This window comes from Lucilia sericata, unplaced genomic scaffold (assembly GCF_015586225.1).
Source record: "Lucilia sericata isolate MDLA Ls3-8-SP2 unplaced genomic scaffold, ASM1558622v1 Contig000046F_arrow, whole genome shotgun sequence".
In the NCBI taxonomy this organism is placed as follows: domain Eukaryota; kingdom Metazoa; phylum Arthropoda; class Insecta; order Diptera; family Calliphoridae; genus Lucilia; species Lucilia sericata.
In genome coordinates, this window is record NW_023994084.1 from 1,016,245 (window position 1) to 1,088,333 (window position 72,089).

General features: G+C 31.0%; 1 protein-coding gene across 3 annotated transcripts; it reads right to left on the reverse strand.

Moving 5' to 3' along the window:
* Positions 1-12,216: 12,216 nt before the first annotated feature.
* LOC119615242 (nephrin) lies at positions 12,217-58,879 on the reverse strand. Of its 3 annotated transcripts, none has more exons than XM_037971327.1 (14): positions 57,366-58,879; positions 17,198-17,689; positions 16,957-17,130; positions 16,744-16,897; positions 16,541-16,677; positions 16,164-16,463; positions 15,749-16,039; positions 15,380-15,682; positions 15,028-15,309; positions 14,682-14,963; positions 14,026-14,613; positions 13,744-13,955; positions 13,210-13,593; positions 12,217-13,140 (listed from the first exon to the last, which is right to left on the reverse strand). In XM_037971327.1, exons 1-14 carry the CDS (start codon positions 57,418-57,420, stop codon positions 13,132-13,134), a joined length of 3,663 nt encoding a protein of 1,220 aa, XP_037827255.1. In that variant the 5' UTR covers positions 57,421-58,879; the 3' UTR covers positions 12,217-13,131. The 3 variants fall into 3 exon arrangements, with proteins under 3 accessions (XP_037827255.1, XP_037827263.1, XP_037827248.1); XM_037971335.1 differs by having other exon boundaries at positions 12,292-13,140; positions 13,210-13,572; XM_037971320.1 differs by lacking the exon at positions 12,217-13,140 and having other exon boundaries at positions 13,157-13,593; positions 57,366-57,420.
* Positions 58,880-72,089: the final 13,210 nt, after the last annotated feature.

Here is a 72,089-nt window from a genome sequence, read left to right on the forward strand (position 1 = left end):
CTCCGAGTGAACTCGCTAACTAGCGAGCAACCAACACCCATTCTTTTAACCCTAATAAGAAATGTATTTATTATATTATTTTGAAGCACAGTGTTATTTACATTTTCCTAATTAATCCCTCTAATTTTATTTAAATGTACTATTAACCTACTTGAAATAACCAATTTAACTAATTTCATCAAACAAACTTTCATTGCTCAAAATCTTTCTCATCATGAAATTTTTAAAATCAATTAAAAAAATGTCAATTAAGATTTAACTCCCCCTCCCAAAAGATTGAGTTCATATTTGTCAAGTGGTTGTTGGTCCCAAAAGATAATTTCTGTCGGCATGTAAATGACTTTAACTCATTATTACACAGTCATTATTCAATAGATGGATGCCAACTTACTAGACAGACAGATAGACAGACACTTGCGCTGCACTGACTGGAGTCGTTAGCTTTTGAAAAGTAAAAAATTGAACAACAAAATTAACTCAAAATGTAAGTAAAAATCTAATTTATGTCATGATTGTTCTCATCATTAGAAACTGAACAAAATTATTACAAATTAAAAGAAAAAATGAAGAAAAATGTTCAATAATTTAACAAATGAAATTATTTTTGATTGTCAGAGAAATTTGTGAATTTAAAATGTGTCTTTTGACATAAATGTGAATGTGTTCCATTTATGTACATTCTTTAATGTGGTTGGCAGTAGTTGCAGTTGCTGCTGCTGCTGTTGTTGTTGTTGTTGTCGGTTATTGTTGCTACTGTTAAAGAGTTGAACAGAGTTGTAATGGTTTTTGTAATTACAACATTTTAAAACATTTATCATCATAATTTAAATGTTTGTGGTTGTATTCATTATTATTGTTATTGTTTTTGTAGCTGTTGCTTCTGCTGCAGCAGCAGCTGCTGATGATGTCGCTGTTGGTCGGTTGTTGGTCGTCTTTGTGCATCATCAACATGATGTTGTTGCAATGTTAACACATGTTGTTGTGGTTGGAAAAAGGGGGTCGTTATGGTTGACGCAAGCATAAAAGCACAAAAAATATTACTAAAAAAACAATGGATACAGAAAAAAAAAACACACATCTACAAGAATTGGGGAAAATTGTTAAAACTATTTATGCAACACTTGAGTTATGTACATGCAACATGCATAATGCGTACAACAATCATGTATCCTATGAAGTGGAGATAACTACTTGTAAATGTATACTTACATACATATGTATATGATATCATTTAATTCCATTATAAAAATCATCATAAGTGTTGTCCAAATAAAGTTATGACAATATCTACATACATATGTATGTACATGCCATCACACAAACACACTTTTAACAATAAAAGAATATTATTAAAATGTACTCTCAGAACTTAAATAGTAAAAAAAACATAAAAATATAAAATTTATATAAAGATAGACAAGTGTGTATTTAAGTAAAAGCATAAATGTCAAATTGTTGTAATTTGTTGTAAAGTGTCAAAAAGACGAATTTTATTACAACTACTGCAACTACTGTTCGTTGTACTAGCAGCAATTGAGCCGCACATCCATCAGATACAAATGCTAACTGACTCCCAAACGAATAACCCATCATTCATGTGTTCAACACACATACACTCACGCACTCTTTCCGTTGTAGGAATGAATGAACGAGCGAACGAAATGAAGCCCCAAATGTGGTGGCTCACTGGCTGGCTGGCTGACTGACTGCCTGCCTCACTGGCTACACTGTGAATTTTTATTGCAAACAAACAAACAAGCAGCAAAACAAGTGCAACTGTCACACAATCAACTGTTCTACAAACATTTCTGTCATCTCTACAGATGTGCGCCTAAGTGAGTGTGTATGTGTATACATTTAAATGGTTGGTTGTATGTATGTATGTATGTATATATGCATACGAGTTTGTATTTGGCATGGGAATCATCAGGCATCGCATAATTAATTCCCACGAATATACGTATTAAACACATGTAGTATAAACTTGTACCAAAATAGGAGATGCTGCGGCTTAAGGAGAGGGTATATAAAACTCGATCAAATCAACACAAGAAGAGCCAAAACACAACTCATCACACATTTGAAGCTGACAAAAGTAACACTGGTACTTAATTAATCCCGTTTATAAACGTTCAATATACATATTAGACTTAGAACACTAATAGTTAATTTATTCCAGAATAATTGATGATAATAATGTTTCGATCTTAAAAGAAGACTGAATTTAGTTCTAATGATCTACATCTTAGTGAACTTTGATTAGGGTCTTAGTATTAACTCTGGAAAAAGGGGAACTTGTTCCATTGGATAGTGCGAAATGAGGAACCACAAAGGGTTTTGACATTATATATAACCTAAAATACCTATGAGAATAACGACTTGCTTGGTTAACGTGGTAGTTCACAGGACCACTGCCTTCGACAGTTGTAGTAGCATTAGATCCAGCCTATAGCCGTGAGAAATCTCAGGAAGTCATTAGCTCCAACTAAAGTTTGATATGAAGTAATTGCAAAAGAATCTGTTCCTCTTGACGGTGGAAGGCCTTTCCTTTTCCCTGTATTTGCAAGTGCAATAGTATTCATTGAAGAGGAGCCCAAAATGACCTCCATGTCGGCTTAGCACCCAGTGTCAAGTTATTACTGCCAATAAGCTCGATATATCCCGCCTTTTTCGGGATATATCCACCTGCCTGCATTGCTGACGAGCCCCCGAAAATAGTTTCTCAAATGTGCCAAACTTGTCAGCTCTTCCTTACATTGTCTGACTAATAAGAAAGTGTAAGTACAAGAGTTTAATGAAAGTCGGTCTCTATACAGATCGTCCAATAACTGCTTATAGAGTTAGAGGAGTCATCTTAATTGAGCTATTTTGAATTCAAATTTAATTTAAAATCAACGAGTATGTACGGAGATATATCAGCGATTAAAAGGTCAATAGAATGGTACCATCAAATATGTAATATGGGTATTATTATCTATACTGAAAACAAGTTACTTTGGAATCCGATCGGTGAGTATTTCGGATCAAAGCTTGTAAAAGAACGCTGGAAGTCCATATTGAGATGACGAGACTCTCAATTATAACTCTATATACCAAAAGCATTGCTGATTATTTTGTGTGAAAAGATCTATTTTGTGGAGTTCCCCTCTCGTCCTGTTAAAGTCCCATCTATGTATATTAGCAGCCACTGGCGCTACTAAGACAGGATATAAGTAAAGTAGTAGAAAAAAGTAATATATTACTGCCGCTCTTAATATTGAGGGCTTGTTCATAGTTCACATCCTTAGAATGTTTGAGCTTCTGCACTGAGATAATGTGACCACCCTCGCAGGAAGAATCTCACTTAACAATTGTAATAAACGCTAGGAAATTAATTTTCTATGATGACTGTATGGAATTCAACATAAAAAGCCAGACTGTTTTAACCCTTTTTCTTATATAGTAGTATCATTTGCAATTTATATTTATTCATCTCTGTCATGCTGCAATGCAGGCATAAGACATACTATGAATGATATATTTTCAATAATTCCAGAATGAGGTCTCATAAATATATGTATTATCAACTAGAACCTATTGATTGTTTGGATCGTAAACCAGGAATTTTATCAAATGTACCATGTGGTATGTACCAACTTCATCTTCAACTTAATTTGCATATCTGCCACGTTTACAAAAACAAATATGTACATATATTCCTACGAGCAGAAAATTCATGTTTTTACTCATACATAAAAATTAAGAAGAAAACATGCTGCTTGAGACAACCTAAAGTAATCACAGCAGTTAAAAAAACATATACTATATGATTTTTGAAGGAAGAGGAATAATAACGCACTGACAGATATGCACATACAAATGTATATATGTTATGTTGCAAATTGTAATCTAGAGTGTACGGTAGGTGACTCTAATTTTTAAAATATCATATTTTCAAATGATACGATTCGATTTTTGGTTCTTCGCCAGTAATCGAACATTCAGATTTTATCACATTTTATTGAAAAATTTCGAAAAGTTCCGCCTTTTAATTAAAAAACCATGAATACATTTAATAAATAATAATTTGTGCCAAAGTTTCATACTTTTAATAATCCATTTTGAAACATATATAACTTATCCAAAGTTGTTGTAATTTGCCAAAAAGATTCGTTGAAGTCTCTATATCGGGACACTCTACTGTACACACAGATTTTATTGTATTTTAAATACACACATCATTTTGTTGTTTTTTTTTATTTTTCTTTTTATTTAAATACAATGTCGATGCCGCTGAACAGCTCCCAACAGGAGCATTTAATCTTTGTGTTTGCAACTGACAGTAAAGTGTGAAAGTACGTTTTTTTTAAATACACAAAACAGTGGCGGCATAGCCATGACTTGTAGGAATTAATTTTTGGGGTAACCTGTAATCAAACTGACATTAGCCTAAACTGACATTATGCGCACAAAAGCAAGGTCTTCATGTGCCAAAGTACTTAGGTTCCTTTGGTCTTTCGTAATAAGTTTAATACAAACATTCACTGAGCCTATTGTACGAAGTCAAGTACGAAGTTGTGTTAGACGAGTACCGAAAGTTTATGGATACCGTACCCAACAATTCCAAAGCAGCTGCAGACGAAAGGTCTAAGCGGAACCGATCTCAGACAGAGACAGGTGAACCTTCCAAGAGGAGGAAGGTTGCAGATAGCAAAACCACTCCAAGGCCTGCTGCACCCGCAGTCATATCAGCCAGGAGACCATTCAACGAAGAGGTGAAGGATCACCTCCTGATGGCACTGGTGAATGACAAAGATGGGGTCATGAACCCTGTAGTAACAGAATGGAGTGCCGTGGAATCTAAACTGACTGAGTTGGTTATGGAACACCTCCTAGCCAGTGAAGACAACACAGCACCTCGTTTTGACTCCGATGAGATACATCGGGGATACAGGATGAGCAAATGTATGGACGAGTTCTCAAAGGACTTCCTCAGCGAATGCATCACTAAGATAAGCGGCGCATGGGAAGGCTTAAGCCTTAAGCTTATAATCGCCCAATAGCAAATTGTTCTGCACAAAGTTATGGAAAGTATGGTAAACTTCCATCTTGTCAAATATTTTGAGACCAAAAATTTACTTAATGGCCGCCAGTTTGGATTTCGTAGAAGTCGCTCTTCGGGAGCCTTCCTTCGGAGAAATGGTGTCATTCTATTCATAATTTTGACGAAAGTGAAGTGGTAGCTCTAGAGATTTCCAAGGCGGTTTATAGTGTGTAGCATGGTGTACTAATAGCAAAACTAATTGCATTTGGTGTCGGTAATAATCTCTCTCGGATTATTTCGAGCTTTCTCAGAAGTCGCACTATACCAGACATTGTGGTAATTCTGGTATAAATTATGTTCATACCAGAATTACCACAGTATGTCTCTATGAGTAAGAACAAAGTCTCGGCTTATTTGATGGATTCGTACTTCGGTCTACCGGTTACTTCTCGGTTACTCTCTTCATCTGCGCGGTTGTAATCGGAAGTGATGTTTTTGCATCGCGAAAGTTAAGCAACCGGCAATGGTCAGAGATTAGATAGCTCAAGTACTTGACCAAAGTGCATGTATACTGGACATTGCCATCTGTGTATAAGAAGTACAATGGGGTGGTGGTAAGTCGTTACAAAAGCTCACCCAGAGGTTGGAAAAGACCACCGTGAAATAGGCCAACACGGCAGGTGTTCACATAAAGCACTTCGACATTAATTATACTAGACTGTATACAGACTTTTGTTGTTTAATACATAAGCGCATGACAGATAATGTTGTTTTATTGAGGTATCGGAAACTTTTGTAAGACATAGTGCACTCTATCAAATCTCTTTACTATTTACATCACTTACAATCCCAGCGAAAATTAAATACAACTCTCATATATGAGAAGGGCTTCAAAGTTTATTTTTGAGCTACTTGACCGATTACAGGATACGGCGAAAGTATGTACTTATCGGTGACAACTCTATAGATTTACTGGAGCACCGTCACAAAAAGCGGTGTATTACACTCTTCCACCAACATTTCAATAGAATGATTTCCTCTGAAGAGCTTGTTCCCGATACCAATATATTTTTACGTAACACACGTTTTTCATCAAGAACACATCTATTTCCGATCCATCGATTGGCCAATGAACCCCATAATACATTACAGCGAGTATTCATTCTTCAGCCGCACTGTTCATAAGTGGAACAAAATTGCTGTAGAAGTATTCTCTGCCAATTTCGATGTGAGAAGATTTAAAACAAATGTTCACAATTACATCTCCCTCTATGCTGCATCCAAATTGCAACACAATCACAGGATTCACATAATCCCTCTAATTAGATGTGCAATTTTTGAAGAAAACTAAAATAGACAATTAGTTATACTTGCTACATTGGAATAAACTAGTATGATGCATGAGAAAATAGATGAAAATTCTACATTGAAACTTAAAGGGTAATTACAACCAAGACTATAACTACTTCATATGACTTTCCATGGACGCCTCTGTTGAATCTGTTAAATCAAATTTGCCACATAAAAAATTCACAGCTTTTGTCATTGCGCCACCTTAATGAATTCCTTGGAGTTGCACTTATTTTATGTGTATGTATGTATGTATGTGTATGTAAATATGATTTGGTTTTTCTTCTTAATCTTTTTGTTTTTGTTTTTATTTTTTAATAAAACATACACTCCTCACTTATGCATACGCAATCATTATACGGTCGCTGTCGTTTTGTCCAATTTGCAACATTCAGCTTTAATCACAATCTACATACAGAAATACATACATACATATGTTTGTATGTATCTACACATGTATTTATGTGTGTATTTATTTATTTTCTTATTATAATTTTTTTTCTTTCTCATTTTGTATTCGTTCATCCTTTATAAACAACAACTCACATGATGTTTTATACAAAATATTTTGTTTTTATTCCTTCTTTATCTTTGACAAGGACACCATGTGTTGGGATTTGTGATTTTCTATGCTGTTGAATTTGAGTTTGAGTACAAGTATTATTTACTTTATTTAGAGGCAAAAATTGCAATTATCTTACATCTCCTACAACCCCTACTGCCACAACTAATCATACTACATGCTACACCTACTTCTATCTTGTCCTCGTATTTCTTTTTTGTCGTCGCTGTTGTTGTTGTTGCTGCCGTAGTAGTTGTAGGTAAAAATCTGTTTAATAAAATCAAGGATTTACTGAGGTGTGTTTGATGTTGAAGTCCTAAATTGAAGCTTGTTCACTTGCGTTTATAAGTTTGTGCACCACGAGTAATAAAACATGCATAAAAAGCCCACATTTTATGAAATGAAATATTCTGATTAGACAGTTTTTTTCATATAAAATTTATATACAAAGTCTGATTAAAAAAAGAAGTCATTTATTTATGCATGCCTTGAAAAGAATCAATACATTATATGTGTTGCAGAAAAATTCATTGTGAACATCCATTTATTCTTAAAGCATGTACATACATACATCTGTATTTACATATATATATATATGGAAAATGTATTAAAATGCAGATATGTATTAAATTTACGTACTTGTGTTACTGATATTCGATGAACTGAATAGAATATAAAATATATACAAAATCTTTAAATAAAATCGATAACTACATATTTTGATAAATATCATTAAAAATGGTTAAAATCGGCCTATGGTGTCACCTAGTCCCTATGTATATACATATATGTATGTTTGTATGTCCTCCGAGAATATCGTTTAAACACTTTTTAATATAATTCGGCGATAAGAGAAGAGACATTGGTAGAAAAGAAAGTGAGATACGGTACGAGAAAATCGCATGAAAATCTGTGTAAGATAGAAATGTTTAAAGCAAGATCTTAGAAAACATCGATAGGATGTAGTAAAGAATCTACAATCTCATCAGTGGATTATGCCTCCAGGAAAATGCAACGAATTTGCGACATATTGTAGAATGCTATTGGTACAATAACCAAATCGCTCACGTCTTCGAAACGAGCTGTGAAGGTCAAAATCGTCCCACCATAATAGTCTTCGTAAAGTATTTAGTCTTAATGAGATCAGTCTTCTACATTAGTAGTACCAAAGACCCCGAATTTGGTTAAGAGGCACCGTACTTCTACGACTTGAGCTTCTAAGGGTACCCGTAGGGAGTCTATTTAATGAACATATTTCGAGGATGATCTGCTCTCTACATTAAATTATGAAAACAGTAATATCTTCTTACGATTTTTAATTAGAAGACTAGAATGGACTCTAAGCTCACGTGGAAACGTAAAGCTGAGAGTCGATAGGCCCATAGTGCCCTCTATATATGTAAGAAAACCTTTGGGAAAAGATGGGGTCTTAAACCATACATTGTATACTAGATGTACACCGCGGTCATAAAACCTATTTTGAACTACGGAGCTCTTGTTTGGTGGATACCAAGACTCACCTCTCTATTATAAACAAGGTACAAAGATTAGCATGTCTTGCAATCACTGGCTGTATGAGCTAAATATAACTCCCCTTGATATACATCAACTTCATTTCTGCTAAATCTGCTCTAAGACTTAAGCAGTCGAACGGACTGATGCATGACCACATTGACCATGACACCATCCTACAAAAGATAGGCAGGCTAATCATGGGGAATTTTAATAGATCATTCAAGACCAGAATATCAATAAGGGATGATTGGGTCACGTACACTGTCTTAGGGAATGACCTGATCTCAATCTACACAGATGGTTCAAAGACAGAATTGCACTGGCTCAGGAATCTTCGCCGTAAAACTGAATATTCTGTTGTCTCTTCGATTACCTAACACCTGCACTGTCTTTCAGGCAGAGATGCCTGAACAGCCGCGAGAAAAAATCCGGAAACTAAATCATTGGTTCCAGGACATGAGGTTATCCGGGGAAATGAAGTATCTGAAGAATGCGCAACCAAAGGATCGTCCCTAGGCTTAATCCATGAGCAAAGGGATATTCACACTCCCCTGGTGACCCTATCAAAATTTATACATGACTGGGCTTTGAGTGAGACGGAACTCAGGTGATCAAATATCACCACTTGTAGAATTTCGAGACTGCTCTGGCACACTCTGACAACGAATAGGACTAGGACTCTCTTGTCCCTTAGTAAGAATTCAATTGGGCTTCTCACAGGTAATATTACTGGGCACTGTGTGATTAGACATATATCGGAACGTATGCGCTACCCAGGTTATATCTACCGCCCAGGCTTACAAGAGCACAGACTACACTATCTTCATAGAGCTCTTTTCCATGATCTGGACTATCTCAGAGAGCTCTTTTCCATGATCTGGATTGTCTCAGAAATGCGTTACTAGTAAACATGATGAGTGTTATTAGAAATACCGGCTGGTTTTCACGGGGACCGCAAGGAGAGGGAAACCATTCTCCTTTATGTACAAACTCTCAACATAAGGGAATGGCAATTCAAAGGGTATCACAATGTTCCACAATGGCTCCGAGCGAAATCGCTAACTAGCGTGCAACCTACGTAATTTATCTACGGACCAAGGGAGACTAGTTGTTGTTGTTGTTGTAGCAGCAGGGAGATTAGTAGGGATAACCGGTAAAGAGGTTAAACATCTAGATATTTAGTTTATGGCCCTTGATTTGATATTAGACAAATGTAGATCATATAGAGAGGACAGTGAAACTCTGGAGCACTTTCTTTGCCCTTGTCAGGCTGTCGCCGAATATTGATTAGAAAATTCGTAGGTATTACGTCCAGGAAGCTGAGTTTCTATGCATCGGAAGATAATATATTCAGTGATAGTGGCCTAATAGGCCACTATCACAGTTTTATGTAATGCATGTATGGACCCTGTTTATGGACCATTTTGTGGATCATGTTTTCCCATATAATGCACGTGTGGATTACGTGATCCTCGCCTAGGATATCGCAACGTTGTATGCATATGTTTTCATATATTTAGATTAATTTTGAACAAACATCATGTTTTGATCAAAAAATCATATACAAAAAATAGTGATTACGAATTTTTCGTCAAATATTTGATAGATGTGAATGTAACTTTACCATGCTTATTTTTTAAGATCTGCAGGAGTTGACGACTTCTTCCAGATACAAGTTGCAATTCTTCTTTTAAACAAATAAAACAAATTTGCGAATGCTAGAAGAAAGATGCAGCGATTAAACTTCCTTTCGAAAACAGGATTTTACATGTTTATGTTTTAATTATAGATTTTTTGGTCACTGCCTTTAAGTGTTTAAAACAATAGAAAAAAAATTTCTACAGGGACACACAATTTTCAATTTTCTTAGACAAGTAGCAGCCATATAATCAACCACTTGCCATTAATGACCATTTAATTAAGTTTCTTTTAAAACCGTTAAAGCTCAGGGCCACAACGATTGAAATTGAATTTGCCGCCACTAATTTGGAAAATGACCCCCAAGAAAACTGATTAACATTAATTACTAATTAAGTAATGTAATTTTATATTTTCTTTATTCTTTATAAACTGTTGCAGTTGCAGCTGAAAATAATTAATGATGTTTTAACACAAGCATACTTACTTACTCACATAATGCCGAAAAGATGTCAGAAAATGAAACAAAAACTTTCTTTTTTTATTTTTATAATTTCTTTAATGTGTTTTTAAAATTTTTTTTATTAAAAAAAAAATTGGAAATATTTTTCTTTTATACTTAAACTCGTATGAATGCATTTATGTATATAAACTGTACAATTATAATTAAATTTAATTTACACTGACGGCCATAATTAATGAAACACTTGACAAGACAATATTTATATTGGATTTTTTTTCTTCTTTAATTTAAGGAAAGCGGTGAGGAGGAGAGAGGTTGGAATATGAAGTTTGGGGGGAGGTGGGTTGTTATGTTATGTTATGCTGCTAGGAGCTTGTACGACTGATCAAATTTATTGTCATTTCAATAATTGTGGGCAAAACGAAAAGTTTATTGTAATCAACTTAATGTTAATAAAAGTTATTTTACTTACAATCAAAAGCAAAAATAATAATAATTATTATTATAAATTAATGAACTTATAGTTGTTACTGTTTACAAACTAAAAATAATTAAACTAAAATAAAAATCTGCTTATTTTAAGCACTTATTTACTTAATGACGTATGAGATGAGTTTTTTTAATTGTTTTATAAAAAATAACAAACAAAATATTTTTTTTATTTCTAAATGTATTTATTTAGAATAATATTTTTCATTTTATGTATTTTACGACTTGTTGGTTGTTTTTGTTTTTTGCTTTTTTCATTAACTAAAAACTAAAAAAAAGAAATAATTTATTTTAAATTACAAAAAGCAGAAGTAGACAAATAAAAAAAAATTGTTGAATTGAAGTTATTAGGGGTTGGAGGGATATTTGGAATAAATATGCTTTCATTTCAGTTCGTTTCATTTAAAAATAATTAAAATTTTGTTACATTATTTTTCTTTTTGTTTTGTTTTCTTTTATTTTCTGTAAAATTCTTTGTAAATATAATTATACTAAACTTTTGTTGTTTTTTTTGCGTTGCTTATTTCTCTGAATATTCATTTTTATATATTTTTCTGTTTTACTGAAATACTTTTTTTTGTAACAATATTTGTTTGTGTTTTTCTTCTTCACTCGTCTTTTTTGTTTAATTTTTTTACTAATTTAATATATAATGTTTTTTTCTTGTGTAAAAAGTGTCGAAAAGTTTTAAACCGGAAGAAGAAAAATCTAAATTTGAATTCTGTTGAAAGGAAATGAAATATATGTATGTATGTTTGTTGTCATCTGTATGTACGAAAGAGAGAGAGAGAGGGAATGAGTGAGGGATTGTGAGAATCCCAGCAGTTTTACAAGGAGTCAATTATCTAGTCCATAAATAGGTAACATGTTAAGTTAAGAAAAATACGATCCACCTGAAAAAGATTCAATTGTCCTTTTGAAATCATAATAACATATTAAGCATAGTTTCTCCGAACTGCAGGGATTGTAACAGTGTTTCAGTACTTGAATGTAAGCATGTATGTGTATGGACCGGTTTATATGTATGTGTATATGTTTATGATTTTTCATATTTATAGATTTTATAAGAGTAAGAATAATTTTTCAAGAGTTAATTATAATAAAATGCTAAAAATGAAGATACTTGTTTTAACTTTTTTTCGTTTAGTACTAAAATGTGTTTAAAACTACTTTAATTTTGTTCTTAGACGCTTAGATGCTTATAATTTTATCTTATGGTTTAGGTTTTTTTTTTGTTTATTTTAATAATTTTTTTTTTTTTTAATTTTTTTGTAAAATATAAAACTACTTTTTGAAAAAGAAACCTGCTTAAATGTAAGAGGACAAGCAAGACACCAAACGAGCATGATTGATGAGTGATTGTTGGGTAGAACAGCAAAAGACTGATGATCACTTTTGTTGTATGTTTGTAACTTTCAACCATTCATCTATTGGAAGTACCATCTGTATCATCAAATCGTATGATTGCTTGAAAAACATTCGCTTGATATAGAATAGAGTTTGTGTGAATGTGTTTTGTAAGTTTTAAGGTAAAGTGCTGCTGATGACGCCTTTTTAGTTTGCGTGCCAACGGCACTTGTTCCTCAAGTTTCAACCATGCAGCAGGTATGTTAGTTCGTTCGTTCTAGTCTCCAGAAAACATTTAAGCAAGAATTTTTCTTCTTCTTTATTATCACAGCCTTAAGCACAAACTTTTTGAATTTGTTTCTTTTTGTTTTTAGTTGTTTGTGTTGTTGTTTTGTATATATATGTAGAACGGGTTTCAAACACGGGTCCGTCTGTTCCCGCTCTGTTGAATTTAATTCGTATCGTTTGTACATTTATAATTGATTCGATTCTTTTGTTGTTTTTGTGTTTTGATTTTTTGATTTGCTTTGTCGTTATTTATATATTTTTAAATTTATTTAAGATTTGAATTGTTTTTCGTTTCGTTTTTTTGTTGCTTTTGGAGTTAAAGTTGTGTGTGTTTTTTTTAACATTCATCAGTCAGTCTAGTAATCGAGAGAAGCTCTAAGAGATTCCTTAATGGTATTGAGAGTTGCGGGCCATTAGCAATGAATGACTCTACTGCGGCTGCAGGTTTAATCAGCTTCAGTAGGCCTAAATTAGCCACGCTTTAGTATTTATACAAAATATTTACAATTTGGCATGCTAAACGCGTATACTCACCACAGGTGGATACGAGATGTACTTGTCACTCATATTAAAATACGATCCATCTGGTGGCGGAGCCGGTGATGGTGAAGAAATATAACTGCCCTTGATGACCAGCGAAGAGGCAGGCGACGGCGAGGGTATGTACATGCCATTGGACATAAGCATGTGATCATCTTTGGAACGTGAGGGCTCTGGCATGCCACTGCGGTTGCTGTGACGTTTGGGATTGGGCAGAGTACGTGTAAAATCTGGATTACACATATAAGGCGGACTGCACATGGAACTCTCTTGATACTTTGGCGGATAGGCAGTTGATTGTATGATATCGACATTTTCCACCAAATAAGTGGAGGTAGCTTGTTTTTGGACATCAGCCTGCAAAGCAGAAATTGGCAACTGTGAAAAGAATTTAATCAGAAACACAGTTAAAGGTTAGAAAAAGTTAGCCAGTGTTAGACAACATACATTTAAACTTATTTACTAAGGAATTAATCAATTAGTTATTATTAGCAACAGTTATTAATAAAGAGTTTTAGTTTAACTTACCTTATAAACAGATTGGTTATCTTCTTTGGAATAGGCATCATCGTTGGGTGCTTCTGTTTCTGTTGAATTCTTATTCTGTCGTCGTATTACAAACCAGGCCACCAGGGCAGCATTTAAGATCAACAAGCCCATGGCAGCCGATGTTATGCCAATTATCATCATATTGGGCATTTCATCCTTTTCATTTAGTTCCGCTGAATAAGGTTGGGATCCTGTAGCAAATAAAAGAAATTGAGATAAATTTGAAAATTTCAAGTTTCTTCTTTTCTCCTTTTTACATACCTTTCGTTAATGTTAGTTTAATATCGGGTAAAAATTTACTGCCACCCGCTTCATTGGCAGCCATTACAGAAAACACATACGTACTGCCAGCCTTTAAGCCATCAATTGTTATATTTACACTTCCCGGCTTGGCATCCACATATTTGTATTTATCTTCATTGAATATTTTAAATCTCAAACGATAGTAGACCGGTAAACCGCCATCAAAACCAGGAGTCCAGGATAAATCTACGCCATTATCGGTAACATTGTTCACTTGTATATCTAAAGGTGTATCCGGTCTCATGGGTTTCGAAAATTCCAATGTAGAGCTGGCCTGGCCATGGGTATTACGAGCCACACATTCATATTGCCCATAATCATCGGCTGAGGTATTTTCAATCATTAGCGATGACTCATATGTTAAAGCATTGAGTTTGCGATCCAAAGTCTTAAATTTATTACGACGCATTTTCAAATCTTTGCCATTACGACGCCAGACGAAACTAGGTTGGGGTGCTGCTACAGCGCGACAAACAATACGACCTCTATCACCCATACGCGAAGCAAAACGTGTAAAAGCAGGTGAATGATCCAACTCTGGGGCAGCTATATAAAGAAATTGTAAATTGTAATGCCAAAAACTCACTTAATTCTCCAGTTATAAAAGAACTTACATTGCACCACCAATAAAACATCTCTTTGAGCTGGAGCTCCTCTTTGATTATCCACTACACAGGTAAAATTACCAATATCCGAGCGTTGAACATTGCTGATATGTAGGTATGAAGTGCCATTGTCATAAGTGATGCTGGTTCTTTGCGACATGTCATAGCCAGCTCTAATCCAGGTGACATGTTCAGCTGCCAAAGGTCGCGCTAAAATATTACAAGCTAAAACTGCTTCCTCACCTTCGGCAAAGCTGGAATTTTCAGTTACCGATTCAATTGAAGGTGGATCTAGAAATTAGAATTATATTAATTCCCTACAAGTCCCCTGCTATATTGCAATATCACAACTTACATTCAACCACTATTTGTATTTCCATAATGGCGGTGCCCTGGGAATTCATAGCTTCGCAAATATAACTACCGGCATCATTTCGTGAGAGTTTATTGATATTAAGCGTAGAACCATCGGATATAATACGCTGACCAAGGGCATTATTCATTATGGGCAAACCATCTTTAGTCCAGGTGTACGACATTGACATGGGATTACCGCTAGCATGGAGTTCAATACGCAAAGGCTCTCCCTCCACACCCATGTAGGAGGACATTTGAGGATTATCAAATTTAGGAGGATCTAGGATTTGCGAGAAAATATGGTTTAAGTCTTTGTAGTTCCACCTAAAACCTGGACTATTAACACTTACATAATATATCCAAACTGACTGTCTCATGAACACTACGTTGCAAAACCTCATTTATAGATTGACATGTATAAATGATGCCATCCAAATCTTGAGTAATATTTACATACACCTCCAGGGTAGACACTGAACCTCCCCATAAGCCGGGTTTAGTTGAGAGATTAACACCTTCCACGGGTATGCCATCCTTCCACCAAGACACCTTAGCTGGTGGATTACTTGAGCTGGAATCACATATCAACTTGGCTCTTATGCCAGGCACTAAATTTTTGGGTTCAACGGAAATTTTCACAGTCTCGGGGGGAACTAGAACACAATACGAACAACATGTCAGAGAGGCTAACAAATTTTCCACTGGAAATTTGTACTTACAATGAACACTTAAAGTTTTGGTCGCAAACAGAGGTATTTCAATAGCTGGACTCTGAATTTCACACTTATATATGGCATTATTATCGGACGAATTCACCAAAATGGTCAATTCGGAGGAGATTTTTGAATCCTGGATTTTGCTTTGGGTATTCAATTTCTTATCATTTTTATACCAAATCAATGAGGGTGGAGGATTGCCACCAGACGAAGCACATTGTAATTTCTTAACCGAACCTGAGGTGATGACATCACCATCATTATAGCCCGTCAACAAGGGTGGTGAGGGTGGATCTAAATATTGCACAATACATAATGGAATAACACAATAAAAGGGGAGACACAAACAAACAAACAAACAAGACATTAATTAAATATTCGTTTTACTTTTCAATTATTTAATGTAAGAAACACTCACACAAAACATTAACACTGTGAGAACCCACAACATTTTGCGTCAATTCAACGTTGAGAGCATGACAGACAGCCACAAATGTACGCGAGTTGGCATCGATATTTATAGAGACATTGGAAGTACTAAACCAACCACCTTCAACACTTTTTTGCGTCTTGTAAGTGGAATTGCTAAGCGGACGTCCATTTAAGGACCAGCTAATGCGGGCTGGTGGATTTGAGGGTGCTGTTACACAACTCAATTGCACAATGTCTCCCACTTTGGCCTCGGTGGCGCCACTAATGGTAACTTCTTTGGGAGCAACTGTATTTATTAGTAATAAAAAAAAGTTATTAATTAATTAATTTATTCCCTTTGTCTATTCCCGGCATTATGCTTACACAATACAGTCAAATTTAGTTCAGCTTTAAAGGCAGTATTCGATAAAATATTTTTAGCTTCACACACTAAATTGGCACCATTATCCGAGTCTTCGGCTATAAAACTATAAACATTCTCCGACAAACGACCCGATGTTCTAAGAGTAAAGAAAAATTTTATAAAATCTCAAGTCTTTTGCAGTAAATTTCCTCTCTTAATTTACCTTTGGGGAGAACTAATGGGTTCACCATTTTTATACCAAACTAATTGAGCAGGAGGATTTCCTCCACGACTACGACAAGCGATTTTAACATTTTGTCCTCTTCTTAAGGTTTCACCCTGGGTATAACCCTCAAAGAATGGGGGACCAGGAGGATCTATTAAAAATATTGCATTCAATTTAAAATATTCATAAACGTCTTTTAAACTAACTTACATAACACAGATAATTGTATGGAAGAGCGCATGGGAACATCTGGTGGCAAAGCTTTGTGTTTTGCCTCACAGGCAAAATCTTTAAAATCATCATCAGCTCGAGGCTGTAGGGTTATTGTGGATATGGTAGTGTAACGCTTAGCGGCACTTTCAGTTATCTCAACATGAGGTTTAACTATAAAACATCATTAATTTAAAATCTTCTTCAAACACTTAAAGCGTTCTTAAAACTAGAAACTTACCACCCATTAAAGGTACATTATTACTATTCCATATTAGATTCGCTGCTGGATTGGCATTCTCGGCTATACACTTGAGTGTAAGATTCTGTCTTTCCACCACTTCAACTTTGGCATTTGGGGCATAACCATCAATGGCTATCGAACTGGGTGCGGCTACTATACTCAATTTGGCATTGGCTCTAATGGCAGGATTGCCAGCAGCTGGACCAACTTGACACTGATATTCGGCATCATCTTCTAGGGAAGCATTTTTGATTTGCAAATTATATACACCATTTACAGCGTCCACCAAAACCGAATAACGTGGAAAACCATGTATAACCGCTGAGAAACCCAAGGCAAAACCATCTTTAGTCCATTGAACTTGGCCGGCACGATTGGCCACTTCACAGCGCAGTAATGTGTCGGTACCCTCTAGAATTTGTAAATCATGTGGCGTCACACGAAACTTTTGTACTGCAGACAATGACTGAGCCGTAGTCAATAGAATGACTGTAAATAGAGAAAAGAAATAAAAAGCAATCATTAAAGTTTGTTTTATTAAAATATAGATCTGTTTACATTTTTTTAAATTTTACCTACTGCTATTTAATAACTAAATTTAATGTTTATACACATATTGTTAATTCATTAGTGGGGTACAAGAAAAAAAACAACTTTGGTGACAACCCACTTTATTTTGAAATTTACATGTTGCCTTGTCTTCCACATTGCATTAATCATCCCACGGTTATTATTCGATTTCTTATTTATTTTATTTTCTGTTTTTTTTTTCTCTCTTGTGTGAGTGTGAGTGTTTGTGTCTTTTTTTTTCGAACGAAACATTTTAAGAAAATTTATAAAAAAAATAGACACCCACATTTAAAAGGTCTGTTGGGTAAATTAAGATTGTTTTGTGAACTAATTTTCAACATTTAACACTAAACAACAATTCAAATAGATACAACACAAACACACACACAAAACAAATCTTAATAGACAAATTAAATAGACAACAACAACAGCAATACAATACAAATAATATTGTAATGTTGCACAAGTTTTGTATTGTATTGTGTTCTTTCTATCTGCCCAGACATTCCCAGCCTACTCAATCGTTTAGTCATCCATTCATTTATTCATTCAGGTGACCCAAACAACAGCAACAACAACAACAACAATAGCATTGATTAGCATACTACGAAACTTGAAAATCGGTCGAGACGAAAGGGATTCCTAAGAGACACACTAAATAATCAATTTCTCAATGCATTTGTATGTGTGTGTGTGCTTTCGACAACACTACTACTACATACATAGAGACAAGAAAAAAATATTCATTGATAAGAAAATATATTTATTCCCATGACTTCAGTCCTATACATACATATAAATAAAATATGCATGTGTTCTTCTACACCTAGGCCTCTCCTAACTAAAGCTAACTTGTTCAAAATATGATTCAAAGATAAAACAGATTTATTATTAAAGCCCTTTCCATGGTCTGCCTTGATGACTTTAAAGTAGTTTTTTGTATTCCACGTTTTTCGAGGACCCAGTGTATTCAAGTATAAAACATGTTGAACAACATTAATGGATTAATTGATTATTAGCCTCAGTTTAATGGTCAATCTCTTACATTTGGTCGGCACGATTCATTTCCGTTGAGTATTAATATTTATGGCTAAACAGTAATGAAAATGTCATCTTTAGAGAACTTCAAATACCAACAACAACAACTAATACAATAATCAACACACTCCGAGTAAAACCATTTCCTAAATGTATCTAAAAGAATGTTAAACGTGCAACATACCTACTTTGGAAAATTTTATGCGTTTTTGGCTGAGGGGTTAACCGTGTATGTGTATGTGTGTAATAAAAGATGAGCTTTTAGTAATTTTTGGTACTACCACAACTCATAAACACATATTATAACCATAGATAAACGAAAATAGTAACCACTTCTAATGAATGAATGAATGAATATGAAGACAATGAGTATAAATGTTAAGGAATTTGATTAAAATTACCCAAACAATGTTGGTTTTCCACAGAATGTAGGAAATACATAATATTTTTGTTTTCAGGCCTCTTATGGAACGGTCAAAGTTTTTATTAAAACAATTAATGGCATCTTTAGTTCAAATACTCTTTTTGTCCCCTATTTCTTTTAAAAATGATAAGGGTGGTGGTGGTGGTTTACTTTCATGATGATTTGTTGTCATTATACTGTTGTTTTGAGGAAAAAAAACTTCTTCAAGTGTGACAAGTTAAAGGCAAAAAGTTAAATGAAATTTTGTGTAGTTTTAACCAGCAAAGAAATGTTTTGTAGTCCCAAACACTTGAACGGCTTCGTTCTTCCTGACTTTACAAATTCATTCATAAATAACATTCACACAAACAAACATATGTATGACAACTACTTTTAAAAGTTGTTGTTGTTGTTGTGTTATGCTTCCTTGGTCATTTATTTTACTTAAAATTTTGTTTAAAGTCTTGTTTCTTTCTACCTTTTTTCCCCCCTTCTCTAAGTTTTTCATTCATGTTCTTGTTAAAGTCACCACCATTTAAACTGAAAATTTTTGTAGAAAATTGTTTGTAGTTGATCCTTAACCACAGACAAAAAACACTCAACTTTCATCAATAGTGTTTTTTTTTTTTCTTCTTCTTATTTTTGTTATTTATTAAATTAAGGTTAAAAGTTTTGTAGAAAAAATACAGGAAGTGGACTACCAGAAAATTATCTGGCAAATAAATGCCAACAACAAGATTTAAAGTTTTACATCTTTTGCTAGGCAAAAACTTTATAATCAATTTGTCATTAGTTTAGAGGTTAGTTTTAAAACCACTATACCAATTTTTTTTATTAAGGATTTAAAAGGTTTATGTTGACATTTTGGCTTGGTCACACCATGGTAATATGGCAAAAAATATTTCAAAAGTTTGTTAAAATACATCCCTTTAGTTTACCTTTTTATTAAATATAAGGATTCTTCAGACATTTCCTGTTCTATTTTAGGAATTTTTAGAAATTTGAAAAGGCTTGATTATGTAATCTATAATTGAAATTTAAATTATATTTTATTATTTTTATACAAAATTAAGTGGTTTTATAAAATGTCTTTTAATATTTTTGTCAAAATGTTATATATTTCATGAATTATTAATAACTTTAACAATTATGAGTAGATTTTATAAAAATATAGTTTATTTCTTTAGTAATTTGTTTATCTTTGTGTTCTAAGAAAAGAATCGCGATTAAGCTAATTTTAGATTTTTATGAATTTTTTAAAATAAAAAATTTTAATTTAAAATTCTTAAAAATGTTGAATTAAAATAAGACTTTTTTACATAATTTTAAATAAAACAAGTAAGAAATTATAGTCGGGCGAGGCCGACCATATAATACCCTACACCTGTTACAAAAATAAAATGTTGAATTGTACCCAGATATACTTAAGCCATTTATTGTTGAACAAAATTGTGGACATTTAAGTCAAATTTTGAAGGGGGCTTTGTATAGGGGCTATGGTCAAATGAGACTATATAATTATAAAATTAATGAGAGTCATCAAGGCTAGTATAGAACTTGGTTTTGCAGCTTTTTGTCGAGATACGACGGTGTAGGGTATAACAATAACTATTCACCGATTTTGATATAAGTTAGATCATTTGTTTATAACAGATAAAGCTTTATAACAAGCAAATAAATCATTAATTTTGGCTCTATATAGATTTTTTATAAATTTTTAAAAAATCGAAAAAATTTCCCAATTTTACATTTAAATCTAAATGTTAAATTATTATTTAATTAAGAATAAATTCACTATATATTTACGATATTAATAATATATAGCTGATTTTATTTATGACATATTCAGCTTTATTTTCTCTTTCTTTTTAAAACAAATCCAGAATTTATGTATTTAAGAACAACAACAACTAAGTAGTTGGTATATGCCAAATATTCAACCAATACAAACTAATACTATCGAAAATACTTTTAATCCCCCCCATAAAGGAACACAAGAAGTTGATAAAGAACAACATAAGAAACTAAAGTACTTTTTGCAAAGAACAAAAAAAGGAAGAAATCTGAGTAAAAAAAAGAAATCATTTTACATATGACTACGATTATTGAGACTTTAAGGTAGTCAAGTGATCAAGTTGGGACTATAAAAAAAAAATCCTATGCAAAAAGCACTTTAAATGAAATAAAATCAAGAAAGAAGAAAAAAAACAGGCAGTTGAGCATATAAAAAGTGGCAAATGGATGCACTATGTAGTACGAGTATATGGAAGTGTATGTATGTATGCATGTAGAGAGTTGGTATGGTAATAACACACCGGATGTCACACTAATGGTCACTTTCAGTTTATTTTCATAAGACTTGGTATTATAGTCGTATAATGTTTATCTTTGTTTAAGTGTAAACTCACACAAACCTCCCTAAACGAAAAAAAACCTAACTTCAGTCAATTCATTCATAAAATGAGTGGACGTAAGATATATAAACCGAACTTGACTAAAACTCTTGGTTAGTTTTCTTTTTTGTTGTTGTTATTATTGCTGTGGTTTAACTTGATATTGGTAGGTTTTTTGTTTTTAACATACTACACATATGGATGTATGTATCTGTAATGAAACTTTTAATTTTGTTAATGAATATTTAGAAATCTTCCGGCCATGGCTATTTTTATTTCATTTTAGCCTGTTTTTGCTTAGTTTTTTTCTTCTTCTTCTTAAAATGAGTTAATGGCTTGTATGAGGCTACAACTCTAAGAAATGTAAACAAAAAACCTTAAGCCCAGTGGTTTTTCTACTCCACTGAAACTATTAGTTTACTTGAGTTGTTGTTAGTTTTTTTTCATATTTGGGTTCATTAATGGTCTCTTGTATGAAACTACAATTTCTCTGCCATTACTTCTCTAGATCAACGGTTCCCAAAAGGGGGTCCGCGGACCCCTAGTGGTCCGTAGCAAAATCCTAGGGGGTCCGCGAAGACGAACGAAAAAAATCATGAATAAAAACTATTCTCTATATGTTAGAAAATATTAAAAATATCTCCAAATTTTTCATAAATACTAAAATACACAATTTTTATTCAATAATCCCAGATTTGTTGATGACTTTTTGAATTTTATTGTTTCGGTCGTTTATCAGGATGAAGCTAGGCCCTACAAATTTATTGTTTCACTTTTATAAAGTAAAGTATTACGTGATTTGTAATTTTTATAAATGTATATGTATCGAAATAAATGTTTTTATATCAGACGGATAATGATTTGCCTTAGAATTAAATACTGATACTGGTATCCCGGAATATGAAGTTAGGTCACATTTCATAATATTTTTTAAATTGTAAGCAAAAGTGTTAATCTAGTTAATTTTAAATATAAATATTCCATTCCGACGTGATACACAGATTTTAACTTCATTTTGTTGTCCAATATTATTAAATCAACATCAGAAAATTCATAGCGTTTTGCGTAAATAGTCAAAACCAGGCAGTAAAATAATTCGTAGGTATTTTAAAATTCAAATTTAAGATCCAAATTCACAGTACATTCGCAAAGAGTTCAGGTCATATTTTATGTGGGTAACGCATTCCGCAACAGCATCGAAGAAGTCTAATTTTCACATATTTTCCCGAAAACTTAGCTTACATACTCAGCTCACTCCTATGCAATCGCAAAAAAATTTAGAAACATGACTCTTTAAGCACATGTCGACAATACTTGATAAAGAAAACTTTTCGCTACCTTGACGAGAAATGAACATGAAAGCTCTCACGATCATAAAATTAAACATCATGTTAGAAGTCATTCTATATTTAAAACCATGCAATTGAAAACATCTCCGAAATACTAAATATTCTCAATGTACGGGAATATTGTATAGGGTTTATGGACTAGGACTAAGACAATTTTCGGATGAACAATTATTTATAACAATAAGATATCAAAATATGTATGGGGGTCCGTGAAATTAAATAAATTCCTCAAGGGGTCCGCGAAGTAAAAAACGGTGGGAACCGCTGCTCTAGATGATAACTTCTTTTTTATTATTATTTTTTTGCCTCTTGTTGTTGTTAATTATTTTTTCTCCTTTTTCTTATGAAAGCTCAGAACTTGAATGCGTATTAAAATATGTATGAATGAATGAATGGTCTTTGGGCCAGGACATAATGGTTATTAATGTTTTAAGTATATAAAGTACTGTAGTATGTGAGTATGTAGATGCAACAAAAAGGGAAGTAAGCAATTCAATGTGTCCATTAACAGCCATTACAACAACAACAACAAAGGTGTAAAAATAAAATAAACTACCTACAACTGCATTCACCATACATACGTATTTCCCTTTTGCTTAAGTATAAAAATAGGAAAATGTTTAAGGACAGACAGCTATACAGATGGACTCAACTATATTAAGATTTTTCTTTTAGTTTTTCAGTTAAGTTTCTGCCATGTGGTTGTAGCTTAATAAAATAAGACTATTAACTTTTGTTTAACACAGCTTGAAATTATTTGATTAAGAAAAGAAAAAAAACTAAGTTTTTAGAAGAGAAGATGTCAGTAGGAAATCGACTCAGAACAAATCTAACAAAATTTTTATGACAATAAGGGCTGTAAATGTAAAACAACAGAATTTGATTATATATTTTGATTCTTAACTTATTAACATATCAAAATTGTGGAATTTGAGGAGTATACATTACAACTTAGATTACCTGGGAGGTATTATGTAAGCAATAAAAAAAAGTCTACTATGTATTTCTTGTAATTTCTAAAATTTCACCAAAATTACTATTTAAAAAGAGAACCACTTAAACAATAGTTATTTGTTAAGCGATTTAAAATCAGATTAACAAATGTCATCAGATATAAGTGTATGTATGTATATGTGGGAGAATTATATGAAAATTCATTATGTTCTTATGAAAATCTTACACCCAAAGGGTTTACTGGGTTATTTTCCGCTTTAAGTTTGTTTAAATTTTAAACTTAAACAAATACACACATATCTTTTATAAGGATGCAGGAATAGTAAAAAACAAACCAAAATAAATTACCAAGATACCTACATACATATGTATGTACGTATGTATATAAGCGCGTTCGTTGTTCACTTTAATCGTACAAGTTTAGCAGTTTATAACTATGTAGTATGTGCGTTTTTGAATTATCATCGAATAAACTACTGCCAACACTTATATCACCGGAAATCCGCTTAATTTCACTAGTAATCAAGAAACTTATACAAGTTTACACATAGAAACACAACAACTTACCTAGACCGCTAGCCAGGCAACCAAACCAAACCCAACTAGCAGACAAAACAGGCTGTATGAGGATAGATGCCTGGCTGGTTTTTGTTTGGTTGTTTGGCATAAACGCAGTTGGACACAGACATGTAAATGTACATACACTTACTCAGAGGATCATAAACAAAAGAAATTTAATTCACTTGTGTGTTTGTGTGCTTTGAGCTTTTGTAAGTGTTTGTGAAAACAAAGTTTAATGTAAATCCTGTTGAGCTAGTTCGTTGGTTTGTTAGTTTTTTTTTCGTTGGCCACGATTCATATGAAGATGATTTGAGATAGTAAAACTTGTACTTAAGTGGGAATACAATATGGAAATACATACTCTAACTTTGACATCTGTGTATATGTAGCAGTTGGGGGTATTTGTTGAAAATGTTATGCAAGTGTTTGTAATTGCTGCTTCCTTTTTTAAAAGTTTTTAACTATATCGAAATATTTACTAATAGGTTCTCGCTTTTCAACTTTGTGTTGCCTATTGCTTCACACTTTAGCGTATTTGTATGTTTATTACCCATCACTGTAAGTCTTTTTCCTAGTAATTTTACAAAAAGTTGACTTTTTCCTTTAGAATAATAATGTACTTTTTAACTTTTTTATATTTATTTCCTTTCCTAATTGCCCCCAAGTAATGCAGAGGGTAATCAAACGTTACTTTAATGTTCTTAAGTAATGTAAAAAAGAAGTCTCTTTAAAACTATCTGTTGCTACTTTTTGCCAGAAGTTTCCCATTGTTTCACACTTAAACATATATGTATGTGTATTGGCAATCACTGCAATCTTTTTCCCAGTAATTGTACAAAGAGCTTCATGAGCTGCAGAGTTCTGCTGTGTGTGTGAACAAGTTTCCCTGCTAATTAATTAAATTAGTTAATATATCAAAATGTTGGAGATTTTTTCCTCTTTATGGTATTTAGTTTTGAGCTGTTTTTTTTTTTTTTTGCTCCCTTTGTAAAAGCAAACCATTAAAAATTGATTGCCTGCATAATAATGTTTTAAATACTTTTACTCAATAACTTAGTACAGCAACAGTTACACGCATAATTGAACATACAAATTAAAAAAAGTTTTTAAAATAACAAAACTTTAAATAAATGGAAATGAAATGTTATTAAATAAAATATATTTTTAAATAAATTTTTTAACAGTTTCTTTAGCAACATTCGTAATAGTAAATGTGGTAGTTGTAATTGTTTATTTATTTTGCCACTCACTGTTAATAACTTAGTCATATGTTACTTTAAATATACATATATTTATTTTTAAACAATTTTTCTTTTACTTTTTTTGATTTTTATCATAATTTAAGACCTTCATTTACAACTTTTTTCTGCTTGTTGTTGAGTCTGGCATGAGCATGAGTGCGTGGGGGTGTCTTTTAGGCATGCTGGTGTTCAAGCATCATTCGCCTCGAACAAAAGATAATGAAGTAAGAAAAAAGTCAGTTTGTCTGGTTGACTTTATTTTCATCTAACACACACTCAACATACATACATACATGCAACACTAGCAAACACAGCATCTTTATTTTGGTATTTTTTGAATACAAGTGAAATATCATTCAAAAATCGTGTCTGTCTATCCATCCATCCGTCCGTCTGACTGTCTGTCTTGGCTTCAGTAGAGTTGAGATGACTTGTCTTGAGTTAACTGTAGGCTGACAATCAATGGCATGAGTCAATAATAATTGTGTTGTTTTGCTGTTGTACAAACTTTGATCTTTAAATTAGTTTTAATTTATTATTAATATGCCAAAGTATGTTCTTGTTTCGTGTTTTTCACAAAATATTTTTAGTCTGCTTTTTTTAACCCAATTTTATTTTCTTTAATTTTAGGAATTTAATTTTATTAAACATAAATTTTAACACAAGTTTGATTGACAGTTCGTTTCAGTTTTGAAAAAATGAAAATTGAATTAAATACCAGCCATTTAAAAATTTCCAATGAAAATTTTTTCTCATACTGTTATAAAATTTATTGCAGTTAGATCGCTGAAATTTAATTATGAAAATCTTTAACCATAAATAGTTAAATCATCACAAATTATGTATTTTTAAAGTGTTTTATATTTTAATATGAAAATTAACAATAACAAATTGTTTTACAACATAAATCCCTTTTAAATCACTGTACCTATAAAACCAGGCTTAAATATTTTTAATCAAAAAAGTTTTTTTGATTTCATTAGAAATTCATAAATTTCCTTTGTTTGGCTTAAACTAATACATTTAAATTAAATCTATATATTTGACAACTAAATTCTTTTGATTTTAACAATTTTCCAATAAATCAAATAAATGTTTTCCTTCTATAGGATTTAAACAATGGCCAGAGTTACTAACATAGCAAATAGACACAACAAAAAAAATATACAAAATAATCCATCATATTTTTGGGTTTCTATTTGTAGGTTTTACACAAACAAAACCCAAATAAAATGAACATATCTGGACCATTGAAAAGGAAAAAAACACATCAAAACAACTTTTTGTTTTAACAAATTCTATACATTTGCCCGGCCCGGCCGGGCTACTTGTTATTTGGTATTCAAACTGTATAAAATAATATTAATAGTAAGTACCTTTTGGGAAAAAAATAACTAAGTCTTGTTGAATGAAAATAAAAGATATCAAAAAACAGAAATAATAACACACAGAGTTATTAATTCCCCCTTCCCGGTTTTCTAATTATGAAAACATTCATCAGAGGATAGAAAAAATTAAAAATAATACGGAAAAAAAACTGTTGAACTTTATAGAAGATAATTAAGGCTTTGAGAAGCAGTGAACCTCAAAGACGTTATTTTTGGAATTAACGACAAAAATATAAAATGTGGAAAGAGAAAAAGTGACCTTTTCATGTGAACTCATAAAATTATTTAGAATATTTAAACACGAATACAACGCCACCACTAGAAGAAGTATTTAATAATAATATAAAACAGAAAACAACCACTAAATTAAATACCACCATCATCATCGCCATCAATGTTGCCTTCATCACAGGCAGCAAAAGCAACAGTCAAGAGGCAACAAACATCAGCGGCATGATTATTACTAATGCACCAATACACTAAACATTCTCATACACAGTCATAGCGATTGCAATTGCCCGTTAGTTCAGATGGGTAGTATGGATCTTTATTCAGAAACTAAAAACACACTTCATTTAGTTCAGAATTGGTTTATGGAATACGTCTAATGGCTTATATAACAACTCCCTATGACGCTAAGTAGAAAAGAAAGTTTCTGTAACTAATAACTTCTTGCTTAATTACTTCAGACTACCCGCTAGATTACCTTGGAACACCAAAGTAGCTATTCTGAGCCTTTCTGCTTCACAAAGATGACATTAGTTGCTTATATTCAAGTCAAATCAGTTATTTAGGAATATTTACGAAATAGAGATACCTTGACCTCCTATTAAACTACTGGGTTATTCCGTTTTTTTTTTTCAAATACAAGGTCCTCTAGTCATAATTGTTGCTGCATATTCGTGCAACCAAAAATTATACTTAATGCAGCAACAATTACAACATAACTTTGTAATGTGTATTTATAGTTTATTTCTAACGAAGAAACACACATGTGTATGTATGTTGTGCATACGATGCACAAAGAAAATCTAACCAAAATTATCCACAAAAAAAAGCAGTAGGAAAAACAAACTCATGCCGTGAAAAAATAATAAAATGTTGACCTTTTAATTGAAGTCTACTAGATTGACTACAAAAAGAAAAAAAACACAAAAACATTCTGTAGTTTGTCCATGCCACAGTTAATGCAACCAACACACAGACCACCACAAACCGACACTTTTAATAATGAAACAGCATGAAATTTGATTATTTATTTATTTATTTTTTTTTTGTTTTTATTTATTAAACAATGAAAATTTCAAAGACAACAATAATAAAATTGGAAAAAATACCAACAAACTTGGCTTAAAAACAACGGCAAAATGAGTATTAGACAACATTTCAATTGTTCAATTGTTGCTTGCAAATCAATGAGAAATATGAAAGAATTCAATCATCATAATCAAGTTCAATTATTTCAATTATAAACCATAAAAATATATAACAAGAGCAAGAGTTTGCGATATTCTAAAATTGTTAAAAATTGCCTAGAAATTCATTGGAATCTTTCCACTAAAAGTTTGCGCATATTTGCACAATTCTATATAAAAAGATTTTAAGAATGTTATAAAAAAGATTAAAAACATTAAGGGTTTTAAACAAATGCTTAAGAATACCGCAAACTCTTGCAAATAAATTTTTTAGTAATTCATTGGAAACTTTTCACTAAAAGTTTGTGCAAATTTGCACTATACTATAAAAAGGGATTTAAGAATATAATAAACATTATTAAAAACATTAAGGGGTTTAAGCAAATACTTTAGAATCTCGCCAAATTTCGCAAATAAATTGTGAAGAATTATTTACATTCATTGGAAACTTTCCACAAAAAGTTTGCGCAAATTTGCACAATATTATAAAATCGATTTAAAGAATGTTATAAAAAGGATTAAAAACATAATGTGTGTTAAGTAAATGCTTTAGAATCTCGCTAAATTTCACAAATAAATTGTGAAAAAATATTTAGAAATTCATTGGAAACTTTCCACTAAAAGTTTGCGCAAACTCGTACAATATTGTAAAAATCCTCTAAAAATATTAAAAAAATTATTAGGTTTAAGCAAAACTCTTGAAAATAAATTCTGAAAAACTGTTCAGAAATTCTTTGCAAACTTTCCACTAAAAGTTTGCGCAAATTTGCACAATATTATAAAAAATTATTGAAACAATGCTCTAGAAAATATTAGAAATATTAAGAGGTTTAAGCAAATGCTTTCGAAGATAGATAGTCATTTGTAATTTTGTATTAAATTTATCACAAATTTGCACAAAATATTTAAAGAATGTTTTTAAGAATGTCTATAACATAATTTTTATAATTTTTAAGCTTGCAAATAAATTGTGAAAAATTTTTTAGAAATTTATTGGAAACTTTTAAATGAAAGTTTGCGCAAACTTGTGCCATACAATAAAAAAGATTGAAAGAATGCTATAGAAAAGATTAAAGAAATTAAAGATTTTAAGCAAATGATTAAGAATCTCGCAAACTCTTGCAATTAAATTGAAATAAACTAAAAGTTTGCGCAAACTTGAACAAATAGAAAACTTTAGCATTTAAATATCAAGTCTTAATGCTAAATTGGAAAATTAAAGTGTTTAAGCTGCCATAATGTCCTGCATTTTAATACAAACTAGAGATTTTTCTGGTCTAAAATTTCACATTTTAACAATTACACCATTATTAACCCAGAGACTTAACATACTTTTAAATAACTGCTGGAACAACTCAATCTATTTGTATGTCTCTTATTGTCTTGAGTTTTTTGCAAATGACATAAATTTATGTGCTGTCTGTTTGTCCGTCTTTGTGTCTGCTAATGTGTGTACACATTTTCTATTCAATAACATTCTTACAACAATATACATTTAGATGCCAATAGTGGCATTTAAAAATCATTTTCTTGCTGCTGTTGTTGTTATTGTTGTTGGCAACATTAGAACAAGTGATCTTTGTTGAGTATATAAAAGTGTAGTGTCATGTTGTTTTAAAATTTGTGTAGCTTTGTCAATACCAAAATCGCATAACATCTGTATATGTAAACAACATTTTTCTTTTTTTGTTTTTTTGAACAAAAGCTTTGTTAAATACATAAATGTATGCAGAAATCTAGCAAATTTGCAACAAATACACATTTAATGTCAAACGGTATATTTATTAATTAAGTAAGCAATGGTCTCTTGGTTACTCAAACGGATCTAAATTGTTGTGTTTCGAGCATTTATACTCATTTTTTTTGTTAACTCACTTTAATGCTGGTAATATCTACGGGATTATTTAATAATTGTAAAATAAAATCTGAGTGAACTTTTTATGAATATGTGTATATATGTATGTATTTATGTATGTTTAAGTTACGTTTTATATTCTGCAAATTACGAAATGTTTTTTAAGTCATAACTAAAGAAACTTTAAACACAGAAAAATAAAATTAAGTAATACTTAGTTATTTTTTTTTTCTAATTTTCCATAGAGTAGTTAGAAACACACACGCATTTATATTTTAATAGTTTTTATCTGTTTAGTATTAGCATGGTCCTTAAGTTGTTGGATTTTTCTTACATAATTACTTTAAACTTACTAAATATAGTTTTGACACAAGAAAAATATTTATAATTTCTTTTAGATAGAATCTAACTCGGTCTTACTGGGAAGATGATCTAGTAAGCGCGCCCTGACGAAATATAGCATCCCCGACACCTTATATCTTTAGAATCGGCCCATAATAAGCCATAACTCTAATGTGAGGAATGATACCGAAAATAACAAACAATACAAAACTATATATTGATAGTACCGAGCAGTTCCAAAATTTTATATGGAAATCATTCAACACTTTTCATTTCCTACAGGGATATGTATAGAAAATTTACACCAGTGTAATAACAAAAACTGTAGAAATATACTAAAGTTGTAAGAAAACAAAAAACTAAACATTTAACATTTAAACTACAACATGTTTTACTAGTTCTTGCGCAAAATAATATACAAGGCAAAAAAAAAAACTTAATACTCAGAAGCTAAGACAAACTTTACTTCATATACAATAGATGGCTTAAAGCTGTTATAAAGAAGAGGTTTAAGAAGTTAACAAATAAATAAATAAACAAAAAACAACAACAACTTGGCAAGCCAGGCAGTCAGGCATCATTATAATTATTTTTTACAACCAGGTGCGTATTGGACCTGGCTAAAATACATCAATGTACTTGTAGAGTAAATTTATGTATGTATGTGGTTTAAGTAATCAAGCATTTATTTATGAACAAATATAGCTTATTTTTTGCTAAAATGAACTAAGTCAAAATTCTAAAAAAAATATTGCACCGATAAAACTAGCCTGGCTACAATAGTACACATGTTATAGCCTTTTTGCCTATAGTTATATAGTTTTCGATTTAGAACATTTTGCAAGTAAATGATCTACATGTTGAATTTGCTTTTGATTTGAAATCCAAATTAAATTCAAACTGCTCTAAACCAGTAACTTTTAAAACTTATGAATATGAGTAAAAAACACAGTGGCATTTAGCAAATAACTGAACAAATATTCATAAACTATTAAATAATTCTTAACTTGTCTTACCAACTAGATTTTACTGTAGCTTACTTCGGAGTGAAAAAAGCGAAATTGTTAGAACAAAAAATATCATCAATATATGGTGGTGTCTTGCTGTTATTATTTTTTTTTTCGCAAACTACGTTTTACTATCAAACCTACGTTTGGTTTTGTAACCAATATTTAAGTCTCAAACACTCTCTCTGTATATATGTGTGTGTGCTATATAAATTTAGTTTCATTCATATATTCATTCATAAAGCTTGACTTAAAGTAGTATTTTTTCTTTTTCTGCTTGTTGTTCGTTTGCTGGTGTTTTAAAAGAAACCTGCCACAATTTAAGCTTAAAACCGTGGGCTGTTTTGTGGTTGAACTGGTTTTTAAGTTTGTTTTTTTTTTTCTACTTCTTGTTTAATTCTGTGTTTTTTTCTTAATATTTGATTTGATATTTTGCTTAGTAGTTGGTTATAGATTTAATATCAAACTCCCCTCTGTGCTGATTTAACAAATACATACAAACAACTTTAGCTAACACATACAGACTTATGTACAAACATATTTACTCATCTAAGTATTAAAAGTATCTGGCCAGTCTGAAGTATCTATTAAATAAGTATAACTGTCCTTATGCTGTCTGTAATATTCATTTAATATGTTTTGTTTTTGTTGTTGGTTTTTTTGGCTCTTTAAGTTAGATTTTTGTTTTTTTTTTTTTTCTTTCTATTTCTATTTTAATGATTGCCAGAACTGATTAATAGTTTGACCGTGTGGAAATGTTAATTAGTTTGTTTCAAAGTCTATACTTAAAAGATTGTTTTTCTGCTGTTGTTGTATGTGTGTGTGTATGTTTTTGCTGTAATATTACGTTCTTTGTGCTAAGTATTAATATTATATTGAATTAACTTCTTAAGAAAGATATTTGTTGGTATTAAAACTAAATACCCACAAAATGTTAATTATAAATACTAATGATGTTTATTAAGATGGATATGTTCATATATGTAATAGTTTTTCCCTATATTTTTATCTAAAGGAATATATTTCTCCAGATTTTATAAATTTTTGCTGATAGTTGTACAAATTAGGGTCCTTCATTTATCTTCAGATAATCATATAGACTTTATAACACTTTCAGACTCTATTACACGATTTACAGCAATAGTTGTTGTTGTTGCTGCGACAAGTATAAAGTAAGGTTCTATAAATCGACTTTCGAATAATTGAACAATCGGCATTTTGTCGAAAAAGGTCGAAAAGTCGAAGTCGACTATTTTCTTCCAAAAAAGTCGATAACTCGACTATCGTCTATGAAAAAAGCCGAAAAGTCGACTTTGTAAATAAAAGTTGAAAAGTCGAAGAAAGTCGAAAAGTCAGAAAAAGTCGAAAACTTAAAAATATGTAGTAGAAAAAAGTCAAAAATAGTCGAAAATTTTAAAAAAGTGGAAAAAAAGTCAAAAACTCTAAAATAGTCGGAAAAACTCGAAAAAAGTTAAAAAATTGTGTAAAATAATCGAAAAAAATCGAAAAAAGTCGAAAAAAGTCGAAAGAAGTCGAAAATAGTCAAAAAGTCGAAAAAATCGAAAAGTCGAAAAGTCGACTATTTATAAAATGCTAAAAGTCGAAAAGTCTAAAAGTCGACTTTTAATTAAATGAAAAATGTCGAAAAATCGACTTTTCATAAAATGCAAAAAGTCGACTTTTAACTAAATGCGAAAAGTCGACTTTTCGTTTCAACTATAGAACCCTAGTATAAAGTCGGTGTTGCAGAGTAGACAATCCTTGCTTATTGTTCATTAAACTCTGGTGTGAAGAACCAATTGTCGATCAGTCAATCTATTTGATATTTAGCACAAGTTATATTTTTGCCTCCAGAAGTTGTATCATTCAAATATTGGTTACGTAATATAATTTTGATACCTCTATTGCTTAAGATATTTTTCCTTTCAATTTCAAAATAATTTAAATATTTTGTATAGACAAAAACCACTATTTATAACGCAATCGTGACTTGAAACATGATCAATCAAGATCAACTTTGTCCATTAATTTAAGATTTTTTATCACACGTGATTGGCTGCCAGCATTTTGTAAGCAAAGTAGTGATTTTTTTTTGTAAACAATTTCAATTGCATAAAGAACTAGTAAAGCTTAATTGTTATGTAAGTATAAGTCACTAGTCTTGCAGAAATAATCCTTCGATAGTATAGAAATAACAAATAAATTTAAAACGATTGTGATTGACTTAATGAAATACATTTATTGCTTCAATTAAACATTAATCGTTAACCAAAATCTTTTAAATCCTATTTTTAACAATTTTATAAATAAAATATTGTATGTAATTGTTTACCAAATTTTATCATTTTCCTTGTATTCTTTTCGTCAATATAACGAAACTTTTTAATTAAAGTTTCCTGTTTATTTTCATTGAATACTTAGACCCAAAAATACCAGATATTTAAATGAAACTGTAAAATATCTAGCAACTATTTAAGTTAAACTAGGTAATAAAAGAATATTTAATCTCTAAAATGTTCCATTTCCTTTTCTATTTTAATGTTAATTATTTTTACAAAATAAACATCTTGTTTTCTTAACATGAACTGAACATAAATTCTAAGTAATTTGTTTTAAGCTAGTTTTTTACTAAATTTAAGACAAACTAAAACATGTAATTTAATTACAACTAGTCACAACTTGTTAAGATCTTGTTGTTCTATTTTAAAGATGAACTAGATTTAACTAAATGTTTGAAACAAATTTCTATTTAATGTTTAACAAACACACAGCTGTTCAATAACAATAATAGTAATCATTAAGAAATATATTTAATTATACTAAATTATAGTTATAAACTAATTTTAACACTTCGACTCAGTCAATGGCCATAGTAAAAAGCTTAGGAAATATTTAATTTTTAAAAATCATATAAAATCTTTGCAAAATGTTATTAACCTCCACAGTTTAAATGTATTAATGATTGTTTTTTTTTTTTTCTCGTGGATATTTATGTAAATCCATCATTTGTCATCGGGGATTTGAAAGCATAAAAAAATCATTAACAATTTGCATAACAAAATAACTCAAACAAAAAAAAAACAGCCTAAATCGAAACTTGGCAACAATAGCAAACCATTTTTCATTATATTTTTTATGATTATTATATTTGTAGAATGATGGTTAAATGTTTCAGTAACTATTTTTTCAATATTTCATTGATGGAAACTTAAATTCATTGTGCTGGTAAATTTTATTTGTTTAATAATTACAAAATTTATTAGATAAACAGTTCTGTGCTGAGAAAAGCATAAAGTTTTGACAACCAACAAATTTGTTTTAATCAAACATATTTGAAATTTATATTTTTAGTTAGAAGACCACGCCCACTGTGATTTATTGCCCACATAAATCAAAAAAAATATTTTTTATAATTTTTATGACATTTAAAGTTTAAATTAAAGTTTTACAAATTAATTGCCCAATTCACAATCAACGTTGTAGTGTTGTATCATTGTATGTTGTACAGAATGCATACAGAAACATGAAAGTTGAAAGCATCAGGCCCATTTCTAAAAATCACTCAAATTTCAATAAATCTCGTAGAAATGTTTACATCGAAGTATACAGTGATTCAGATTTGAACGATATAGGAGAACTTAATGGCTTAGTTTAGCCCAAAAAGTTTAATTAAAGAATATCTTTAACATTTGTTATTTTTTGTAATAATGAATCACCTTTCAGCTCTAATTCTTAATATCCAGCTATTTGAATATTTATAGAAATCAATATTAAACTTTATAGATATTATAAGTTCTAAACTGGTTTTCGAAAAAAGCATGACATAATCTATAAACATGTAAAATTTACAAAAAGTTGGATACCAAGCAAACGCCAACTTTAAACACCGTTACCATCATAAAAACCCATAAAAAAACATCATTATCTAGAGAATAGCAAGACATAATCAAAGAAAACACAAGCCAGGGGAAAACGAAACTAAACTTCATTTATCACATATTAAAATTAAAAACGGAAAAGAACTTAAATTATAACTACTTAAATTAATCATTATGATGATCACCAGCAACATCAGCACACACATTTGAACTAGGGAAAGGTGTAAATGTATGAGGAACTACACATAGATGTTTTGTTTACCTTCTCATAAATAAATAAATAAATTCTTTAAGAAAAATTAGCCCTTATTAAAACATTTCATTGAAAAATAACAAACTTAAGTCATTGATATCATATGTATGAGCCAAATAAGTATCTTCTTCTATATTTTATCTGCCATCAAACAGCCAACCAAGCAAACACTCTTAGAGACATATTTATAACACTAACACTTGACCAGGTCTAAAGTTGAACGAACACACTTGTTTGGTAAACAGACGAAAATAAAAAAAATTGTCCAAATTATTGAATAAACTTATGGCTGGAATGAAAGACAAACAAACGAACGTATCAACCACAAGTATCTTTCAGTTCCCATCCATTGACTTTTGCATAAGTCTGGTGTTTTTGTTCTTCTTCTTCCTTACGTTTTAATGCACAAGGGATGGATGTATGGGATGGTTTGGGATGTATAGTGGAAAAAGTTTTAATTGAAGCAGGGAACACAAATTCATACATACATACAACAAACACCAAGAATTGTAATAGCAAAAGAAACTCTATTGCACCCGGCCAAGACGTGGTAGAAACACAGGGAAAACCGGCTTTAAAGATATTGAACGTATGTATATGTGTATATGTATAAGCAACTGTGTGTATATTAATAGTGCAACAACATTTGGTCGTTAAAGTTTGTTGCACATTTGTGTACACACACTCACATAGTAATACTTGTATATTGCTTGCTACCAACAATGTGATGAACAATGAATATGTAGAGTGCTCTGGCTCACATAGTTACTTGCAGTGTTAGTGTTGTTGTAAATGTTGAACTGACCATGTAGTTTGTATAGTTTGCTCTTTTTTCTGTTTTTTTGTAAGACTTTTTAAGTGTGCACCTGCTCAAGTTTAGTGGCCATTGGTGGACGTGTTTTTTTCCCTGTTTGTTGCCTCTGGTTTTCTACTTTTCTTACTTTTTAACTTCAATTCTGGTTTAGACGTTCATTGATGTTTTTAGTTGGTTGGACGGTTTTTTTCTGTTGCAATTTTTCAGGATTCTTTTAGCAGTTTTTATTGATGGGAGTTTTGTTTTTTTTTTTTTTTTGGTTGTGATTTTAAACCATAGTATTTCATAAAAAAACGCAAAAAAATCAGACAACAGTGGTTCGTCCGTCCGTCCACTAAAGTTGAGAATGAAAGCAAGAAAAACTATACTACTAAAGTTAACACATGCTTTAGTTGGCCCCGGCTGTTACTGTATGTGAGAGTCTAAAGTTACTTTGTGCAACTTACTGCTGGTTGTTTTTTAGCAACATGTTGTTTTTTTTCCTTAGCATGATGATGATATAAGGAGTTGCAGTGATTTTTTGATATGAGATTTTTTTTCAATTTCCTTTAATTTCCTTTTCTTTTTTTTTTCTCCTTCTTATTGAGTGCACCGGCTGTGTGCTTGTTGAGAGTTTATTCTTTTGGTCAAGTTAATATGAGCAGCAGTAGAAACTGATGACGATAAAAATAATAATAATAATAATGATGATGACGTCGACATTGATTGCTTCCTGTGCTGCTAACAACCTCTTTTTTCCGTGTACACAGTTTTAAGCCTGTTTATATCATTAGCGCTTAACAAAATTTTCTACAAGGGCCTAAATCTTATATATAAACAAACTAAAATATACAGTGGCATATTCTGACCAAGTGGAGAAAAAAACCGATATTTATTCTTTATCTTACTACGAGCATATAAATAATTAAAGGCTTATTTGTGCTACATTTTCATGTTGAAGTTCTTTTATGCATCTCAACATGATTTTATGAATGAATTGCAAACAATGACAAAATATATTGTTTTACTGCATTGAACACTAACAACAACAACTACAGCAGCAACAACAACAACAGCAACATAACCAGCAACAACATCCATAACATACAATTTTCAGCAGTAAACAAACACATTTATGTGTGACTGTAATTTCTTATTTATTTAGGATTGTTATACACTGAAAAAAACCGTTGAAAATATATTGAAATCAAGCTTTCTTTGGGTTAAAGAGATTTTGTTATTTATATAGCTGCCAGAGCTGCGTGTGATGTCAGTGTCATGCCCACTTTTGATTTAAATTTTAATCTTTAATAACACAGTAGACCGACTTTAGCCCCTGTTTCATTACATTATACGGACTTAGACTTAGTCTTTAGATCATTTATGTTAAATATTTTATAGCTTATATCATACAATGTTACTAGATTTTGAATAACAGAAGGATAGATGGAAGTATAGAATAACATCTCTGAACATTTTACCTTTTCCAACATGATTTGCGGAACATAATAACAAAATGTATAAAATGTTTAAACTTTTAAGTATTTTTTTTTCAGTGTACTTTTATTTGTATTTACTTATATACGAATTGATTACCGATTTAATGTATGAATGTATGTCTGTCTCTACCAAGTAGCAATAACAGTAAGTCGTATTACGGGTCTGTTTAAAAAATTACAGCACAGTGTGTAATAAATGTATCTATAAACATACAAATGTGTACAAATATTATGTATACATTCAAATAATAGACCTGCCCTTTTAAAATAAGTTTTACACTTTTGTTGCTGCAGCATCTAAAACCCAAAAGTATACAAATTCTAAAGCCAAATGAAAACTCCCTCAAACAAGCCGCCAAACGATTGAAAGTTTTGAAATTGAATATTTCAAACTTCCGTTTAAACGCACAGGTCTAATTATGTATATGTATTAATAACACAAAAAAAGGAAGTCATAAATTAATGGTGATAAGTTTTGCAACAAAATTACTACAAATACCAATACATATTTAAACCAGTAACCACATAAATGGCAACAAACACACACAATTACAGGTTTCAACACACATGCATATGCATTTTTGTCATGTATGTATTTGTTTGGGAAACTGTTGGTGTGCAAATTTTTTTCCCGTGGTTAGTTGCAATAATGAGATTGTTGCTGTTGTTGTATGATTAACCAAAGTGTAAATTAAAAATGAATTTTTATTTATCAATTAAAATCTTTTCACACACACGTAAACTAATGATGCTGCTGGAAAAATGAGTTTAACTATTACAAATTGTACATTGTTTTACACACACACACACACACACAGAGAAAAAAACGAAAAATGATAAATAAAATTAATAAAAAACAATAATATTGTCGGATAAGAAAAAAAAACTATAATAATGATGATGATTGAACAACAATTAATATCAATCAGAGAGTTTTACATACAAACATACATTTGTATGTTTAAAGCCAGAGTTTGTTTTGTTTCTTTACGTTATTTTTAAATTAATTAATTAATGAAATCAAAATATCTACAAATATGTACAACAAACGACCTGATTGTCAGTTTATACTTACAGCTACATGTATCTACATTTACACATGTTAAATGTATTTTAACATTGAAATAAACATGTTTTAGGGTCTTGGGAATTAAGACACAATACTTTACCCAAAAAAAACCAAAAAAGAAAAACCCAACAACAACAACTACAAACCAATAAATATAAACTTTATAAGAAAGTTAAAGTTTATATTTTGTAAATTAAAGGTTATTTTCATATTTAATGGGTTAACTATGAGAGACAAGTGGAAACAGGAAATTTACACACACACAGACACACACTCACAACTGCACTGATTTATTTTAAGACTTAACGTAACATATTGGTATTTGTTTTTACCCATTCACACAGATATTTTTATTCCCTTAACCATATTTCTTACAATATTTTATAGTTTAAAGATACCAAAACTGCAAGTTAAAGTTTATTTATACTTCCGGCCTTTTTACATTAACTTGTTTGTGTCTGTTAGTTAACTTAAAGTAGCTTCATACATTTTGCTGTTTATGTACATATATAAATATTTAAAATGTAAAAGATTTTGTATACTTATTTATACTACATACAAGTATTAAAGGTTAAATATGGCAAATATTCATATTTATATTTAAATTCTAGCAAATGCCAACAACCAACAATATGTTCTGAGTTTCAGAGCCAGATTATGAGAAAGATGAAATTTGAAACTTAAGAAATCTGATGGCAAGAAAAAGTTTATCTTACGGTCTGTTTTTCATATAAGTTTTATAAATATTTATTTAAGTTTCATTTTCTTAACAAACTAAATACGTAATTTTTTCCAAGAAACTTAATACTTGTGATAGTTTTTTTCTGTTTATTTCGAATTGTCAATCAAAAATTTAAGCAGCAATAAAGTTCAAAGAACAAGTAGCGTTATAAAAAAATATTGTCAAAATTTTTGTTTAAATTAAAAAATTAGAAATATTTTTTTTATAACATCAAATACAACAAATTCGGATAACTATCGACCGACTAAGCTATACACTAGTAGATAGTAAACTATAGTGTAGGCCTGAAGTACATATATAAATAAACTTTAACTGAACTAGAACAGAACTAAAACAAAACTAAATCAAAACTAGAAGAGAACTAGAACAGAACTAGAACTAGGCAAAAATAGACAGAACTAGACAGAACTAGAACAGAGCTAGAACAGAGCTAGAACAGAACTAGAACAGAACTAGAACAGAACTAGAACAGAACTAGAACAGAACTAGAACAGAACTAGAACAGAACTAGAACAGAACTAGAACAGAACTAGAACAGAACTAGAACAGAACTAGAACAGAACTAGAACAGAACTAGAACAGAACTAGAACAGAACTAGAACAGAACTAGAACAGAACTAGAACAGAACTAGAACAGAACTAGAACAGAACTAGAACAGAACTAGAACAGAACTAGAACAGAACTAGAACAGAACTAGAACAGAACTAGAACAGAACTAGAACTGAACTAGAACTGAACTAGAACTGAACTAGAACTGAACTAGAAATAATTGGCCAGTTCAGTTCTAGTCGATAGTGGACAAACAATAGAATAGAAAACGATTTAATAATTAGATAAATTTGTCTACTTTTAGTAATTTGTTTAATATTTACATTTTTTGCACAGTGTTATGCAAAAAGTTCTTGTTTTTGTTTCATTTTTTATCTCAAATTTAAAGTGTTTACAACTCATTTTTGTAATAATTTTGTTATTAAAGTCTTAAAATTACTTGTTTTCATTTAGGGACCTTAAATTTAAATCCTCACTTTCTCAACTGAAAATTATGGGTTATTTTGGCAAATACTTTGGTAAAAAAATGCAATAAATATTAAAAATATATAACAAAAAACATCAATAACATAACGTGTGAAAAGTAGAACAAAATCATCATTTATTTTAAGTGTTAAGAAAAAAAATGCAAGAAAATTGGCAGTAATTTGTAGCCCCTTTATAGTGATTGAGAAAACTGTCTAAAACAATGCAACACATTCAAATTTAAACTTTCATTTTAAACAAAAAAACCAGAAACGAAATATATAAGTGATGTTATTTAAAGTTGATGGCAATATTTCGCGTGTGTGATAAAAAACATAAAGCAACAACTTGTCAAAATTGATTTTTAAGTATAATACACAGTTAAAGTTGTTAAAAAGTAACACCAACCATAATTTTGCACCATATAAATTTATTTTAAATGTTAAATAAAATGTGCAAAAAAAAAACGCTATAAAATTTATTAAATTAAATACCAACAATTAGTTGCCAAGAAAAAGGTGAAGAAACAAATGGCAAACGACTGCAATGCTAAATAATGATATTAAAACAACAACAACAACATAATCATAGTTATAATTTAGTCAGTTGCAGCATAAAGCTTTTAAGGGGCCGGCAGCTGTTCAACAAAAATTTATATATATTAGCATGTGTTGAAATTTTTGTGTAATTTATGCAACTTTTAATATTTTTCCATATTTTTTTTTGTATTTTCATCATCATGGTCATTTTTTTTTTCTTCACTACATGTGTATTGTTGCACTTGCATAAGTATTTATGAACAACTCATAAGTTTTCATGTGTTTTTATTATTAAAAAAATACCGTTAAATGATGGCCAATAATAACACATTATAATGGTTAAAATGAAAAAAATAATAAATAAATAATAACAAAAATATGCAAGATGAAAATATGTTCAACTATGGACTTGATTATTTCGATTTTAAAATTATTGTGCCACACAATATTTACTCATTAAGATAGAAGTAAAATGATTATTAGACCCGATCGTAAAAGATAGAATTTCTTTAGATGTTTTTAATTGTAAAACAACATTTGTTTTATAATATATGCCATCCTAAAGAAATTCACTTTTTTTGAAGAGCAGGTCTAATATGCCTGTAAAACGTTCGCATTAGTAAGTGAAGGAATGATAGACTGAATGAGTACGGGTAAGTATTTATGTCTAAATGCAGGCATGCAGGCAATCAGTCAGTTGGACACTCACACGGGCAGACAGACGAGCAAAACAAATAATCATTAAACAAAATAATCAAACTTAAAAAAGGCCAACAAGCAACATCATAATCATGCTGATATTGATGGACGACCGAACGATCGTCCATCTCATGTAGCTGATGATCATGCTGACGATCATACATCAATATTTGAATAATACAGTGTGTAATTAACCGGGCAAAAACTACTGACAACATAAGAGAAAATGTTGCCAAGAAACCTAATTGTCAATCATTTAAAATTTTATGCAAACACAACAAAAAATTACCTACATTACGTTACAAAATTTTCATTTTTATACCAAAGAAGATCGTTTAACTTACAGTTTCCTTCTTTATTGTTACTTTTTCTACCTTTCTACCATTCTACTACAACTGTAATTTACATATCAAAACCTTTTTGTTATTATTGTTTTCTTATATATATTAACCACAATGAAATATGTTTGATTTAACCAGAGAAAAAACTATATAAAAACCATATAATACCCATATGTAGTAGTAGTTATGTTTAAGTACATACTTTGAGTGCAAAAGTATTAAAACAAAAATTTTTACCATAAGTTTTTTTCAACTACTCCAATGTACAAAAGTATAAGGTATTTACATATAAAATTTGTGTTTTATTATTTAAAGTTTTACTTTACACTCGAAAAAATAATTTCACTTAAGGTGTGAATGGCATAAGCAAATAGTATTAGAAAATATTTACATGCTTGTGTAGGTTAAGGTAAAAAGGGAAAATTTGTAACTTAAAGATTGAATGAAAACTATTTCATTCATAAAAAAAGTTAGAGTATTTTATCATATAATAGTCATTATTTGAAAAATAATGTCGTATAATGTCTCAGAGATGCGTCACTAGTAAACCTGATCGGTTTTATTAGAAATACTAGCTGATTTTCATGGGGACCACAAGAACCAAGTAGTCAACGAAATTAGGGAGGGAAACCATTCTCTCAACATAAGGGAATGCAATTCTAAGGGTATCACAATGGGCCACAAAGGCCTCCGTGTGAACTCGCTAACTAGCGAGCAGCAAAAACATAGTAAGAAATTAGTTTTCAATGACTTCTACATTACCGCCTGCTTTACTTAGAAGAAGTCTAGTAATGACTTACAAAATACACGTAAGTAGTTTCTTTTTAGACTTGAAAATAGTAATAGTAGATGCAGTGGATATATACTAGGGTGATCGACTCGATTTTTCAACCGGTTTTTTCTGCTTTACCAGTGTCGGTTTTTTCTTAATGTTGATTTTTCGAATATCGAATAACCCGGTTTTTTCACTTTTTAAAAACCGGTTTCGAATACTTTTATTTGCTTTGTATTCAAAGATTATCTAAATGAAATTTTTAAGTAAATAATAATACAGCTAAATTTTAAAATTATTTGAGTCGAGGAACTAGCGTATATTTTTCTAAAGCTCCTTTGGTTAAACTTTTTTGATTTTCCTAATTAATTAAAAAAATTTATGTGTAAAATTGATAACTGTTTGATAAAATTTTATCAATCTTAAGATTATATTCAATTTACAATAATTAATTTACGGCTGAAATTTTATGGAAGTGTTGTCCTAAACAGGGCTTTTGAAATAAGCTAGGATTACATAGTACCTTATGTTTAACAGAAGTGTCCCACTTTTTTCCTAATTTTTTTATATTAATGAAATTACATTATTTCATTTATTTCAGACGACTAGATCTATAGTTATAATCTTTTAAACTGTTAAAAATCATTTCTGGCCATGTTTTATTAATCAAATTTAAACATAAACATTAAGTTTTTCAAATTAAAATATTTTTTTTTATTTATAATAAAAAACCGGTTAACCGGTTTTTTCTGAATTTGAAAAATATCAATCGGTTTTTTTTAAATGTCAACTATTCGAACTATTCGAAAACCGGTTTTTGGAAAATGTCGAATAATCGATCACCCTAATATATACTCATAGGCTATTTTATTCTCAAAAACATAACTACTTATTTAACTCCCTATTTGTAAGCGAGCATAGTAAGTACTTGCCTCCAATGTCATCACCGTGTTATAATAATGACTTAAACTGCTATTGTGTAAGTAAATTTTAGCATTTTAACCACTTATGTTTTTGCTGGGTTGGGAAAACCCTTATAAGGTTAGGTTAGTTTATGTGGGGTTGTTCGCTAGTTAGCGAGTTCACTCGGAGGCCTTGTGGCCCATAGTGATACCCTTAGATTTGTCATTCCCTTATGTTGAGAGAATGGTTTCCCCCATATCCCCCTGAAACCCATATCAACTTAACTTGATGTTGTATCAGTTGTGCCAATGATTGAATACAATTAAGAAGACATTCCGACTTAATAACATAGGAGTTAAGAGCCTTGATTGATGTAAGGTAGTCCAAGTATATATGTGTAGTCAAATTTTCGAGATTTAGTTCCCGGATTCTTCCCACAGCTGTGTCGATGACATATATCTCTGCCTGAAGGACCGTGCAGGTGTCAGGTAGTCGAAGATACAGTAGAAGAGCCATCAGTATAGATTGAGATTACATCATCCCTTAGTACAGTATTCGCGGCCCCATCATCCTTTGTCGGTATTCTGGTCTTGAATGTCCTATTAAAATTCTGTGTATATAGTATGTAGTCCGTTTCCCGTCCCATGATTGGCCCGCCTATCTTTTGTTGGGTGGTGCCACGAACAATGCAATCATACTTCAGTGTCCGTTCGTTTATTCAAGTCGTAGAGCTTATTTAGCAGAAATGCATTTGATATATGTATATATCAAGGGTAGTTACATTTAGCATCATCTCTAGACTAGCCTGAGGGTTGGAGACATGCTAATCTTTGTACCTTGTTTAAGAATAGAGGGTGAGTCCTGGTATCCACCGCTCCAAATCAAAATTTATTAAACATACAACAAGTCAACTTTTTTTTTGAAATAAATGTCAGTTGTTTTCATTTTAAACTGTCACTAATTGTCTTGTATTTAATCACATTTTTATTACCAGAAAATTTATGTAAAACAAGACAATTTTTTTCACAACTAATTAAACACTTTTACTTTTTATAATTGTCATACTTGAAAAGAAAAATAATAAAACAACATGTAATGTATATTTTAAACAAATATTTGGTTTAATAATTACAAAAAAGCATAAGTCAAGTTACATAAAAAATTTTGATTTTATATTGAAATTAAACCAAAAGTTCGGAAAATCATTAAATTTTTTTAAGTTTTCCGAAAAGTGTAAAAAACCACTTAAGTACTTTTACCTTGTTGTCTTTAACAAATAATATTTAATTTCTAGGTGTAATTTTAGTCTTAGAAAAAAGTCCTTTTTTCAAATAAATTTTATGGTTAACTTTTAATTTTTTCGTTCAAAAAAAGTATGTACACAAATGCATTCATATTGAAATTTTGTTATTTAACTTTTATGATGTGCAAAAGATTGCTAGAGTTTGTAAATGTTTTGGTGTGTGTGTGTGTGTATAGTGAATAGCATTTATTGTGTTAAATATTTTACTGCCAACACCTTAAAAATGTTCAACTTCTTTTTCACTTTTCTTTTTTTTTGGTACTTAAATTTTTGCAAAACTTTTTTGTTTTAAATGAATTTTAACAAAGTTTTCTCTCTACCTCAAATAAGCAACAGAAAAGAAAAAAACTGGTTGCCAATATAAATTCAAACTTAAACGCAATATGAACAACGAGTCTTTAAATAATAAAAACAAAATATTCATACAAATTTCGAAAATTTCATATGAAAAACTGTAAAACTGTAATTTTGCAGCAAATAAGTATGTTTGTGTATGTATGTATATGAAATGGCTGGCAAACAGGAAAAATCACTTTGTTGGCAAATTTTCATACAAAATATTTATTCTGAAATTTATTTAAAAAAAAGAGTTAAAACAAAAAATTACTTACTTATGTTCATATTATAAAAAAAATGTGTCTTTTATAACACAGTCATACCGGGGACTCTCATATGTATAAGCAAAATATGTTCTTTTTTTGTCGTATGTGGTTGTTATACAGTGATTGTGTAAAATTATACAACAAACATATTTAGTTGTATTACCTGCTCACCAGATTCTTGAACAACGGAAGTGAATTTGCAAAAAACAACATCTACTTCAACTGTTTGTCTGTTATTCGTTGTTGTTGTTGTTTTTGGTTTATAAATTAAATTTTTTATTAGTCGTTAAGAAACAAACAAAAAACAAACTTTCAAATAAGTTCTTGGCTCAAGAGTTTAATTTTTGCGTTAGTATTTTCTTAAACATACACATACACACACACATACAACAAGACGAGTACTTAATACAACATTTAAATGCTAGTAATAAGGTTTATATTAGATCTGCCCTATAAATGAATAGATTTTGAAATGTAATAGACTTCTAATACAAACTGCTGGAAAGTTAGAGTTCGGTAGTATAATGCGAATTAGATTTAAAACTAAAACTTTGTGAACATTTTCATAAAGATCTCAAAAGTATTAAATCTCCCGAGCAGCTGAACACTAAGAACAAACTAGAAATGAAACAGAGTCCTCTTCTATACTGTGAAGGCTAAGCCGTACCTTATTCAAAGCATTATCAAGCCAGAATCCTTTAGCAAGGGGAGTACTTCCACAAAATTAACCTCGAATGAAAGAGTGTCTGAAAAGAAGACCCTACTAAGAGGACACAGCAGACTTATAAGGAAAATAGTACTTTTTTTTAGGTTTTAAAGTACCAAACTTACTTTCCGTTAGACTACAAATTTGACTATAAACCAGACTAAAGACTAGACTGTAGACTAGGCTATAGACTAGACTATACACAGAGGGAAAAACCGGTAGAATTGTACAGAAATTGATATAATCCATTGTCAAAAGTGAGCTTACCACGTTTTTAAACATTTAGATAACGGAGGTGTATAAAATTTATATAACACCCAGTTATCATTTTGACAAACACCGTTGTAATTTTAACAACGCGTAGTTGTCATTGCAACAACGCATTGTTGTCATTTCGATTACGCTTTTTGTCATTTCGGCAAAACATCGTTGTGATTTCGACATTGTCATTTTGACAACGCAACGTTCTGTTTGACAACATAGCGTTGTCACTTTGATAACACGTCGTTTTCACTTCGAAAAAGGAAATTTTAAAATTTTCGTAATTAGCCTCCGTCGGTCGTGGGGGTGTTGAGGTATCGCCTTGCAAAAGCCTTACATCTGATTTGTCAATTGCAGTTATTTCTATAAACTGATAGGTTTACTAAATTTAGGGAAGGGATACTTTTTGTAAAGTTTTTTATATTTATAATATTTGAAAAAAAAATAACTTTTATTGAGGCCGGCCTATTGTACACATGTAAGTGTCACATTTGCTAAAGTTTTGCTATTCTAGTAATTTTCACAATAACAGCAAAAAACCCCATTTACAACATAAAATTCCTTGTCAATAAAAAGGTATAAAGAACAGATATATAAATACATACATACATATGTATATATAAACTATATACTAACTATAGTAAAGTAATCATATATATTACTATAGTATATATAGTAAACAACCATTAAATATAACTACAGGTCAATAGAGTTTTACACTTTTTTGCGCTGCTAGTTTTTTAGTATTTAGTATAAGAACTAGTCTTTAGTTTCTTAAACTAAATCTATACTTTAGTTATTCTACTATATATATTTACTATATTGTTGTATTTGTGCTAAAAATTACACCAGTCAGGGGCTTTAGTTAATTATTGGATTAGCATTTAATCGTTTTTATAACCAATTGCTTTATATATATATAAAATTTGTATCTATGTGTTACACCGTTTACATATTAAGAACTTCATCGGTTTTTTTGTTTTTCTTACGTTTCTATTCATTTAATATTCTTTACAATCTTTGTACGCATATTAAAAGTACAAGTTTTTTGTGTGTCTTGTTGTTTGGACTTTAGCTTTTTGTTGATTGTGTTTGTTTAAGCAGTAATTAAGTTGCATGTCAGTTATTTTGCTGTAATGTGGCAACAACGGACAGTAGCTTGGTTTTTTTTTTTCTTTATTCAACGTGTTGCTATTTTTAATATACTATACGGACGGAGAGAGAAAAAAAAAACAACAAAAAAACACACACCTCAAAGATAAAAATTCTTTAATTAATGTCATTTTTTTATATTTGTTATCACATCAGCATATGTATAGATTTATTCAAGTCATATAACTAACATTCCAATACACAAATACATACAAATAAACAAACATATTTATATTAAAGAACGAATAGAGGGATTTGTATAGATGTTTTTTTTTTTCATAAAACCTTAATGGTTTTCAGATAAAATTTACTTTTTATGAAGGTCATAAAGTTAAGAAGAAGGACTTGGTGTCAAAATGAGGAAAATAAGCAAAATGATTATAAATCTTTCAAATTTCCTAGAAATCTGACATGTATAGTTTTATTCCTATAGCTCACCGGGCAATCTAAAATATAGTGTATTACCTTGTCATCACTTGCCTATAGTGGAGGTGTCTTAACTTTACTTTATAAACCAGGATTCTTTTGACACTTCTTTAAATTTATAATTTTATGGCTGACACTTTGCTATATGCCAAAACAAGCTTGTTACTAAGTTTTTTTCTATATATTTTTGGAATGTTATCAAAAACTTACAATCTTTTTGTAGTAAAATCAACATCAAGTGACTGGTCACTTGGCCCTGACTCTATATAGAAAAACTTAAAACAATTCAATAAATCTAAACATTTTATTACGGTTATTAGTTGTCATGATTATGAATGTCTAACTCTAGTGATACTCATTAGGTTTAGGTGATTAAGCTTAATAACGTTTGTTTTACAAACAAACAAAACAAAAAATTCCCACAAATTTCTTAAAAAAAGAAACACACAAAGAAAACAAACAAACGAAAAAACGTTTTGATTAAGTAGTTATTAAAAGTGTTTGAATCAAATCAAAAAAAAACTGAAATAGTTTTTTAATTTATTTATTTATCTGTGAGACTTTTTGATTGTTTGTATATTTAAGTTAATAAATTAATTTAAATTAACTTAAAGTTACACAGGCACACACACTCACTATCTTTAAAGATACAAAATTCCCATTGTAGTTGTTCATACATTGCTGTTGCTGCTGTTACAGTTCAAATATTAAAATTTTTGCTGTTTGTTGTTAGATAGAAACAAAAACAAAGAAATAAAGTTCTCAGCATGATAATTGCCAATAAAGGTTAACAGGTTTTATTTTATTTAATTTTTTTCTGTTTGTATCTGTTAGATACATGTGTCTGTACACAAATGTGTCTTGTATATTTGTATTAAAACCAAAAAAAAAAAAAAGTTGTTGGCTGTTTAGGTTTATATTATTCAAATGCACATAATAAAAGTTATATTAACATTTGTAGCTGTAGTAGGTAAATTTTCATTAGTGCCACCATGTCTGACAGCTAAAACGACCAACAGCATTTTTGAGTGTAAGACAAAATAAAAAGTAAAACCACGACTGAAAAAATAATATATACACTGAAACTAAAACAGCCAACAGCTCTACTAACAACACAAAAAACAATAAACACTATAAAATATTTGAACTATAATAAAAACACAACAAACATAAAATAATAATAACAACAACAACACAAATAATAAAAATATAAAGTCATAAAATATTTGTTAATTAAATGAAGAAAATATTAACCCATTATGTGCCAGCTTATGGCTTCATTATATGTTGTTCTTTTTTTTCTAATTCCCTAAAAAGTCTTAAGTATCCCCCCTTTCTTTGTTTGAGTGTGTGTGTGTTTGTCTATTTATGTTCATAAATTAACGATTTGTCATGGATTTTGAAAAATTTAATCAAATATTCATACAATTTTTTTTAATCGTATGTGGGATTTTTAAATTTCCAATAAATCGTAAAAACAAAAAATCATTAAAACAAATGTATAAGTATTTTTTTAGAAATAGTTTTACCAGGAAAAAGCTTTTATGTCAAATGAACAGAAAAACCAGAAAATTGTTTTAAATTAATAAAATGATTGAATTAAACACAAAAATGTTTAAGACTACAACAAACAACCTACCCAAGTAAGTACAAGAAACTTTGATTATTGTAAACTGAAAATATTAGATTTTTTTCAAATTAAGGATTTATTAGATTTGATTTAAAAAATTTGTTTAAAAAAATTATTACTCTGAACAATATGTTTAATTAAATGAATCAAAAATTTTTTTAAAAAATAAATTATTTATTATTACTTTATTAATTGACTTAATTAAACTGCATAATTGAAAGCTAATATTTAAATCAATTAAAAAAGTGAACCTATAAAGACAAATATGATATTAGATAACTTTAGAGAAGGAAGTTGAAGATATCATATTAAGTGAATTCCTGGGGAAACCTAAGGATATAACGATTTTCTTTTCAATGCCGGAAGTAAAGAGCATCCGATTTCCTGAGAAGCTGCAACACTGATAACAAAGCCAAGAAGAAAAAAAGCTTCTCAACCTCTAATATACTGTCCCTAGGACCCTAGAAACGCAGTAGAAGAAGCTAGAAATGAGAAAGAGAAGACACTGGAATGATCTCTGTTATATAGTCCACTATTCCGATAAATCTATGGTCAAAATTCTAATAGACCAGGTATAAGACACTGAGACGATATGTGTTATATAGTAAACGATCCTATGCTCAAAATCCTAATACAACTGCTTAGCAAGTTAGAAGATCTGATCAACAATAAGATAGTGAGTGGATCACGCAATCGCTCCTTAGGTCAAACAATCAATAGAGATTGTGAGTAGTGAGTTCAGCAGTGGTGGGATGAACATGAGGTTAACGGAAAGTATCTCTCTTCCCTGGGGGCGGCGATAAGCAGGGAATAATCAGAAGATGCATCAAAGTTCAATGTCTACACAGAGGGAAAAGGGAAATATACACGACTAGTACCAAATTGACACCAAAGAATTTATAATTTTTTCAATAACATCCGCTGTCAAAGTATATACATACGTACGACAACACTATTCGTTGTCGAAATCTAAATTTTATACACATCCGTTGTCTAAATGTTAACAAACGTGGTAAGCTTACTATTGGCAACGGATTATTTGTCAATAGTGAGCTTACCACGTTTGGCAACGGATTGTTTGTCAATAGTGAGCTTACAATGTTTGTTAACATTTAGACAACGGATGTGTATAAAATATAGATTTCGACAACGAATTGTTTCAATCTTGTCAACATTACATAGTGTTGTCGTACGTATGTATATATTTTGCCAACGGATGGTATTGAAAAATTATAAACAGTTTGGTGTCAATTTGCTACCATTCGTGTATATATCTTTTTCCCTCTGTGTATTTATAGTAATATTTTTAATAATTTTTTTGTTACCTTTCGTCAAGGGTTAAAGAAATATAGTTTTTTATTAATATAACAAAGTTAAAGATCAAATAAAAGCAAATAAAATAAAAATGACTAACCCACAAAAAAAGCAACAAAACCAAGAAAAAAAGCTTTTGAAAAAAATAATAATAAATTATTTAATTAGTGTTTATTTTAACTATTTAAAACACATAAATAAGCATAAAATTAAAACTATAGTTTAAAAAATTAATATTAAGCTCTGAATTATCAAGGACTAAATAAAAGAGCCGAACAAATGTAAAAACAATTAATAAAAATACGAAGAGTATTTAAAAAAAAATATAAAAAACAATAGGGGTCATCAAATAACAAATAATTTCATTAAAAGTTAACAAAAACTGGTTTTAAAGTTACAAACTTTAAAGTTAAAATATTAAGAAAAATAATAGGTAGGTTCTGGACAAATTTCTTTAAAAAATTTTAGAAATATTAAGCCTCCCTAATACATATTTTTAAGTAAATCAAGTAAAGTTTTTTTTTTTGATTTTTTAAAACACAAAACCATATGTTAATATTTGTGCAAATGTTTTTTTGAATTTTTTCATATTTGAAATTGTCAATAAAATACTTGCGTTATTATAACGATTATTTAACAAATATGTAGTTGAGTGGTATTATTTAATATTATTTATGTATGACATTAAATTAGGTGAACATATTTTCCAATAAATCACAACCAGTGACATTTTCAATGGATTTTTCATACAGACAAAATGAATAAAGGAAAAAAACACGAAAAACATTTAAAAACTATATAAAAATTTTTTTACTATTTTAGCAATTTATACAATATACATACATTTGCCACACGGCAACAACTACTACATAAAAGAAAACAAAAAACACCAAACTAGAATATCATAATTCCATACAAGGTGTCTGTTTTTAGCACCATAAGAGTAGAGAGAATATCATGATGCTACTACACTATTTACCAGCAATGATTTCAATGCAACCAACCAATAATCGAACAAATAAATGGTCCTACGAACCGTACAAAAAACTAACTATTAAGGTAACTTTACTAAAATATACATGCATACATACATATGTATGTATGTATAGTATGTTTATAAGCTTATGTATATAAATATTTATGTATAATATATATACCAACTAATACCATCAATATGTTTTAAAATGTATTTGTATCTACATTAAATAGTTATAACAGCAGTAGCAGCAGCAGCAGCAATAGCAATCAGTTGAGTTAGCTTAACGGCAAAAGAAAAAATCAGCACATAACTTTGCCAATTGCATTTTATTGCCAATAATATTTTGCTAGCAAAAAAATGAGAAAAAAATTTGAACTCGATAAATGTTTTTTTAAAAGCAGCACATAAAAAAAAAAAACTATACACAAATCGAAAGACAATAATTATGCACTATGGGATATTTAGTGAGTTAAATTTATGGCTTAAAAACTTTGAACAAAACGTTTCAAAACAAATAAGAAGATTAAAGAAATTTTTCATAATGAAATGTTTCTATTACAAAGACCAACAAAAATTTAAAAAAGTCGAATTCCAGGGATGAAAAGTATTAAGCAACTGAATCTGGCCTTAGAATTTCTCCAATACATTCATTTTTAGAGGTATGTATCATGTCCTAAAGTATGGTAATTTTCGGTCATATTTGAGGTGTAATAACAGCCCGAAGATACCTTTATTTATAAAGCTTGTTATATCATCAGAAAGTCCAATCTGTTATAATATCTATTATATCTTCTCCCCTCATCTAAATAAATATATTAACCTAAAGTAATAACTTTAAAGGGAAGAGAGCTCGAGGTAGTTAACCTGGCGAACGCAAAACCATTTGACCATTTGAGAAACCCATAAGGTCTGTTGGAATATAGTCTATATTCCATAAGAATCTAATATAGTCTATAGTCTAGTCTATAGTCTAGTCTATAGTCTAGTCTATAGTCTAGTCTATAGTCTAGTCTATAGTCTAGTCTATAGTCTAGTCTATAGTCTAGTCTATAGTCTAGTCTATAGTCTAGTCTATAGTCTAGTCTATAGTCTAGTCTATAGTCTAGTCTATAGTCTAGTCTATAGTCTATAGTCTAGTCTATAGTCTAGTCTATAGTCTAGTCTATAGTCTAGTCTATAGTCTAGTCTATAGTCTAGTCTATAGTCTAGTCTATAGTCTAGTCTATAGGCCAGTCTAGTCTATATGCTATACTTCCATGCGTAGATTATACATAAGTTTATCATTCTGTTTGTGAATTCCGTTTGTTTGTAGAAAACAATTTTCTGAAGACCCCCGATATTTTCTTAAAATCAGCAATATATTTTGAATAGATTTCCCAGTTATAACTTTCTATATGTATATCAAAAGAAAGGTATTTCAAAGACCTTTCATTTGATAAAACCTATAAACTCTTCATAACAAGTATTAAGATTTGAATTGCCTAAAGAAAATTTTCTTTAAATATAAAATTTCTTGATACTTGCTGAAGGAAGATATAATATATAACTTTTTAAATTTTTTAATAAAATAAAACAATTATTTTCTTTAAAACCTAAGACTTAAATATTGACACCTGATTTTATTTTCTTTTTTTTTCAAAATTTCTTTTGTAATTTTTAGCAAAAACCTAAACTTTGCCAAAGTATCTTTTAAATAATATTATTCATTTATTTCTTTGTTTTCTACTTAACAATTATTTCAATAAAAAAATGCGGGTTTTCTAAGTAATAAAAATAATTTTATGTAAAGTAAAATAAAATAAAATAATGTAAAAACTTTGGCAAGTTGTTTTTGAAAAATGTTTTGCTGGCAGGTTTTTCTGTTAAAACTTCCTTACGTTTTCTTCTTACTTTTCTAGGAATTATAGAGAAGTTTCTTTTACAATTTTTTTGATTTATTATTTTAATGCTAAATAATTGAAGAAAACAAAATTGTGTAACATTGATTGATTTCTTTTACACTTAATAATGAAAGTTTGTTTTTTAAAGTTTTAGCAAACTTAAAGAAGCAAATTTGTTAAAAAGTAAAACACCTGAGTTTTGACAACAACAGCAATAGAAAAAAGTAATAAATTGGATTTTTTGCAACTAAACCCATAGTGCTAAAAGCATAGTTTAAAATGTCAGTATTTTATGGATAAATAACAACAATGACAACAACAAAATCTACTGCATTTTTTAACAAACCCCAAAAAATATCAAGAATATAAAAAAAAACAACTGCTGTTGTTGCAATAATAACAACAATAATAAAAAAAGTTGTATTTTGAGAAAATCCCTCTGCAGACAATGTGCAAAATATTTTGGGTATGTGCAACAATGAACAAAAAAACAAGTCAAATCGAACATTCAAACAAAAAAAAAATGTCATGAACTTTTGTCTATTATTTTTTCGTTTATGGTTTTGAGAGGTTTTTTTCTATAAACTTTTAATAAAACCAACAAATATTTTGTAAATAAAATAATGCTAGAGATTTTTTGTGTAAATCTTTTTAGTATTTTTTTTTTTTTTTTTTGTTTTCTTGTATATGTATGTGTTAATATATAATCATATCAGCAATTATCATTTCGTATACATATTTGCTTTATTACTTCTTCTTTTATTTAATTTTACTTCAGTTACTGGTAACAGGTTGCATATGTTTTGTTTGCAGCAGAAGCCGCAAAAACCACATTTAAATTTTTAATTTAACTTTTCAAAGAAATATTTTTATAATGAAGACCAGACCAAAGTACAGCAGACCCTTAGTTTATTGACTAAAACACACACATATTTACATACAAGCATAACTCTAAATATATGCATTCTACTGTTTTAAGTCGAAAAAGGTCATATATTCCTATACAATTAATGTGCGTTTGTTCGTTTTGTTGTTATTGTACTTTTAGTTGAAGTTTAAATTACTAGTAGAGGTTTTTTGTAGCTATTTACCACTAACTTGGTTAACAAAAAGAATAATGACAATATAATGGCTTAAATGTTACAAACAAACACACTCTTAGTCAAATGTGTTTAAAGAAAAAAGACCTAAAAGACGCTACACATGCAGCTTTATAATTTGTTTAAGTCTTTTATTTTTTGCCTTTGTTGCAACAACAAGGTGTTGTTTGTCTGCACAATAAGGCAAAAAAACTTAAGAAATATTGTTATAAAAACAACAACAACAATAATAATGTCATAACTTAAGTGGGTTTATTTGTAAATACGAATAGGGTTCTTTTTCAAATACCCCAACTTTTAACAACTTTGAAGGATTCCCGAGAAATGCCGTAACGTTGTCATGAGTTAATACTCGGCTCCCAATTTTCAGGACTCTAGCAATAAAATCTTCCGTAATATCAGAAATTACGCCTTCGATGTTGCCCTGAAAGTGTTTTAATGTAGTTGACCTGTTGCAATAGATCATGGATTAACCATAAAGAAAAGTCTGAAGAGGTTTAATCGCTTGTCTGACGGTCTTTATTGATAACTTCTTCAACTTATATTCGCTTAACGAGATCTTTGACTATATTTTCAATTACAATTACATTTGAAGTAATTGTAATTGAAGCATTACCAATTACAATTACTTGTAATTATAATTGAAGTTTTGCCAATTACAAATATTTGTAATTGAAGTTTTGCCAACTACAATTACTTGTAATTGTAATTGAAGAATTTCCAATTACAATTACTTGTTGTACATTTTGTTGCTTATAATTACATGTAATTTGTAATACTTTAATTACAATTACAAGTAATTTTAATTAGAAACTTCAGTTAGAATTACAAGTAATTGTTTATTGGTCGATTACACATTACAAATAATTGTAAGTGGAAAAACTTCAATTACAATTACAAGTAATTGTAATTGGTTATTGCTCAATTATACAATACAAGTAATTGTAATTGATTAAATGGTATAGAATTACGTTCCAAATGATATCTGGTGAAAGTCAAACTCTCGATCTCTAGACCAATAGAACTAGGACACTACCAACTATTCTAACGGCAGACATTTCCATGTATGATCTAGGTTTCTTTTCTTTCTTCTATTTCCAATATAAATAGATAAATATTTCTAATAAAAAATAGAATTTATAAAAAATTCAGACTCATTTAAGTAATAGAAAATTTGATTTGAATAAAAAATGTTAGAAAGGTTTCTATTAACCGGAAAGTTATCGAAAAGTTTCTAAAAGTAGAGTATTATTAATCGATAACTCAAACCAGCAAAATTTAATAAAAGTAGAAACCCAGTAAGCAAAATTTTCCAGATATCATGTCGTAAAGGGGGTTTTCACCCCTGCTTTTGGTCATAGTTTTGGTATGTAATAATAGCCCGATGACAACATTCTTTAAAAATTAAGTTATATCAACTGAAAGTCCTAACTGTTAACTTTTAAATAAAGTTTAAAACTCTAACATATCTACTGCTCTCTGCGAGATAGCTTAAGCTAATATTTCGTTAAATTGTTACATTGAATTAATAACAAATTTAATAGATTTTATAAAATTTTATTATATAAAATTCAAATTCCCGTTAATTTCCCCAAAAATCCAAGGAATCGTTTACTAAAAACCCCTAATGGCAATACTTTGGCTTAACTTCTTTGACTATTTGCAACAACTGACTGTATAAATAAATTTTTTTATTTGTTGAGCTGTTTTGTAATGTTGCATAAATACAAAACAACAACAACAACAAAAATTCAACAAAAATATAATTGTATATGTATGTGAGTTAAACTTACCCGCAAGCAACGTAAATGTCAAAGTTATCCAAAAATGTGTTAACGGCAGATGCATCTTGTGGCATTAAATGTTGCAAGCTGCTAGCAACAAATAAAAATTGAAATAAAACAAAACAAAGACGTTAACAAAGCCAGACGTTGTTAATGTTCAAGTCGATGTTGTTGATGATGATGATGACGATGACGGTGAGTGGAGTGTCCTTTAAAAAGGCAACAAGGAAACAGCCAGCAGTCACAGGGCAGGCTTGATAAATGCGTTGAAAACAAGTTTATGCTTTGAGTTTTTATACAAGTTTTAAAACTTGTTAAAGTTCTGTTTTTAAATACTTTTCACAATTTTACACATTTTGTTAAGGGTTTTGTTGGTTTTGAAAAAAAAAGCAACAACAAATTTGTTATATTTTAAACATTAACTCTTACACTTAGTGGCAGTTAGTTTTAAAAATTTCAACCAATATTTGGATTAAACTACAGTTATTGTAATTAGTATTTCCACAAAATAATTTCGTTCAAAAAATTTTTAATAACAAGGAAACGCCAACACACAAATCTAATTCAAATTACGTTAAATAATTATTAATTTTGTTGCTATTACTGTTTGTTTTTCGTTCGTTTGTATTTGTTCGTTTTTAAATAATTCATTCACAAAAACTATTCACACACACATACACTTTAAATAAATTTGAATTTCATTCATTAATTCAATGATTATGTTTTGTATTGATATCGATCGTTATTTGTTAAATATTTAAATTTTTATATTTTGTATTTATTATTATTATAATTATTGTGTTCTAGCAAAACAATATTGACACCAACACTACTCACGCCACAAGTGATTGCGTTTGATTGTGTGTATAATTTATTAATTTTTTTTTTAAATTTGATTTCTTAACTTCGTTTTGAAGTTGTTTAGTCACTTTTAAAAGCGTTTTGACATTTGTTTATAACAACCCACGTTGAACACAAATAATTTAGCGGTAAATTTAAAATATATTCACTATTTTAACGTTATTTGTTTCTTTCTTTTAAAATATAAAAATTTATGTTTTTTTTTGTTTGATGAATTGATTTGTTAAAGATCTTAGATAAATAAATGTTAGAACTTTTGTGGTCTCTTCTCTATTTCACTTTAAATAATAAAATTTCTCTCGTTTTTTTTTATTAAAAATTATGTTTATTTATGCGTTACACTTGTTTGGAGCAACAGTGCCATTCCGTAGTTAAAACTCAACTGAGTTACCGCAACGGGAATTGAAGTTTGTCAAGCGGAGTTCAAAATCTACAAAACTCTAAATATCACACATTAATATAAACAAACACACACAAGCAGACCGACCCAACGACAGACGGACGAACGCACAGTCAAGTCTGAAACTCTGCAGGAGGAATTGTTGTATCTGTGTGAATGAATGTTTGTTGTGTGTATGTGTTGTTTAAACAATTCTTGTTTGTTTATTTCATTTAACTTCTTAGAACAGCAAACAAACCGTCCGTTTATTGTGTGTTAAACGTTCGAGGAGTTTTTAACGTTTGATGCTTTAAATTTCCACACATCTCCAATGAAACGACAATGTTTGTGGGTTTTTCTCGTCTTGGGTTTCTCGTTGCACCAACACACACCATCAAACAAACACTGTATATTCCAAAACAAGTTTAATGGCAGGTCTTTTACAACTTCTTGTTTTGCTGGCAACCAACACATGTGCTCAACACTAATTTTGTATCTTGAAGATACAAAAAAGCGTATGTACAGTCAAACCACAACATCTAGCTTAAAGGTTAGCTTACAACTCATACATTTACATATGCAACATAAATATCTAATAAGATTTTTTTAAGCAACAAATTCAGCTGGAGAGTTTAAACTTTAAAGGTTCGCTTGAAGCCCAAACATTTTCAAATTATTACATATTTTCTCTTAAAATTTTCGAAATTCCAATTTCGAAAATTTTATTCTCTTCAATTTTAAACTGAACTTTGAATTTTAAAACTGTTAGCTAAAAACTAAAAACCTAAGTTTTTTTTAAATATCTTATTCAAAATTTTATAAAAATTTAATTTAGATTTTAATTTATTGAAAAATTATTTAATATTTTTAATTATTGGGAAGATATAAACAACTTTTTTTTCCTCATTTCTCTTTATATTTGTTATAAAAATGCTGCATACAACTGCTATTCTCATTCCCAATATTTATGTTTGATATAAAAACGTTCGAACATGTTTCAATAAAAAAAAAAACTTGGAAACAGTTAAAACATAATTTTGTTCACCTGCTACTTGAAATTCATATGCAAATAATGCAACACAATTTAAATAACATTTAAAAACACATACTTAGTAGTAAAGTGTTCTTTGTATGCCTAAAAACTGCAAAGCTAAACATTCGAATTAAATGACTTAATTTCTACTCTGAAATATTGAAATCTGTATTGGACTTTTGATTACATCGTCACAATCCTCGAACTTATATAAGCTCCCTTTCGTAAAATGACTCTAACACTCATAATTAGCTGTGATGAGAGTCGTTCCCTAATGGCCTACCCCTATATAAGATTCAATTCAAATATTTGGTTTTATAGGGATTCATCATCATCACGAACTAGAACAAAAAAGAACTCGAAATATTTTTATAAGAACCAAAATTTCTCCAAATTTTATTAAGGAAATTCTATCTAAGCCCTCCTACAGAAAATCAGTTAGATTAGGTCGATAGGAGGTGTAAAATACATTCATCCAAAAAAACACACCTAGACCAGTATCGGACCTATTATGCATTTACCTATTTTTTGCCATTTACTTGGAAATCTTCGTGGGCAAAACCTTATATGAAACCGATGCTCAGAAACTCAGTTTTCTATACATAGTTATTTAATATCTAATATTCGTAAGGGATGTTATATCTGGAATAACATCGCTACGGAGATATTTGGATGTTAATTCGACGACGGCATGCTATACATTCGTTTGAATCCGCTATTATAGTTGTGATCGCTATTCTCAGTGTCCATTACATACCATCACAACAACCTTAGACGCTCGTCCTGCTCTCGTTAGGGCTACCCATAAGGTCCTTGAGGTTCTACCCACCGTTTCATTTTTCCAAGAAGCTTTATGGGATTCTCTCGCCCATATCTTTAATTCAGCAGTCCATGCGTAGAGTTTGTTAAGTTAACTACCTCGAGCACCCTTCCTTTTAAAGAAAGTAATTTCGCTCTTTAGTTTTCGATTAGTCTCGAGTGAAATTTTACCCATGTTTCCTTGATGAATGACCGCATTTTGGTGTATTGCAATCCCGGGGTAAAGAGGTGCTACCAATACCTCTAGTCGGCAGGGACTATAAACTGGTGATGATGAAATTTATCATCGATCTTTCTTTGAAATGATTTGACATGGAGTCGAACCAGAGCACCAGATAATCTGGTACTACGGATGACCAGTTGCCTGCAGGACTTTGTCCTAACTAATCAGTTGGTTGAGGTTCCTTCGGAATCCACGTAGTGGCTGTGGTTTAAACCCAAATTCGCGGGAAGAGAATGTTGGTTTAAGGACTGATATATCCTATGCCATATATATCTGAATTCTCTCTCCAGTGCTGTTGTCATCTCAACAGATATCACCGGCTGATATGATAGAGTAACTTATGCTGGATTTCTGAACCCGTTGAGTATCTCTTCGCGTAGTAGGGCGACAGTATATGTTGGGGAATTTTCAGGATGACACTTGGTAATTGCCTGACATTCCGTAAATAGTTCTTTATGGTCTGAGAATGTAACTGATGTAAGTTGGTGAACGATATGGAAAGACTCCTCTGCCCGACAGGAAACTAGTACTGATCTAGTAAACTTTTTCCTCTGTGCTGTTGCCATTTCAACAGGATGCATATTGTTTCATGACTTGAGGCCCACCACTCAACTTTTTGGAGCAATTATTGGGTTCGATTTGACTTTGGAAATCTCTACATTCTTTGTCACATTATCTCAACATACAGAGGGATCCTGATTTATTGGCTGGGTATTTCGGACTACTACCAAAGCAACAGAGCATGGTGTTGTGGTTGTGTGACTGAGAGACGAGAAATCTGCCTGAGCGGATTGTTAAAGGATGGGGACGCTACGACGTTGCTCATGACAATGCTGAACCTGATGGTTCATCTCGGTGTTACATAGAGATTATGGATTTATCGGATGCATTTGTTGGAATTTCGTAACCCCTCTTTTCTAATTCGGCCGGCACTTCTCCGCCTGTTGTGAAAAGACCACCGTGAAATAAGGCCGTCAATGCAGGTGTTCACATTAAGCACTTAGACATTCTCTTGCCCATATCATTAATTCGGCTCTCGATGCATGGAATGGTTTTGCGTTCGTCGAGTTAATTATCTCGAGCACCCTTCCCTTTAAAGAGGGTAATTTCGGTCTTTCGTTTTCGATTATTCTCGAGTGATATAGCACCCATATTTTTTGATTAGGTAAACGGTACTATACTTCTGTTTATGGGTTTTTAATATAGAACACCTGGTCAGTTTTGTCCTCCAGTTTAGAGTCCCTCGTGTAGTAATGAATTCCTACCAAAATATTCTATGTCCGATGTTTGTATATAGCCTTTCAATCTGTCCAGTATACATTGATGACATGTACCCGCTTGGTCAGATATGCTATAGTTAAAAGCTGTTCGGCAATAAGTGCCGCCTCATATATTTTCCTTCAATTGGAGGAATATCCAACAATTCTTCCAGAGCTTTTGGTAACGTAGTGCTCATAGCGCCACATATGCCCAAGCAACATATAAGCATAACTCTAGGTAATGGTTTTATAATACACCTTTTTTCCAAAGAAGCCCACCAGATTATTGATCATATTTTAGAATTGGTCTAATCACGCTTTTATAAAGCAATGTGTTCTAGTGGTACTAAGGATCCCGATTCGAGCCTCGACTCTAAAGAATAAAGTATAGTTAAAGATGTTTATTCGCTCGTCGGTCATTTATGAACAACCGTAATAAAAATTTGTTTGAATGATAGTGACCCAAGATATTGTCTTTAAATCAAGAAAAAAATTCCCACTCCCACATTTCAAGATCTAGCCCCCACATTATGCCTTCAATTAAGATTCACAAATATATTAAACTGATTATAGTATATTCATAGATCATGATAATACTGTTTGATATAGCAAATATTATAAAGCTACAAATTATTTTTCAAAGGATCCTGAGCATTGATCCAAATTGTAATTCCTTCAAAAAAAAAAAAAAAAAAAGATATCATACGGTCGAGGAAACTCATATTTATAAATTAATTTATGATCGCAATCCATTATATTTATCATCATAAGTATGTCTAAAGATTTGTCAAGGTCATAGAATGTTTGTTTTGTATGTATAATAGAGATGCCCAAAAAAACACTTTTTTCGTATCATATTAGTGTCTAAAACTAACTGGTGTAACAATTTAGTCTGAAATCGAGTTAAAAGTATTATATCGATTTTACACACGTTCTTTAGTATCATCACAACAACATTCATTAAGCAATATTTCCTTAAAAAAATCAATTATACCCCCAATAAACATTTGTAATATGTTTCATAAATACAAAGATTTTGCAAATACTTTTGCACAAACTATTTCTATATCTTTGCCGATTTACAGGGACACCCTTGTGCAAATTCCATACAAACAGAAATAAACACATATTGTGTAATGAAAATTAAATAAGAAAAAAATTATTGACAAAAGCAGATTTTTTTATAAAACCTATTTGTAGATTAAGAAGGGGGGTTTTCAAAAATATTCGGTTAAAGATATAATATGAATTTAATTTTAACACAAATACAAAATTTCAATACCAATAAGAATACAATTCATTTTATAAAAGTCCAACTCCCGCAGCGTAAATCATTTTTATTTAAACACTTGAAGAGATTTCTCTCTGTCCGTCGCTGTATAGTGGCAATGACGTCGAACAACAATAGAAGTTTATGTCAACTCTTTTTATTGTTAAATATTTTTCTGTTTATGTTGCTGTTAGATTTGTATGTTTTTTAGTTTTTTGTTTTTCTATTCAACCTTCCTCCGGCTCTAACTCTAAATTAACCACCCGCACCGCACTTTAGCATATCATACTCTTGCTACCCATTTCAAAACGAACTATAGACACACACATACATACAATATATATGGATTCTTACAAATATTCCGCAACCCAAACAATCATATATGAGGGATAAAATGTTTGTACAGTTAATTGTACTTTTATTTGTACTAGCCAATTGGTTCCTTTAAGTAGATGTTTGGATCAATATCATAACGAATCAAATTTTGAGGGACTGCCAGACAAGTCTGTATTGATTTTATTAAGAATGTAGAATCCAAAGTTCTTAAGACCCAGACAATAGCACTATTTGGTAAAAGATAATTTTGAAAATTTGTGAAGCATACTTTTTGAAATTGCATCAAAACATCCGATTGCACGATTTCTGATAATAACTCATTGCTGAATGAGCCACAGTAAATCAGACTTATTAACCACTTAATTTGAGGCCCCTTTGGTCAACACCGTCTTAGGCAAGCTCCCGAACTTGGGAAACGCTAAGCATAGTTCAGGGCACACCACAGGGTGACATTTTGTCTCTTTTACTCTGGGTAGCAACGATTAATAACCTTCTGAGGACCTCAGACTGTCTGCTATGCAGACGATGTCGTCGATGTCGAATACTTCTAAGAGGAAAGGATGAAAGAGAACCATGGCCTACTATGGCACATTGGCTTAGAGCAATTCTAGCTTATATATGCTTCAATAATCTTTTGGACTTCTTTGGACAAAAAGAGTGCTTGGGTATAAGCGTTGTTATACATCGAATAAGGCTCTTACAGCCCAACGGCTCATCACAATCATCGGATGTGCCCGATCACATACCAGACACAGAGTATGTCGGGAACTTTGAAACACTGATTTCATATTGAAGACCTAGAAACATGTAACCGTTTACCTAATCACAACATTAGATTCCGGATATAAGTCCGAAAATATCGGAATGCGTAAATTGGATTAGAATAATTATGACGCCAACAGGGCTTGACATATTTACCGACAGTCAGAAGTCAATTATAGCAATATCTGGTGATAAAGTTAATTCTAAGACCGTAGTGGATCTTATGAAAGAAATAACCGAATACTTTGCCAGAGGCAAAATTTACATCATATAGATACCAGGCCACTCGGGAGTAGTAGAATGACCGAATGTAATAGCTTTAAAGGAAAGGAAGCTAGCAATAGTTAACCTGACGAACGCAAAACCATTCGCTACAACGAGGGCTGAATTAAAAATATGGGTATAAGGCCTATTGGAATAATAAAACGGTGGGTAGAACCACGAAGATCCCATGGTGCGGCCCTAAAGAGAGCAAGACGTGTAGCCTTCTTGTACGTAAGGATTCATACGAGTATAATGCATGTAGAGAGAACAGTGTTACTCTGGAGCACTTTCTTTGAAAATGTCAGACTTTTGTAGAAGTTATATCCAAATATCATGGGTGTAATATTATTCCGCATATGGCATCCCTCACGAAGACTAATTGGAAAATTCTTAGGAATTACGTCTAGGAAACTGAATTTCTGAACTTTGGACTATAATATATTCAGTAAATATTATTTTTGCCAACAATTGTTTTCCATGAAAAGGAGCGCACAGTAGGTCCAATAGTTTCCTAGGTGCATTACTTCGGATTTGATGTAGTATACATCCTGTTATCAACCTAAGCTAATTACATACCTCTTAAGAATCAAAGGTTTCAAATGATAATGTTAAGAGGGTTGGGAAATATTTGCCAAATTTTGCAAAATCGTAGAAATCCTGCAAAAATCATATTTTCTTTAAATATCACAAAAGTACCATTTTCATGTTGTTGGTACAATTCTAACTTGAGCATTCCTCATCCATACAATCGAACTTCTCAACGACCCAATATATACAACAATAACAAAAACAACAATTTAGACGATAATACAACACTAGATGTCAACACGCGCGCTAACAGCGTTCAATCGTACTTTTATTTTAACTTCTTGTTTTTGTTTTTTTTTTTGTAATTTTTTGTTTTTATATTTTTATGTTTGCCGGGATTCAAATAAACACACAAAACTTGAAATATAAAAGTATAACAAGACAACAACAACACCGACAACAACAAGGAGGAAAAATCAGCAGTAGCATTAGAATCCAAGTTGAAAGTCAAATTACTTTGGACTCGTTGTACGAGAGGACTGACGTTTTTTTAATATTGTTCCTAGCAATAAATATGTATTTAGTATGAGTGTATGTGAGTTTATTTTTAGTACAAATACATAAATGTTTGTATGGGTTCATACATATGTGTTCGAGTGTATGTCTGCTTCTATATTGGTATGTTGTTTTTGTTGTTTTTTAAATATATTTGGCATGTTGATTGGACTTCTATTTGTACTCACATACAAAATACATTCATACTCACCCCAACTCATAGATACATACATATGTACATTTAACATTAACAGCAAGCAGCGCCATCATCGGCATCATGCATGTGCAACAGTACGAGTAGTATAGACATACGTACATACATATTTTTAACCTTCACCACTAAAGTGAAAAGCATTTGTAACATATAGAGGTCTTAAAGTATATACATCGACTCAGATACATTCTTGAAACTGGAAATAGGTAAAAATTTGTCTTGCATTGTCCCTTATTCCAAAAATCACTGTTTTGTTAACAAAAACAAGCTCTCCAAAAGCGCAGACTGAGATATTTTGGCATAAGTTTAATTCATGATATGGACTGTCTCTAAGATGTGTTACTAATGAATCTAAACAACTTTGTCTACCGAGGTCATGGCATTCCAAATTATGGAGGATTCATCAACATGAACCTCCAAGTGATCGATTATAAATTTCGTTTGAACCGATATAATTACTTATAGGGTATCATATAGCCGGGCTTGACCAACTATACTTTCTCACTTATTATAGTAGGAGTTTGAGTTTTACTTCAAATATTCAAACTCACATACTCATGCATACAACGAAATATAATAATAAATCCCTCGTTATGTCATGATTCGAATAGCTTGACATTTGCCCGAATCTATAAAAAAACATTCATCCAAATTTGAACGTTTCTTTTTTTCCAACCCTTAAAAGTGGCATCAACACAACACATCATGGAATAGAACGAAAGTAAATAATTCAAAGAATACTGAAATACACTTTAAACAAATACAACAACCACATATGAAGACTGCACAATAATAACAACAACAACAACTCATTCTTCCACTTCACACATACGAGTATAAATAATAATAATGTGTGGACGGACGGACGTGAGGACAGACAGACAGATAGAGAGGGTTACACCAGTAGTCAATTGGTATAATTCGTCTTTTGTTTTATAGATTATTTTCATTTAATATTTTCGGTAGTTTGAACTTGACTCGTGATGTTGAACTTGCTGCATGTATTTAATATATCATGCATGCTGGCATGCTTGCATACAAACACACCCCCACATAAGTCCATACCCTGATTTCATCCATATACAAAGTCACATTCATTATTCGCACTTGTTTTAAACAAATACAGTAGCACACAAAACTACTTCACAATATTTAAATTATATTTCAGTTTCTTTTGATATGCTCTACAGCACCACCTTTACACGGCTTAGCATAGTTTCAAGGGGAAGTTTTGCTGGATAGTATAGTTCCTTATTTTGCTCCAAACTTACCTATTAATAACACTTATTGAGCCTGATTTATGTTCTAAATAACAAAATGACTTGTAGAATGCTGTAAATATAGCAATTTCGAACATAACTGTATCATGAATATATACAGTTACATATGTATGTAAGTATATATGTCAAATTTACATTGTTTTTTTATGATGCCTTCAAAATTTCTGTCCAACAAACATTTTTTGTCATCCTTCGACATTCGTTTACTTTATGTATGTGGGCTAATGCACCTACATATACATACATATGCAAACGTAAATATATAGATAAATAACCCGCTTGTTTTTTCACCGACATTGTACTATTTATTATCAGATCCTATCACAATATCACGTTGTCTATCTACACATGTCGCTGATCTTCTTAGAAATTTTCCCCAATATCATGACTGCAGTTTAGATAGTTTTCGACTTTTAAGCAAAGAGTAGTTTCTCAAAAATTTTCTATGCAATATTTTAAACCTTTCTATTTGGAGCTCTCAGATTGATAGGTTAGGTTATTAGAATTATTATACGGAAAATGTGTAATGAGAACAAAAAATCTTAAATTGTGATCTATGAAGCTATTATCGTCTGATGTTCAGAAACTTAGTTTTCTGTCGTAAATCCCTAGAATTTCCCAATCAGTATTCATGAGGTATGTTATATGCGGAATAATATCACGCCCACACATTATGAGGATGCTTCTCGTCCTCCTTATTGTGGTTCTAGCCACTGTTTCATTATTCCAATAGGGCTTATGGGATTCTCTCGCCCATAGTTTTAATTCAGCCCTCGTCGCGTCGAATGGTTTTTGCGTTCGTCATTTTAACTACGTTGAGCTCCCTTCCCTTTAGATAAATGCTAGTATATTTCTGTTTCTGGGTATTTAATATATAACCCCAGTCCCGCAAAGTCCCCTAGTTTGGCGCCATCCGCGTAGCAACGGATTTCTATTGATATTTCGTCTAATGTTCCGCTTGTCCATGACATTCTACCTGGGATCGGTGCTTCAAATTCTCCCGAAAGATTCTGTGTCCAGTATACATTGATAAGGTGTCTTAATACCGCCTTTGGTCAGTTCGGCTAAAGTAAAGGCCCTGGTAAGTGCCGCCTCATTTGGAAAAAGGGTTTAGTGTACTTTCTTGTGAAAAGACAGCTTTCAGTCTTCAACCCTTTTATACAAGTAGTTTGGATTTATTCCCTTTAGAATTATTACGTTATCGTCTGCATAGCAGATAGGTCTGAGTCCTTTCTCGGTTAGGGTTCATAGGAGACTATTAATCGTGGTTCCCAAAGTAAATAGAACAGAATGCCACCCTGTGGTGTACCGCGAAATATCCTTTTCCTCGTAATTATATCGTACATCTCATCTATCTATTCCTTAGCATGTAGTTGATCAAGTTACGGAGCACCCGGTCAATATGAAACTGATTCTAAGGATCGCTGGTCTGTCTTCTCATAATTCTCTGTCTCCCTCATAATTATATCGTACATCTCGTAGCTTATATTCCTTAGCATGTAGTTGATCAAGTTACGGAGCACCCGGTCAATATGAAACTGATCTAAGGAACGCTGATCTGTCTTCTGGCGAGTGAGTGATTTCCTCTTCACTTTTAGAAATTGACTCCTCAATGTTACCTGTAGTGGCTAGTGATGCTGTGGGCTCCGACTTAGGTATTTCGGTGTCCTTGTCTGGACTTGTTGTAGCAGCACTTCTAATTGACATCTTCCTAATTTTGGAAATCGCTCGCTTTAGGATTTGACTCATTAACGTTACCAATAGTGGGCACCGTCTTAGGTATTTCTGTGTCCTTGGCGTGGCTTTTTGTAACAGCCCTTCCAATCACCTCCTTCCCAATTTTGGATATGACAGCATTAAAGGCGAAGTAAGCCCTACATTTGTTCTTGTAAAACTAGCCACGGAATTTTGGTAGCTACCTTTTACAAATAGAGTTACCTCAGGTTCTTCTTTCTTTTTCATTTTCCATGTCTTGGTTTAGCATTTTAGCTTTCAATATGTAGACAGTGAACTTTAAGAGCACCGGATGATCCATCTTCTTTACAAGTATCAGTTTAGCGCTGTCCCAGAGGACTTTGTATTAAGTTTTTTAGGGTGCCAGCACTAATATTGAAGTACTTTACCTGAACACCTGCCATGTTGGCCTATTTCACAATTGTCTTTTTCAACCACTGGGTGAGCTTTTGTGATGACTCACCATTGCCATATTGTGTTTCTTACACGCAGATGGCAGTTTACGTATATGGAAGTTCTCAGTATACGTGCACTTTGCTCAAGTATTTGAGCTATCTAATCTCGGACCATTGCTGCCCCGTTGCTTAACTTACTAGATGCTAAAACATCACTTCCGTTTACAACCACACAGATGGGATGACTTCTGTTGATTTGGCAACAGTACCTAGATAAGTACCAGATTATGTGGTTCTCTGGTTAGACCCCCGTCAATTCATACCAAGGACTAGCCGAGGAGTGAAGTGACATCACCAGGTACTGGTAGCACCTCTTTACCCTGTGAATGCAATACACCAAGATGAGGTTTATACATCTAGGAAACATGCCCCGGGGGGAGGGTGCCAGCACTTTGGTGTGATGCCAACCTCACCAACATCACGCCCATGCTGAACTTCCAGTTCATGCTTTCTATTGGTTACATGTCCTTACTCCGCTGGTCTATATTAATTTTGCACTTTTCCTTTTTCACGGTCTAGTTTCTCCTTTCTCGTTTTTCGGGACTCAATTGTAAACTCGTCGGGAGATCTGATGCTCTTTACCTCAAATATTAGGAGAGAATCCGATTTTTCCTTTGGAGTGTTCACATTGTTGTTGTCAAGGTTGAAGAATGAAAGAATGCAAAAAACATTGGTTATGGTGCCATCCTAGAAAAAGCTGGTAGTTCAGCATAATACTCCGAGACGACACGCTCTCGGTCTACTCTGTCTGCTCAAAATCTAAACCCGCTTTATCTTAGAAATACTTATGAATTTGGTCTCTGGATGTCCAAATACCTGTACGGTTTACCAGGTCATATTTTATGCTGTTTGGTATTAATACAATTGTTCTTACGATTTCTGATCTACAATAACTCAGTTACATGCCCTTTTCATGTTGTACACTGTATTTCATATAGAAATTTAGGAAATTTAGAAATTTATTTAGAAAGGCTCAGGAAATTCCACGAGTGTACATATGTACATACATACATCCGTATTTCAGATAAAGGGCATGTATTATGTAAGAATCTGTGTGTGGCTTGATCGCGTTAACTATCTCTAGTAAAATAAACTCTATTATTCCATCGAAAAATCAATGATGCGTGATCCTCAATGCAATTCCATCACATATTTGTATTATAAATTAAGATCGATCGTGTGAAACCGAAAGTAATTTTTGCATTAAAAGATCGTTATGAAGCTATTATTATTCGATAAAAAAAAAACTCATAATACTGAATCCTAAGTGTGGATTATTTGCCGCCTTCCAGAACAATCACACATTATAGTGACTAGTCATATCGTTATTGAACTAACCCATTGTGATCGTATTTCATTAGACAAGTGACTAGTTCATTAATTGTCCTACAAACTGCAGGGAATATTTAAACAATACCCGTATTTTACACTTGTTGTCATTGTTGTGTTTATTTAGTTGTTGTCGTGATGCAGTACCCAGACTTAAACAGAGATTCCCAAATTTTACAAGATATTATGTTAAATACAGCTTCATAATGTAATGTTTTTATTTAATTGATTTATGCTATTTTGTCCCATTGTTATTATATTTTTAATTAGAAACTATTTTATATTAGAAACAAATTTCTATTCATTCTTCTTAAGGGAAAAATCAACAGTTGCAACTCTCTGAACGGATTGCATTTTTACATGTGTATAGATTCGTCGGAGTTGGTTCAGTAGGCACAATTAAAAACGGTTTCTGGATGAAAGAGCACGTAGTCACAACACACTAACAATGAATTGTATTTCGTATTTATTTACGTTTCAATGCGAGCGTGCGTACCTTCATATCTGTGTGGAACAAATGTATAAATGTTTGTGTTTAAGTAAAAACAGATTGCAAAAAAAAATAAAAGAAAAACAATAAAAGGACGAAAGGTTCGAAATATTAAACAAAATCAGTAAGGACACATCATCAATTCACAACACATGAACGTTGTTTGTCCACAAAAATAAATAATCTACTGCATGTTAACGCCTGAGGTGCCAAAGGCATTAACTCCATGAAAAAAGTAAAGAGAATTGGTAAAATGTAAATGAATTTTGTTATTTATAAAATTGTTTAGTGAATGTTATTTTGTATTGTTTATAGCTAAATTCGGAGTTAACCGACATGGCTTCTAAGTTATTCATTCGCATACACATATGTGTACTATTTTATGTAGTGTGTAAGTATGTATTTATTTACCAGCATTAACCAAAATCCAAAGAATTTGCAAAAAAAAACAAAAAGCTTGCTACTTGCAACTTATTGTCTTTAAATACAAAATTTACGTGATCATTTGCCAACTATAAAAAGGATTAAACAATTTGGATTTCTAAGAATTTGTGTGGTTGCAAGCAAATACTTATAGTTTTCATTTTAAAAATCCCATTGCTGGACAATTGAAATCATACACGTACGTGTAAGGACAGTAAACAATTTTGTTAAATTGCCAAAAATTTATTTAAATTAATTATTTAGCATTCCAGAAAAGTTAAAGGAAAATTTTGTTTTTGGGAAATATTTGTAAAAATATAATAAAAACGTTTAATAGTGTTTAGATATGGGTTTCAGGACTTAGGGCCACCCGGGGAAATGAAATATCTGATGAATGCGCAACCAAAGGTTCGTCCCTAGACCTAACCCTAGCGCAAATAGATTTTCACACTCCTCTGGTGACACTATCAAAATTGATAGATGAATGGGCTTTGAGTGAGACGGAACTCTGGTGGTCAA

Coding starts and splice junctions, on each gene's coding strand:
- LOC119615242 (XM_037971320.1), bottom strand. CDS start 57,420: ATGCATCTGCCGTTAACACATTTTTGGATAACTTTGACATTTACGTTG. Junction 17,690..57,365: donor GACATTTACGTTGCTTGCGG/GTAAGTTTAACT, acceptor CTCTATTTACAG/TCATTCTATTGACTACGGCT. Junction 16,898..16,956: donor CATACAATTATCTGTGTTAT/GTAAGTTAGTTT, acceptor TATTTTTAATAG/ATCCTCCTGGTCCCCCATTC.